At 35.7% G+C, this 72,089-nt stretch overlaps 2 protein-coding genes across 2 annotated transcripts; both read left to right on the top strand.

The window, feature by feature from the left end:
• The first annotated feature begins 47,197 nt into the window (after positions 1 to 47,197).
• On the top strand, positions 47,198 to 47,752 carry LOC145113013 (uncharacterized). Its single transcript, XM_079049123.1, has one exon. It carries the CDS (start codon positions 47,198 to 47,200, stop codon positions 47,750 to 47,752), a length of 555 nt encoding a protein of 184 aa, XP_078905249.1.
• A 4,428-nt stretch (positions 47,753 to 52,180) lies between these two features.
• Positions 52,181 to 52,699, top strand: LOC145113012 (uncharacterized). The gene has a single exon (XM_079049122.1). The coding sequence runs from the start codon at positions 52,181 to 52,183 to the stop codon at positions 52,697 to 52,699; it is 519 nt and encodes a 172-aa protein (XP_078905248.1).
• The last annotated feature ends 19,390 nt before the right edge of the window (positions 52,700 to 72,089 follow it).

Genomic DNA, 72,089 nt, shown 5'->3' with positions numbered 1-72,089 from the left:
AAGAAACCAGGGTTTTGATTCAAAACAAATCAAGGGTTTACACTTATCAAATACATGTTTGGAAAACTAAGAATATACTATCAATCATTATTTCCGAATGATTGGGTTTTAATTCAAGAATATACTGTCAATCATTATTTCCGAATGATTGGGTTTTCAAAACTAATATACATGAACGTTTAATATGCTTTTTATGAGACTCTATATTCAGGTTGTTTAATTCATTTTAGACAACATAGGAAGTCCTGACATTATAACCAGAATCTCCAGCCGGGGATCGAAACAAGTGTGTGTAGATCTATATCTGGAATTGACAACCCCGCACTCAGGCTGCTAGTTACAGTTTGATGAGTGGCAATTGTTATCACCAGTTTAAACGCCCACAAAGCGTTTGTTTCAGGCCATCCGTCATACTGAGGTTATAATAAAAACTACTCATTAAAAAGGTATTAACAATACGTTAGTGTATAAACAAATAAACGAAAGTACACCTTCAAAGTACCAGTTTATAGAATACAAAAACACAATGGTTTAATACAGTTTTCATTAACACCTAGTGGAGCCAGGCACACTCTCAGTTTCAAGTTTTCATAAAGGAATACAAATACAAAACAGTAATACAAAGAGAACGGTTTATGCGATTAAACCACTTATCCAATGGAACTTAGTCACTCAATCTCGGTAAACTAGTATAACATAAAAGACCTTTAGTGGTTAATTCTATAATTCCTTAGTTGCTACATCAGAGTTGTACATAAGTAAGGTTCGATTGACAATGAAATGTGTGACTTTCGCCTTACTTCCTGTTCCTTGTTTGGTTGTGGGCTTAGGGCAGATACACCCATTTAACTGTCAATTCGATATTGTGTTATGTATAATCAGGATAAACTAGGTAATTACAGAGGGAAACTATTGAGGTTATCAGCTAAGCACCTCAGGAGATATAGGATTTCCTGGAGAAACCAGTGAACTTATTCAAAGAACTTAGGGTATACTCTTTTCAAATAACTTGTATTCTCAGGAATCCAGTAGGCAGGTACACTCCCGAAGCTTTTGAGAAGACTACCTAGTACCGTACCGCGACTCTTGTCTTCTGCTGTACCTACTTTAGTGTTTGAATATGTAATGTTTAAACACTTATGTAAAACTTATACTTATTAATAAAGTGGTTGTTTGTACTTTGATTACTATATTGCATGTGTTGTGATACTTACCTAAAGTCCTTCGTCCCCGAATGTTTCCGCCATTCTGGCTTGGGGGTGCGACAGATTGGTATCAGAGCAGTGTTTATAGTGAACTCAGTATATCAGTCATAAAAGATATACAACTATAAACCCATTGGGATAAAAACACTCTGACCAAGAGTTATACTTTAAAAATATATTAATATTTTATAAATGTATAAGTACGTGCAGAGTATATATACCAGAATGAGTATCACAAGAAGAACAAAACTAAAGTATTTAGATGTTGGACATTGCAGCTAAACTTAGACAGTGATGTAATCATATATGGGATCAATATAGCCTGATCAACTATATTCATCCGAGATATGACCACCATGTGTTCAGGGGAGTGATTGTAGTGTTGCAACTGGTCTAAAACTTACCTAAGTACCAGAAAAATTCTAGAACCAAACATAAAGACTAAAATACTATGGGAGTATTTTAGGATGCTATAACAAGAAAACTGAGAACTTGTTAAGTTCTTGTATCTAGAAGTCCAAGAATCAAACTCATAACTAAAATAACATGGAGGTATGTTTCATACCTTTGGGAAAATGTTAAAAAGATTTTTTATGATAGGTCTATAATTAATAAGTGGATGCGTTAAGGTTATATCTAGCCGAGATTTTATAGACTTAGAATATGTGATTTTCACTCTACTTCCTTTTCCTTGTTTGGATGTGGTTTTAGAGTAAGATTACTTATTCAAAGGTCTATTTGATTTGGATTATATATAATCGGTACACACCATGTGATTATAGAAGGACCAGAAAGAATCACCTTCGTAAAAATTCAAATTTTTCTCATAGATTCTTTAGACATTCCCATTCTCGTATACACCCATTAGATAAACATAGTTACTCCAGCAATCAATAGAAGAGTCAAGGAGGATCCAACAGAATTTCATTAGGAGAATTCCAAGGAAAGAAATAGATAAACTATATAAATCATTTAGTGCCTTTACCCTATTGAGGACACCCTATAGATACCAGGGGAGAACAAATCATTACCATCCAGAATAGAACAAAGAACAAAGGAAAACCACACATGATTCATATGAAGTGTTCGAGCACCTTTTCATCTAAGTAATAACTAGTAAATCCGTTTAACCTAGTGAGTTAGTGATTTCATTACTCACATTAGGTTTAGAGCTTATCCTCTTTTCCTGTCACAGCTAATAACAATAAATCAGATCACGGAATCTTAATTGATAGTGATTACTTCTCAAATTCATAAGTCTATTCTATGTAGACACCATTATGAATTGTTTTCGAATATTTTCGAAAATTGGGAAACGATATCCACCAAACGAAGGTAAATTAGTTCGGATGATACTCGGTTCCTAACCATTCTAGAAACTTATTCCTGTTCCTTACCATGACTGCATCATAGGGATGCAGGTCGAATCATTGAGAACAATATAGCAAAACAAAAGATTAATACATAAATACAAATTGTTAGATTACATCTAAAGACACGATAGTCGCTCACGAACTCATTTTCTTATCATGTAACAGAATCATGCCTCCAAAGAAGTGTAACCAACCCACCAGCAAAATACCAATCCTTCATATAGATGCGGCTACGTTTCAAGCTGCGGTCACAACAGCTGTAACAGCTGTCATGGCACACCTTAATGCTAACAAAGCAAATGTTAGTAGTAATGCTATCGGTAACCCCGATCGTGGTGATGGCCAAGTACAGCCACAAGCACCTACCTGTAAGAACACCTCGAACCTTAAGCCTAATATCCTTAAACGAAAGTTCGAGAACAAGGAAGGGAATTGTTCAACTCAAGAACCTAGCAGAGGGCAACGAACTGGGGCAGTCGATACCCCCATCAGCCCTGTTATTCTAGCACCTACCAAGCCGTACTTAGGAAACCTCCCACACTGCAGCAAGTGAAACTACCATCATCATGGAGTTTGCCGAGAGCTCCATTGCAATAGATGCAACATGAAGGGGCATACCGCCCACATCTGTAGAACTCTGGTTGAGTTCATCACTTAAACTACCGATGTTGGAACCATTCCCATATGTCACCTTTGTGGTGAAATAGGACATTATAAGAGGGACTGTCCAACAGAGAAGAACGACGGGGGAGCAGGAGGATTTTAATCCCAATACATGGGAAAGCATCAAAGAACCCTGCTATAATTTGGTACGTTTCCAAACCCCGATAATTATCTATAATTATGATTACTCTTCCGTTCAAATTAAATCATAACACTTATATAAAAATTTGAAACCCTAACAGGTAAGCTATGATGACTTAGTGTACACTTAAGGGTCATTTATAATTAAGATTTGTAGACTTAGAGTGAGTAATCCCGCCTCATTTCCTGTTCCTTGTTTGGTTGTGGATTTAAGGTAGGGTTGCTCAGTCAAAGGTCTTACCAATCTTAATTATACATGACTTGTATACACCAAGCGATTATAGAGAGACCTAGTAAGGATCGTTTCATGAAAGTTCATAATTTCAAATTATCAGGACCCTCGTATTGGTAGTACCCGCCAAGTTCGAATCAAAAGGGGTTCGTAGTGATAATAACAGAATAAAACCAGAAGAGCTGAAAACTTAGGTACATAGGATATCACCCTAGTAATCATTCGTCCCAGAACGACTTAATATCTAGTTCGTCATGAAAATTCTGACATCCTCATTCGACATGGTTTGGCCTGGCCTTTACCATGTGAAAATTCTTATGCTGTATAAGAAAACTTTTCCTTAATCAGCCCTAAGATGAAATTCTTTCAATCCATAACACAAAACCATTAGGTTTTCTCTCGTTTCAAAACTTCAGAAGTACCCATGCGAAGAGTACCCCGCCATTCTAACCTACTCAGTAGACATGAAACTTCAAACGAAAAGCACCGAAGTAGTCTTGGAAGTCAGTAACTACCGAAGTACCTCAATAGATCTCATAGGAAAATCATTGTACCGCAGGTCAAGTTCAAGAATAGAGACTAAGAACTCATTAAGAAAATCTATCGCTTCTAAGTATATACACAAGAGTGGTATATAAGTTAGACTTAACAAGATTAAGGATGTGTGATTCCGCCCTATCTCCTGTTCCTTGTTTGGTTGTGGACCTGGGGCAGAGTCACCCATCTGAACGTTTTGTGAAATCTAAATTATATACGACTTGTATACAGGAGGTGATGGTAGATGAGCCAAGTATGAGTCTTATCATGAACTTCGGAGCAAAAGCCTGCATCATGTATTCTACCAGGTGGAATTCAACATGAGACCACAACAATGGGTCGAGCTACAAATGACTACGAATTTGAAATTCGTTATCATCTCAACAAAACCAATATAGTAGCTAACACCCTAAGTCAGAAAGAGTACCCAGATCATAGTGCCACTCATGGACTATGATAACCCTTTCAAATCTCTCCACACAAAGTAAGGAGGCTCAACAGGAAGCCTTGAAACCTGAAAATGTGGCAAGTAGAGAAGATAACTAGAACGTGTGAGTGCACGGTATGCCAATATCTGTTATCTCCACTGAGATAATAGAATCATCTCCCAGTTCAGGCCGTCACTCAAAAACCTCTAGGAACCAGAGTAGTCATGATTCTATGGGATCGGCTATAGTAAAGAATGGGATATCCATTTACCAATTAGTCGAGTCCTTTAACACGCTAGCATTTAAGTTGTTCCATTCGAAACCTTCTGTGGTCATAAGTACAAATTCTATCTGCACTGGACTAAAGTAGGTAATACGCAACTAGCTAGAGATCCAATTTCCACACATCACCCTCGCTGATTAGGAAATTACCCGAGAAACTACCAAAATCAAAATATGAATCAGGAAATGCCATAAAGCTTCCAGAGTTAACCAAAGAAGCTACGGCTTCGATAAAAGAAAACCCTTGGAATTCCAGGATTGATGACCTTGTCATATGAAGGTCTCACTCAGGAAGGACAAGACGCGCTTGAGAAAGCATGAAATACAAAACTCAAAGTACATAGGACCATTTGAGGTTCTTACCAGAATCGGTCTTGTACTTTTAAACTTAAACTACCACAAAAACTTAATAACATTCATCCCATCTTTCACATATCAAATCTAAAGAGGTGTCTATCCGATAAAACACTTGTTATTTCACTCGATGAAATCAAGTTAAATAAAAGTCTACACTCTGTAGAAGAACCAATAAAAACCATGGATAGGGAAATCTGAAGAACCACGCTAAGTCTTATCCCGTTAGTGAAGGTTCGCTGGATTACAAACCAGAGACCTAGATTCACTTGGGAAGGAAAGATTAGACCTAGTCCATGCGTATCGCTTTAGACTTAATTTCGAGACGAAATTCTCTCTAACGGGGGGATAATGTGACACCAGTCAAATTTTGGTCAAAAATAAATTGATCAATAATCGTAATTGGGATGAACCAAGTGGTAGAGTTTGTAACAAGGTTTCCAAAAACATAAAGAACACTGAAATCTGAGTTATAACGAAGAAGTTATGACCAATCGAAAATCCGCGGTAAAACCGGCAAAACACTGTTCAGTGTAAAAAGCGAATTTTCGATAAAAGGATTTTTAGCCTTAACAATCTAAATGAAACTTGTAGAATATGTTAAATCGAGAACGTTCATAAAAAGAAAGTGAAAATCCGACTTCGTATGAGGAAGTTATGATTTTTCGAAGTTTCGGTTTAGCAGTAGACAGCTAAAAATTCGAAATATAAATCGATCGATATTTAGCCGACGCAACTTAAACGAGAATCGAAGGTCTCGTTAAAAGTAGCACAACGGTAAAAAGACAGGCGAAAAAGGACGTCGGATGAAGAAGTTATGAATTTTTAACGGATACCTGTCCCGGTCTGTTTAAAATAATAATATTAAAAATAAATTCAAAATCAGCCGACAAAGTCTAAACAAAAGGCGTAGATTATGATTTTACCTACGCGTGCATATAAAGAACGTCAAAAATGGAGCTCGTATGCGAAAGTTATGAATTTCGCAAGTTTTTGGCACGAAAATCGAGAAATTGTGGATAACCGAGAAATTTTGCAGGTCACTCTTCGGACACGTCATCAGCACGTGCGAACTGCCACGCGTCACCTTCGGGTTGGACCGCAAATCGCCGTGTCAACATCGGATTGGACCGCAGCCACGGTCCAGTAGCGAGCCCACACCTTCGCATCGGACACCCCGGAGACACCCCTTCGCATGCGTGCCTTCTCCCTATTGGACCGAAGCTTGACCAATCAGAAGCCGCCAGATCCGAACCCTCGCACGTGGCTTCGCTGCTGACCGACGCGTGGCTGCTGACTCGCCTCTCGCCTCGCCACCTGTCCTCCTCGGCCGAACCCTCGCACCCCTATATAAAGGGTGCGAGCCTTCTCGGATGGAAGGGTTTTTCACCCCATTTTTGGCCCTTTTTCACTCCTCTCTCTTCCATAACTTCACAAACAACCCCCAAAGCCCCGGTAACGCGTCTAAAACCCGAAGCAAGCCCCGGAGCCCCGGAATTCTCGAGAATTCATCCTCTCTCCTATCGAAACTCTGCCCGATTGGAGCCGGTTTTTCGTCAAACAAACTCTTTTCCGGGAAACGAAACGCTGCCCGAATCACCGCTTATCAAAGTGAGTTCATACCCCTATAATTTACCTTTTCAATGGTTTTTAAATGCTTTTAGGGGGGAATACAAGTTTAACACAATATTAAATTGTGTTAATAACTGTGTGTGATAATAATCACACAGAAAGTTTTCGTATGCTTTTAAGAATTACCAAATACTTCCAAAATAACGTAAAGCCATGTTAAATTCTTTGAAAAATGTTTTATAAACTATTTCAAAATATAAATGCCAAAGTCATGTTTATATATGTATAAATATATAAATAATATTTGAAGGACTTAGGACTAATGAATTATCTTATTTTCTTTTCCTTGTTTGGATGTGGAATTAAGGTTGTATTATTTGTCCGAAGGTCGTTTCCTTCTTAATTATATATATATTATACATATATTAGTACAAAAGGTTACTCCTTTTGGTATCTTCACCTTTGTATCAGGCTGAGCAAAGGTGTTCATCCATGAGAATTCATGCTAATCCGATAGAACATATAAATTATAATAGGTATAATTTATGACTCAAAACTAAATATACAAGTATGATTCATGACTGTATACTTTCCAAGGAAATTACCAAAATACATTCAAATATAAAAAGATATGTATAATACCTTTAATATATGAATAACATATTAAAGAAGTAAAGATACATTCTGCCGGGTTTGCATTAGCAAAGGTACTATACAGAGTACCCGAGTTAGCAAACACGAGGTAATAATTCATAATTCAAGTAAACTAGAATACACTGTTTTACAAGAAACCAGGGTTTTGATTCAAAACAAATCAAGGGTTTACACTTATCAAATACATATTTGGAAAACTAAGAATATACTATCAATCATTATTTCCGAATGATTGGGTTTTAATTCAAGAATATACTGTCAATCATTATTTCCGAATGATTGGGTTTTCAAAACTAATATACATTTTAGACAACATAGGAAGTCAATCATTATTTCCGAATGATTGCTTTTTATGAGACTCTATATTCAGGTTGTTTAATTCATTTTAGACAACATAGGAAGTCCTGACATTATAACCAGAATCTCCAGCCGGGGATCGAAACAAGTGTGTGTAGATCTATATCGGGAATTGACAACCCCGCACTCAGGCTGCTAGCTACAGTTTGATGAGTGACAATTGTTATCACCAGTTTAAACGCCCACAAAGCGTTTGTTTCAGGCCATCCGTCATAGTAAGGTTATAATAGAAACTACTCATTAAAAAGGTATTAACAATACGTTAGTGTATAAACAAATAAACGAAAGTACACCTTCAAAGTACCAGTTTATAGAATACAAAAACACAATGGTTTAATACAGTTTTCATTAACACCTGGTGGAGCCAGGCACACTCTCAGTTTCAAGTTTTCATAAAGGAATACAAATACAAAACAGTAATACAAAGAGAACGGTTTATGAGATTAAACCACTTATCCAATGGAACTTAGTCACTCAATCTCGGTAAACTAGTATAACATAAAAGACCTTTAGTGGTTAATTCTATAATTCCTTAGTTGCTACATCAGAGTTGTACATAAGTAAGGTTCGATTGATAGTGAAATGTGTGACTTCCGCCTTACTTCCTGTTCCTTGTTTGGTTGTGGGCTTAGGGCAGATACACCCATTTAACTGTCAATTCGATATTGTGTTATGTATAATCAGTATAAACTAGGTAATTACAGAGGGAAACTATTCAGGTTATCAGCTAATCACCTCAGGAGATATAGGATTTCCTGGAGAAACCAGTGAACTTATTCAAAGAACTTAGGGTATACTTAACAGAACAAAAATACTTATGAACTCACCAGCTTAAATGCTGATCTATACAGAGTACCCGAGTTAGCAAACACGAGGTAATAATTCATAATTCAAGTAAACTAGAATACACTGTTTTACAAGAAACCAGGGTTTTGATTCAAAACAAATCAAGGGTTTACACTTATCAAATACATGTTTGGAAAACTAAGAATATACTATCAATCATTATTTCCGAATGATTGGGTTTTAATTCAAGAATATACTGTCAATCATTATTTCCGAATGATTGGGTTTTCAAAACTAATATACATGAACGTTTAATATGCTTTTTATGAGACTCTATATTCAGGTTGTTTAATTCATTTTAGACAACATAGGAAGTCCTGACATTATAACTAGAATCTCCAGCCGGGGATCGAAACAAGTGTGTATAGATCTATATCTGGAATTGACAACCCCGCACTCAGGCTGCTAGTTACAGTTTGATGAGTGGCAATTGTTATCACCAGTTTAAACGCCCACAAAGCGTTTGTTTCAGGCCATCCGTCATACTAAGGTTATAATAAAAACTACTCATTAAAAAGGTATTAACAATACGTTAGTGTATAAACAAATAAACGAAAGTACACCTTCAAAGTACCAGTTTATAGAATACAAAAACACAATGGTTTAATACAGTTTTCATTAACACCTAGTGGAGCCAGGCACACTCTCAGTTTCAAGTTTTCATAAAGGAATACAAATACAAAACAGTAATACAAAGAGAACGGTTTATGGGATTAAACCACTTATCCAATGGAACTTAGTCACTCAATCTCGGTAAACTAGTATAACATAAAAGACCTTTAGTGGTTAATTCTATAATTCCTTAGTTGCTACATCAGAGTTGTACATAAGTAAGGTTCGATTGACAGTGAAATGTGTGACTTTCGCCTTACTTCCTGTTCCTTGTTTGGTTGTGGGCTTAGGGCAGATACACCCATTTAACTGTCAATTCGATATTGTGTTATGTATAATCAGTATAAACTAGGTAATTACAGAGGGAAACTATTGAGGTTATCAGCTAAGCACCTCAGGAGATATAGGATTTCCTGGAGAAACCAGTGAACTTATTCAAAGAACTTAGGGTATACTTAACAGAACAAAAATACTTATGAACTCACCAGCTTAAATGCTGATCTACTCTTTTCAAATAACTTGTATTCTCAGGAATCCAGTAGGCAGGTACACTCCCGAAGCTTTTGAGAAGACTACCTAGTACCGTACCGCGACTCTTGTCTTCTGTTGTACCTACTTTAGTGTTTGAATATGTAATGTTTAAACACTTATGTAAAACTTATACTTATTAATACAGTGGTTGTTTGTACTTTGATTACTATATTGCATGTGTTGTGATATTTACCTAAAGTCCTCCGCCCCCGAATGTTTCCGCCATTCTGGTTTGGGGGTGCGAAATAAATCCTCTCCAACACCTCCTTATCCTTATGTATTCTTACTCCTATCGTCGATCACAGAAAACCATAGGAGCATTCATATGTTTTTTTTTGAGTATTTATGCTGCGACGAAGCACATGAGGGTTCACCTATTGTGCAATCCTTCATGTACTGTTCAAACATACATTTGAAATTAATTCAAAACCCCCTATCTCGAAAAATCTTTTCAAAATCAGTCTCAATGCTCCAGACTTAAAATAAAAGTTTCAAAATCTACCCTATTTTGGAAAAACTCTTTCAAATGAATCCAAAAAATTTAATACAAAAATTTAATATTTTTTTTGATAATATTGATTAATTTTGTATTAAAAAAACTTTAGATTAAATAAATTTTTAGAAATTATTAAATAAATTTTAACTTAAATAAAATTATGAATTAAATAAATTTTTTGAAAATATTAAATTTAATTCTAGATAAAAATTTATTTAAATAATATTTGATTTAAATAAATTTTGGATGAACTAAACCTTTGGAAATTATTAAATAAGTCCTTTACTTGGTTAAAAATACCAGATACCCTCCAGATATTAGTTTATGTTAATATTTCCTTAGGAAACTAAATTTATCTCGGAGTATCGTGTTTACGGAAATACATCCCGGTTTTCTCGCATCCAATACGCAAAACAACTCGATAACCGCACATTAAGGTTAGTGTTACGGTCCCTCTTTTATATATTTTCGGGGGAGAATACATGTACAACTTATGCTAGATAATACAAAATACACATAAAGTATTATTTTATAAACCATAACATGTTTATAAGTTATTGGTTCAACTTTTATATGTCACGAACACATAAACTAGTTTTAAACTTCAATATTCTCATATGTTGTGTTCTTAAAATCATACCACTCTTAAAGATAACATATTCCTTTTTACTATGCAGTTTATACAATAAACATACTTTGTTATAAAAGCTATTGACGTATGCTTTACATACATGCCAAACATACTTGACATTTATAAACTTTATACAATGAAATTCATTATACCTCGTGACTTAATCACAATTAAGTTAGGGCTGAGAGCTATTCACATACTTTTTAGTTAAGGGTTTTTTAGTGAGACGTTATTCATGAGCCGAGTCTAAACACTTAGCATACCCACACTACTATAACCATTAATCTTCGGAGCGAGATACATATGTATAGATCTATACGGGGTTGACATCCCCACCTGCGGTTGCTAGCTACAACCTCGACCGATCAATCGAAGCTGGTGATAGGTGTACGATCGTTACTGCAATGTACAGTGAAGCGTTGTAGCAGGGTACACTCTTTCTCATAGCTCGGTTATAGAACTCACTATAAACGTTAACTCGAATCTCTCTCACTCGTACTACAACTCATTAACCAATTCTTTCAAAACCATTTTAAAGCATGGATTTACTCATACCAAGATGCCTTTTGATTTTTCAAAGCTTATTTAAATATGGTTTACTTATAAAGAAATTAATTTTTGAACGCTTTTAAAAGTATCATTACTGCTGCTAGCATAAAACCTGTAACTCTCACCAACATTGTGTTGACCCTCAAAACTACATGTATTCTCCTGGAATCAATAATCATGCAAATTCAGACGACGGATAGTCATGGATCTCAGGCAATTTAGTTTACTACTTTTTTTTATGTCTGCCTACCTGTTTAAGGCAATTCATATATTATATTATTATCTGTAAGAACCCTGTATTCAAACTTAAAGATGGAATACAAATTTTGTTTTGTTTATTGTTGTACTTGTGCTATATATTTAGTTTATCTGTGATCCATGAACTTAGTCGCATAACTTGGCATATTCCGCCGCCTCGTCCGGGGGTGTGACAGATTGGTATCAGAGCTAAATTGGCTATAGAGAACTCGTATCCTCGAAAGAGGAAGTACAACTATAGCAACAAGCTCCTAATAAAAGTATGGTTATTAATTACACAAATTCTTGGCTACGTACGGTATGGAGAATCTGGTTTGAAGGGCCGCATAGGGTTGTTGGATTTCAGAACAACTTAAATTCCAAAATGATCCTGCTCTCCGATGTTTCCTATCTGGCCCTCGTCTGTACATATTAGCCTTGGAGTACAAAACAAAAATTTAATAATACCATAAACCTCACCAACACTAATATACAAGAGTTATATATATACTCTGACCCATGATAAGAACACTTAATAAAATTCTAAACATCCCTCCAACTAAAACTACCAACTCAACCCTTTAAGTCAGACACCTCAATTAAGGTTAGTACCGTACATAATCCATACCACAAATAATCCCGGAACACGCGCATATGTTATTTATGGTCGGGCCGGTGCACAACCAACCTTTAGCAAGGAGTTTGACAGACTACAACGATTGAAAGTTTTAGAGATTGAATAATGTTCTCAAGATTCGTTGTAGATACCTAGTACCTTTGAATCCTTATATCATCCCCAAAACAACGTATACATTCTAAATCATAAAAATACTTAAAAATCAGGGATAACGTTTAGATTTTCCTAGTTCGCCTAAATCCGATCAACCAATAGCTCTGCTACCTTCGTAACAGAGAAATCCATAAGTCCCCATTCAATCATTCAATAGTCTCCAAACTTCTCTCTTCCAAAGATGAAAAAGATTTCAATTCTCTCTATTATTTGAAATCGGAAGCATTTCAATTGCCTCCCTATCATTTGGAAATGTAGAGGATTTCCGAATCAATCACCTTTCCCCTGTCGTTTGGAAATCGGTAGGATTTCAGAAATCAATCTCACTCTATAATTTGGAAACCTATGGGATATAAGAACAAATTTTACTAACACACTATCATACAATACAACTCCTACATACTTGTTTATGATAAGTAATATAAAACAACTTAAGTGTGTCTTTTTTAAACATTTAGAATAAAGGCCCCTCGAAAGAATCCGCGAGTTCACCCACCACCATCATTTCGAATGGACTCAACACTAATGCAAACCCTAATTGCACAAGGGATTGCCACAACCTTAGTTATGTATGAGGCTTCCCGAAATGAATATCCTGTGAACAATGGAAATGGTGGCGATATTCCAGTCTTTAACAAAAACAACACTAGATCCTGTTCATACAAGAATTTCTTAGCCTACCAACCTCAATCCTTCTTCGGTACGGAAGGAGCCATTGGTTGATCCCGTTGGATAGAATTGATGGAGGAAGTGTTTTGCATCAGCTCTTGCGCTAATGACTGCCGTGTTAAGTGTGCCACTTATACGCTAATGGATTCTGCCCTGACTTGGTGGAATAACCATATCAAATCTATAGGTATCTATGCAGCCTGTGCCATTACTTGGGAAGCCCTGAAAGAGATGTTGATCGCAGAGTATTGTCCTCGACAAGAAATTCAGGCTCTAGAGCAAGTATTGCTGAACCTTACTATGAAAGAGTCAGAGGTGACTGCTTACACTTCCCAATTTAACTACCTCGCTAACCTCGGCCCGAGTATAGTAAACTCGGAATACAAAAAGATTGAAAGGTACATTTGGGGGCTAACTCCCCCAGTTCAAGGTTTGGTTGCTGCATTCAGACTCACTACCTTTGATAGTGCTAAACAATTGTCCTTTCATTTGATTCAACAATATCTCCGTCCGAGTACGACGACCCATCAGACGGAGCAGAACCAGACGGAGGGTATGAAACGGAAGTACCACATGGAGTCCAAAGGGAACTATATGGGATTGGGCCCTATTTATAAAATTGGGCCATTAGTGGGCCTTTGTGGATCTTTTGGTTTTGGGGCTTTTTGGTTAATGAGGTTGGGCCTCAGTTTTGGTTCTTGTTGGGTCAGGGGTAAAATGATCATTTTACCCCAAGTATGGTTAGTAGGCCTTGTAATGGAATCCAATTGTTTATTTGGTGTTATTTTGATATGATAGTTCGGAGGCGTAGTCAGGGAAGCAACTAGGGATTTCTTTCAGTATGTTTCAGCATTCGAGGTGAGTCTCCTTACCGTTGTATGGGTCGAAGGCACCAATGCCAACCCATTTGGTTTATGTATTGTTAGGAAGACCTGGGGGTTAGCCCTTGGCATTATGTATGAAAGACCAGGAGGGGTTTCCTGGCACACTGTATGCAAGACTAGAGTTTAAACTCTGGCAAGTAATTAGTTAAGTAGTGTAGTTTGTATGCTAGTTGTCTTTGTGATGCTTGCATGGAAGACCAGAAGGTGGCTCTTGGCACTTGTCTGTAAGACCCAGGGTTGTGGCCCCTGGTCTAGCAAGAAAGACCACTAGGCGGCTCGTGGCATAATGGCAAGACTATGGTTAGCACATAGCACTCTTATTGATTATGGTATATGAATGATATGTATGGCTCACGGTTATGTATGACATGTATGGATCATTGGATATGTATGCTATGTGGTATTTGGGGAACTCATTAAGCTTTGTGATTACAATTTCCAATTTATGTTTCAGGTACTCCAGTTTTCAAATGGCTCACGGTGATTTTTGGGAATGACTCTGATAATTATGTATTTGAAATGCTTTTTAAATGTTTGGATAAGTTTACAATAATGTTTTGATTATAATAAAAATGAAATATTTAACCTTGAATTTTTTGGACGTTACAAACAATACCCACACAACCAAGGAAGTATGATGGGAAACATCCATGGTGCACTCAGTGTAATCGTTATCACCTAGGTAACTATTTATGGTGCACTAAGTGTAACAAGCAGGGACATAACGTCAGCTACTGCAGTAACACAACACCTACAACAATAAACCAAGGAACACATATTGGAACAGGCTATGGTGAAGGAAGAACATGTTATGAGTGTGGCGAGAATGGACACTTCAGGAGGGAATGTCCAAAGTTAAGGAGTCATGGAGGTTTAGTTTCTGGCAAGGCATTCGTAATCGGAAGCAGGGAAGCTATCCAGGACCCTTCGGTGGTATCTGGTACAAGATAAATTCTGGACAAAATTACTTCAACGGGGGGAGAATGTAACACCTGTCAAAATGTGTCAACAACAGTCACATATGATTATAATATAATAAACTTACTTTTTAGTTCATGGAAAATTATAATACAAATATGAACTTTCGTACATACCTTATGGTATAAATCAAAGTATACGTCCATACAATTCCAAAAGATTTTAACAAATCTAATTCTAACTTCGCGTGAAGAAGTTATGATAAACTCTAACACTATAAATATCTATAATAATAAGAATTTAAAATAGACTAAAAATTAGCTATTCGAATCTAAAAGAAAGTTGTAGTACTCGGAAATACCTACGCGTGGATATAAAGAAAGTCAAAAAAAAGAGCTCGTATGTAAAAGATATGATGTTCCGAAGATGTAGCAGTCTAAGAGCATGACACGTGGCAGAAACCCTAATTTGTCGGAGCTCACGATGTGAGAATGTATTCTCACGACGTGAGAGTGCTCCAGGACACTAATTGAGGATAGAAAACACCTAGTAAGGCTATGGGATGATTCATGGAACCTCACGACGTGAGAAGTCATCCGGACACCTTTCGAACCTAGAAACGCAAATGGCAAGTCTACGAGGTGATGCAGCTAGGCCTCAGAATGTGAGCATTGATTCTCACGATGTGCGAGGGCCTAAAACAGCCTATAAATAGAAAGTCCGACCCATTTTCTCCTTACACAAAAACATCTTTCCTCTCTATCGTTTGTTAAAGGTGTTCCTTGTCCCGAGCCCGACGATCATGAAACGCTGGCCGTTTCTAGTTAGATTCTATAAAATCAGGCTACTAGGGTGAGTTTCACGACCCCATTTTTTTAATGTTTTTAGGGGAAAATGCATGCTAAATATTATATAAAAGTTAATATTATGTTTATATGATAGTATGTTCGTATCAACATAGATAGTTATATTAACCGGGATATAGTTTTTTTGAATCATATATACCTAGAATATATCTGATATATTGAAAACATACAACTATCTTAAACTTGTTAGCATGTTCTTATGATAGATTATACTAATATAGCCCCGGAGTTATACTCGGGAGTTCTATATATATTATGTGTCATATAGCCCCAGAATAATATTCGGGAGTTCTATATATACTTGTTAAGTATGTTTTATTATTGGTTTTATGTTAAGATAAAAACATAGTATATTACTAATATTGCCCTAAAGTTATATTCGAGAGTTCTATATATACTTGTTAAGTATGTTGTTATTATTGGTTTTATGTTAGATAAAACCTGGTTTTACTTCAAGTTATAGCTGATGTACTACCTAAGTATTATGAAATTAGGAGTAATGTTTAAAAGCATAGTCTAGTAACTTAGGGTTTTAGACACGAATATGCTTTTGCTATTAGAACTATAGGAGGTCGACAAAGTCTACATGAGCTATTTTTTTCATCAACTAAGATTGGAAATCTAAGTGGAAATCCTCTGACTTGTAACCGCTAATTTCGTGTGAGCGAGGAAGTTGTGTATAGATATATGTGGGTTAACACCCTATCTGTGGTTCCTAGCTACAACTTAAATGGTTTTACGGTGGACTACAGATCTATATGGGTTAACACCCCCACCCGTGGTTTCTAGCTACAACCCACCGGTTTGCGGGTGACGAACTATCCTATTGATTGTTTTGTTTTGGACCTGGCGTCGATGAAGCGTATGGGGGAAGTAATTACCTGGGTGGAATCCTTCGTGGCACCAATGGCGGTTTTATTATGGCACCAATGGAGGAACCATTGGTGGGATCCTTTAATCAGAGGTCTTTATGTCATAGCAGCGGTTACAGACTTATGGAAGAAATTTTTTAGAAGCATTATACTTTGTCGATGTACAAGTATGAATGTTAACTATAAGTTTCCCAAACACTTATACTCTAGGTACAAGGAACTTGTAGGTATACTACTTGCTCATTAAGTAGACAATTATACCTAGCACACATACTCATATAGAATTGAAATAAGATTAATACGTAGTAACCTTCCTGAAGGGTTTTGAGCATTCTAACACTCCTATGGTGTACATGCAACCCTAGATGCTTTGGATCTACGTTTTCTCTAATATACATGCAAAATTTTATTATTCCAAAGCATCATGCTAACTAGCATACAATGGAGTATCTTTACTACAAATTCTAGTTAGATGAAATACCTTTTGTTGTAGTTGGAAGCCTTGGACCTTTAAGAACTTAGTACCCCAAGTGTTGCACCTCAAATGGAATCACAACACACTTTTGGACAAATGAGACTTTTGATAGAGTATCTTCTTGCACCAAAATCGGCCAGCCCTCTAGTATTCTACTTAAGTGCCATTTTGGTAGCCATGAGGCTTCTTATATAGTGTGGCAAGATTAGGGTTACATCATGTAAGCCTTAATGGCCATGACCTTCCATATTCCTTAGGATCCATGGGTTTAAACCTCCATGGGTTGTCACATGGGTTTAGCCCAACCTAAGGAATCATAGATCATTGGCCCACACCATAAGAGTGAATGATTTACCAATCAACCCCTTATATTTAATTAGTCTCTTTTGATCACAAAATTTATTCTAAATTAATTCACGATCAATACCAATTAAATAATATGATTTCATATTAATATATTAAAACTTATAATATATTAATAAATCATAAATAACCTCTTCTCAAAAGTCCATCCTATCAAATTGTCATGGTGATATGCAACCCAAATGGACCATGCTACTCTCGGGTCAAGTACATACCAATAATAGTTATGGGCTTAGACACCTAATCCAATAGTTTCCCACTTGGATAAGTCTAATAACTATTATTGCAAGCATGACTCCAACCCGACTAGCAATCGTAGCTCTTAAAAGTCGCTGTCGAACTTTGACCTAGTCAATGACGTGTCCATTAGATAAGGGATCATATATTCCTCCATTCTAGATATCATATGGACTGAGACATGGTTTATAATCATTCTCTCTGTTCATCTGTTGTTTCCCGATTTCCGATTTATGACGACTGACTAATTGAATAAAACAAATCAGTCCACATGGGGTAAAAGGAACGGATAAACTTCGACCCAAATGCTCGCTTGTACTTACTCATCAAATTACACACAACAATATGTTTTATAACATCCAAGTTACTGGTGCGTTTACATATGTCAATGTGCAACTGACTCGCAACTACAACTCACATGTCTCCGTTTCAAGAATATAAGATATTATCGTTTCATGATCACTCGTGATAAAATCCATGAAGTGATTCAAATGAGCGTGGGTGTATCCAATACTCGAATCTTATTCTAGGAGAACTCATGAACACTGTAGAAAACTTGTGCTATGACTAAAACACCTCTACAGACCCATTCATATCAGTCTTGCCTCAATACCTACTTCCAAAGTATGATCGACTGTGGATGGTTTGAATAACCTAGTTATTCGGGAAGTCAAAACATGCAAAGTGAAACACAAGAATAATACTAATCCTATACGGCCCAAAAACTTTTGAGTCTCATATTTATTACTCATTATTCATTTTATAATGTTTCAAATAATCAACTTAATACTTGAATTAAAACAATAGTTATGCCATGCTCCAAGCATGCACACTATGTTTGTCTAAACAATAGTTATGTCATGCACCAAGCATGCATATTATGTTTGTCTAAAGTCCTTACTTTGTGAAATAGATCAACTGAAAAACATTTTAATGATGCTCATTTCAAAATTCCAAATCCTTATTTCAAGTGTAAGAATTCCAAATTCTTGTCACTGCTAGAAAGTGATAGATTCTAAACTATCATGCAAAGATTCTTTTGTAATGTCTAGGTGCCAAAAGTCACAGAGACCTAACGAATGATATTACAAAATATTCCTATGAAGATTGGTACAAGACAATTCCATGGAAATGAAGTCTCAAATTCAAAGTACATTCCTTTGAACATCCTTCTTGCATAAAAATTTCTAACTTTTCCATCTATTCTTCAACTCCCAATATGGAAACATTCCATATTTGCCATACGACTACTCATTATTAATAGACTCCTGTCTATTCATAATAATGTCAATATGGTTCATCCATTACTATACTTCCAACTGTCCTTAAGCGACCAATCTTAGGCGAGCCTTAGATTGTCGTTAACAGTTGTTTAACCACTTTAGTCATATCTGTTTCTATTCCTTTTTCCCTCTAAATGCCCTAAGCATTCGGAAAATTAGAACACGAGAATATTATAGCATATGAATCGATCCTATACCCGAAGCATATGGGACACGATTCATAATGTCTAACATAAAAACATGATACTTAATCAGTATTTTGCTATAATATTTCTATTTGCCATGTTCTCATAATTTTGATTATAAAGAAGGATGTCGTAATCATAATCAAATTTGAGAATGCAATTAACATTTCCATATATAGAATTTCCTTATGTTGAACCATTCCAACATAACATTCATATATATTTGACTAAATTTGATTAAAATCTCACAATCTAAGCTTTTAGATTTGAAATGAAGTATAAATTCCTCTCCCTTAATTATAGCAAAACAACTTTTCAAACCTTGCGACTTTGCGACTTGAAACTTTTGTTTTCTATAATTAACATTGCCAACTTGCAACACTTTCCATAATAATTATGCTCCCACTAGCATAATAATTATTATCTTTATTAGCATTGCAGTTATGCTCCCACTAGCTTTGACATGTATTCAGAAATCAACTGGACTTCTAGAAATCAATACTTATTGACTCACATTACCAAAGTTCAGATTTCTGATACGAGACGCTTCGATAAGACTGTATCTAGGCTTCTCAAACTCATACACCTTTCCTTAGATAGCTCACATGTGTGTCTAAACAATTTTAGAACTTATAGCAATAAGTCTCAAATGTTTAGACCCTTTGCCTTTTCTCACAATCCAAATTATGAAGAGGGATGTCGTAATCATAATTGAATTTGAGAATGCAAATATCACAACTGCTATCTCCTTAAAATCTACTTAGTGAAAGCGTTTCTTCACAATCATTTTCATGAATTGGAGAGAAACCTTATGACACTTAGATTTTATGGTGTATGTGTTCCTATCCATGTGAATTTGTCATAACCATAATCACAAGAAAAGGTTAGTGACAAATCCAAACTCATATGGGCTGAACCTGTTCAATCTTAATTTCTTGCCACCTGGCAGCACAAGGGCCTACCATTGCTTCCAAGTTATTATGCAAACAATTGAGAACTCATAGAACTCACATGCATAGTCAAATTTAACTGGAATGGGCACATAAATAAGAATATGTCAACACGATAGGTTATAAACCTCAAGTCGTGTGCTAGTGATAAACAATAGGTTTTATTCTTGATTAGTTCTTGAAGCTTTTCCAAGATCTTTAGGACTCCCACTGCCCTCTTGACATATATGATTCACTTTGTCAAGGAACATTACTTGAGAAACCAATATTCAAGAGTTAGTGCAGATTCTAATCAAGACAAACACTTCACACAATTGTCCTTAGTTGGTCTTTGTTTTATCTAAAACATCACACCATACCAATTTCAAATGTACAAGAGTAGAAAACATTTTACTCTACATTTGATAAGTGTTATTAACCTTTCTTAAGATTATGTCACTCAAAGTTACAATCTTGGAGTATGACTCTAAGACTTGTTTTGGGAACGAAGTATGACTCATCTTCTTGATTTAAACTATTTCAACAATTCACGATTCCTCTTCTTAGCCATACAAATGCACTAAGATGTCTTTAGAGGATCAATTATGATATGGGTTTTCCATAAACATTAAGATGATCATAAAACACGATACTAAAGTACTCTCCCATCTTTTCAGATTGGAGAAACTTTAATCTTTCTGCGTAATTTGATTCTTCTCATTCATTCTGCCATACATTGAACTTTTTCCAATGTTTCAGAATTATACTTAAACTTGTAAGCATAACCATGTTTACTAAACTTTAGTAAATCATGACGAATAGTCTTATTGATCTTTGTGGTGGATCTTGACCAGCGCACACCCAGTGTACCCGATCCCCTAGTCCTTCACTTCACTCACATATACATGTGAACAAGAAATTAGTCTTAATTTACCAAAGATGAAAATTCTCATTCATCATACAATATAACTTGCATGATTCCAAGTTTCTGTCCAATTGAAACTTGGGTGATGAGAATCTTTTCTTATTTGGCAAATACTCGACATTACCACAAACGAAAGAATCAAATTCATATTGCTAACATAGAAACATACAAACATCAATTTTCACAAATGCCATTGCAAGGAGATATAATAAAAATAAAAACAAAATTTTATTTCTTTATAAAATGCGGAAAAACTTTTCCTTACAATGAAATTACAAATGAAAACTATGGTATTACATATTTCCTAGCAATCTATCATAACTCCTAAGCAGCAGCTCAAAAAATCCGATCTTCAGACCATGCGATTGAAATCCATCTCCATGATCAGATTCAACATCTATAAGCTTCATTCCCTTTGCATGATCCTAGAAAACATCAAAATGAAACCTTGTCACATCATGTATTAAGAATCAATAATTAGGAACTTAATAGAGTTAGACAGTAGACTTACCTGAAGCAGAGTCAAACTTTTTGATTCTACCTTTTCTCAGATCTTTCAGGTAGTCAGGGCAGCTTCGCAACCAATGCCCCTTCTCTTTGCAATAGAAATATATAGACTCTTTGGGAATGGTACACAGGACAATCTCATACTTAGCCTTTCTATTTCCCTTGGAAAGAGACATTTTTTCTGGACTTGCAATGTTTCCATTGTCAATGTCCATGGAAGTTTGGGGAGTAGATCTTCCAATCAATTTTGCTTTTCCAGTGCGCCAAATCATTGCTGATTCAGCAGCAACAAGCAAATAGGTAAGATCAATAAGGGTCATGTCATGGTCTGTCACATAGTAGTCCTTAATGAACTCACTATATGACTTGGGACGTGATTGAAGATCCCAGTCAACCGCCAACTTCCTCGACACAACGACACCCAATACTCTCAGCCTGTCAATATGTGACTTCATCTCCAAGACGTGAGTACACACATGCCTTCCATCTTGATGTTTCATTGCAAGTAGGGCTTGAGTGACCTTGAATTTTTCAAGTCTCTGAACTTGTGGGTTAGGGAGAATTATTGGAGGAGGTGGAGGAAGTGAAGTATAACTTCCACGATCCAACCGCGGGACATCATCTTCAAGAGGAAAGTTTGTTCCAAAAAATTTAGGAAGACCATAGTTGTCTGAACTAGACATTTACAATGGGACAAATTCAAGTTAGTTGATTTAAGTCCTTAATATAACACCCAAATGAAATACTAAGGCTAGGACCCAACACAATATTTTACAATTTGGAAGAGGGATGCCGTAATCCAATTGCAAAATGTTTGAAGGTAGGTAAATGACGATTTACCAATTTGCATCACGAAAAACGAAAAAGAATTTTAGGTTTTAAGTGAATTGAAATTCCGAGATCCTTTGAGATTCATTGAAACTTTCAATGGCATGTTTAAATCTTGATTGTGCCCTTCAAGTTTGTGACTGGGATGCTGAGGATCACAAACAAGGTGTGAATAACCATGCAAATTTTCTTGGTACACCACATGTTACAACCACCTAATCAATGTGGCGATTAACCACACACGCTCCATTGATCTATGATTAACATCAAGCTACCCTTTGCCACACACTGTCAGTCCTAAATTAGTGTGCCGGTTAACCATACACGCTCCACTAACGACTTAACAAGGTGCAAAGTGCAATTTCATGGGTTAGCACCATATTCACATTTTCCTAAGTAACTAAGATTTGGGAATTGATAAGTGTTTAGTTACTTTATATTTATCATTATACTTTTAATGAAGGGAGAATTAGAGTCATATCCTACTCGTTCGGCTAATGACCCTCCACCAGTCAAGGAAGCGATGGGTGAGAGTGGACACCCATTAAACTGCCATTTTATAGGCAGTAACCTTATACCCCCCCTATAGACCGGCTTCGTGAATGAGGCCTACTAACGGTAAGACTGACTTTATTCTTATACATATATATATACATATTAAACCTATAATATTATAATAGCATAACGGTTGAATTTTAAACTTTTAAAATTCTAGGGTTTGGAATTAAAGTATTCAAAAAGTGAGACTTTACAAATTCCAAAACTTGACGGCAAGTTTTGAAACTTGTCAAAACTTTTCAAATCCATAACTTATGAGTTTAATATAGGTTTTAATGAAAAGACTCTTGAAAATCCATAACTTGAGGACAAGTTATGGAGTTCATAAAAACATTTATGGAAAAAGACTCTTTAAGTTCATAACCTATAAGTTTAATGATTTCTTTAAAAGAAAAACTTTTCATTTTCCATAACTTGAGGACAAGTTATGGAATTCATCAAAACATTTATATCAACTATTGTAACTTACAAAAAATCAAACAATTTTGTCTATGATCTAAATTAAACTCATAAGAACAAGACAATTCATATCAAACAAATTTCATGTAATTAGTCTAACCATATAAACTAATACAAAACATGAAACTTTGATAATTATCTTTTAAATTGGATAAGCATGATCATTACCACATCAAAAACTGGTTTATTAGTTCAAAAAAGGTTTAGGGTAATGATCCTAGTCCAATTCTAGCCTTAAAACTCGAAATTCTGCATCCATGAGCACCAACTCGTCGAGTGCATGAACTGACTCGGCGAGTTGGTCAGGTTTGTGAGGTGACTCGACGAGTCCCCCAGTGGACTCAGCGAGTCCACTGTCCAGAAAGCAGAAAGACCGATTTTTTAAGCATTTTAAAGCAAGTAGCATCAAGTATATAAGAAAACATCCCTAGGCTCTGAAACCACTGAAGGGTTTTGAGCATTCTAACACTCCTATGGTGTACATGCAACCCTAGATGCTTTGGATCTATGTTTTCTCTAATATACATGCAAACTTTTATTATTCCAAAACATCATCCTAACTAGCATACAATGGAGTATCTTTACTACAAATTCTAGTTAGATAACATACCTTTTGTTGTAGTTGGAAGCCTTGGACCTTTAAGAACTTAGTGCCCCAAGTGTTGCACCTCAAATGGAATCACAACACACCTTTGGACAAATGAGACTTTTGAGAGAGTATATTCTTGCACCAAAATCGGCCAGCCCTCTAGTATTCTACTTAAGTGCCATTTTGGTAGCCATGAGGCTTCTTATATAGTGTGGCAAGATTAGGGTTACATCATGTAAGCCTTAATGGCCGTGATCTTCCATATTCCTTAGGATCCATGGGTTTAAACCTCCATGGATCATCCATGGGTTGTCACATGAGTTTCACCCAACCTAAGGAATCATGGATCATTGGCCCACACCATAAGAATGAATGATTTACCAATCAACCCCTTATATTTAATTAGTCTCTTTTGATCACAAAATTAATTCCAAATTAATTCTTGATCAATACCAATTAAATAATATGATTTCATATTAATATATTAGAACTTATAATATGTTAACAAATCATAAATAACCTCTTCTCAAAAGTCCATCCTATCAAATTGTCCTGGTGATATGCAACCCAAATAGACCATGCTACTCTCGAGTCAAGTACGTACCAATAATAGTTATGGGCTTAGACACATAATCCAACACTTCCATGGTTTAGAATTACACATAGTATATGGAAATTGTAGGTATCACTTATTTGGTAAGTAAACTAGTATGCCTAGGATATATTCAATATGTTAGAGATAATTATGAGTCATAATAATATTTTAAAACTAAGTTTTATCTTTTCGAACTTGGAAAAAATACTATTTTCTCAGAGTCAAAACCTGTGGACTCACCAACTTTATGTTGACGTATTTTCAAATTGCATATGTTTTCAGGAACTTGATAAGCTGAATGTTTCTCGAACAGGAGAAGTTTTACTATTATCTTTTCTGTTAGTATGGAACATATATCTGTTAAGACGTATGCGATAGTTCAGACACTATGTCATAAATACTAGGAAGCAAGAATAACATAACTTTCTATCATCAATAAATGTATGTAGTTTATAAAACTCTTTTGTACTGTTCAATATATGTTATATAACTGTGATATAAGGAATGACGTTACACCAACCGGTATTTCCGCCGCCGGCTGGGGGTGTGACACGTTGCAATCGTTATGTTTTTGAAGAAAATTTTGAATGAAAACCAAACAATTGGTATCATAAGTATTTTTTCAAGATTAGTTAGATTATTTGTTAAGTTGAATTTAAATGGATGGGATAAAGGATACCTAACCATTTATTTTTTTGCAAAACGGATCATAGACTTTGATAATTAATGTTTTTCGGAAACTAAAAGGGTATTAATTATTAAAGATTAAATATTGAAAATACTAAACAAATTTTGTTAAAATTTTGTAGATACAAATAATCCAGTCTCATAACAATGAATTGTCATTTTTTTTAAATGACTTTATGAAGCAATAACATTCAATAGATACAACTTCAATGAATGGGTTCATGTCTTGAGACACAATCTCATGTGAGATGTGAAATTGTATACACTTAAAGGTCGTGGTCCTAAACAACTTGCTTTGAGCAATAGACCTGAACATGATACGTAGACGTTCAGCACTGTCTTTATCAATCTATGATGAGTCTTGTGAAAGTGGGAGATTGAAAGATCTATATGCCCAAGAGTCATTATAGAAAGATATTGCTAGATAATATATGATCCTAAAGGGTCACACTAACAACAAATTGATGCAAATATATTATTTATAAGAATTTGATCTTTATAAATAAATATATATCGTGTAATTAATGGTAAACTATTTATTTCATGAAAATATAATTTTCAATGTTAAGTATCAAAACACATCATAATATATCATACGGTATGATTTATTATGTCATTTACATCTTTTTGGACCAAAAGGATTTTTTGTCTTATATGGATTTATATGTTTTATAAGTTATAAAAACTAGAAGAGTTCTATAGAAAAACTAGCCACTTCTTTTTATAAAATATTCAAGGAGACCGTAAAGAATAAAGTAGACTTGGTTTTGATTAATTTATTCAACACACCATGCTCTTAGAAAGCATGGCTAGTTGATTTTATGAAGCATGTGTCTTAATGGTTAAGACCCATGGGATAAAGGCATAAAGTTAAGAGCATATAAACTAGTTATCTCTCTTCCTTCTTTTACTAAGCCATTACCATAAAATTTTGTCCACTCTATCTCCTCTTTCTCTCTAGTTTATTAAAGTGTTGAGTTCTTATTAGATGGAAGATGATAGTTGTAAAATCTCTTTAAGTTAATATGTTTGATTTTGTTTTATAAGGTTTTTGATTCTGAGAACAAAATTGTGCTTACTACACTCAGGGACAACAACGTTTATATGGTTTGATTTTGTTGGTTTAGACATTGCTACTTTATTTGTTTTTACTTTATGCTTCACTACTTATAAATTTCTTAACATAAGCTGCTAGATTTTACTTTTCTTTACTATAACTTTTGATTTAAAAATTCTTTTTAACTATTTTTTTACCAAAAGAGTATGCACTGTACATTTTGCTACTAACATTTCCTATGTATAATCTGCTCTCTCACTATCTAAATGTCTCAGGATCCCCTATCTCCATCTCAACATCGATGTTAACTAATAAGATCAATGTGTCATTCCTTGAATGCATCACCTTCCTTGTAGAGCTAGTTGAAACTGACTCTGCATCTTTTCTTCAACACTAATTGCTCTCTCACTAATGTTGATGCTCACGATGATTGACATGTTGCATCCTATTGATGAGACCAGATAGGAGAAAATTATCCCACTAAGTGTTCTTCTAGGAACATATATATTCTGTCTTGAACAACCTATTTCTGTTTCAATGGGATGAGGTGATGTTAGGTGACATAGCATGTCTAATTTTCACTAACGTTGTCACTAAAACACCATCCCTTCAGATATTCAAAGAAGTCTTCAAAAGGACAGTGGTCTCACCTTCTTTTCCTTCATGGATAACAATGAGTGAAACCTTTGAGTTTTGTCTTGGTGACTTTTATAACTCGAAGGTTACAAAGATTGGATCCTTTTAACTCGTTGGTTACAAAGATTGGTTCATGCTCTTTCTTTGGTCTTGGTGGACATGAAGCTTGGAAATCAATTTGCAATATCTCAACAATTAAAGGCATTCTCTTTCTTTGTCTACTATGAATTATGTTTTTGCTAGATATATTTGATCTTGTCTGCTCTCTTTTATAGACAAATGTTGAGGAGCAGATATCTTGGAAATTGGAAGTTCACTTATGTCCATTGGATTCAAAAGATTTTGTGGATCGAGTCTTTATCATGTTTCTGAAAAAGTTGCACAAGTATCTTTTTTGAATATTTCCTTGTTTGACTAACTCTTTTGTTGTATTCTTATACTATTTATTATTCTGTCTTGTAGCATATTAAATGAAGTGATGGTGAACTTTATGTTGGGTTTTGAGCATTCTAACACTCCTATGGTGTACATGCAACCCTATAAACCTTGGATCTATGTTTTCTCTATTATACATGCAAATATTAACTATTCCAAGGTTTCATCCTAACTAGCATATTATGAAGCACCTATACTACAAAGTTATAGTTAGATGACATACCTTTTGATGTAGCTTGATGTCTTCAAGCTTTAAGAGCTTAGCCCCAATTGTGTGGAAGCCTCAAATGGAATCACAAATCACCAAAACACCTTGGAAGAACTTGAGAGAATATGTATGCACACTAAAATCCGCCCACTCTTATTTTCACACACTTGTGTCAATTTTGTGAGCCAAGGACCCCTTTATATATTATGGAGGATTAGGGTTACATCCATGTAAACCCTAATACCCATTACCTTTCATTTACATAGGATCCATTTGTTAAAAGCTCCATGGACCATCCATGAAAGCTTAGCCCAACCTAAATGAACTTGGCCCATTCCATATATATAAGAGTCCATATTTAATTAGTTCTTTTTTGATCACTTAATTAATTCTAAATTAATTCTTGATCAATACTAATTAAATAATATGATTCCATATTAATATATTAGAACTTATAATATATTAATATAAATCATAAATATACTATTCTCAAAAGACTATCCATATAAATTGTGCCGGTGAAGTGCAACCCAAATGGACCATGCCGGGTCGGGTCAAGTACATACCAAATATAGTTATGGACTTAGACATTAATCCAACACTTGGGTTGCAAGATCGATGGTGCTGCTTCTTGGGGCTTGTGGATCTCTACCGTTATTCTCTCCATTTCCTTGAGTATCATCTTGTTGTCCTCCTGCTGTTGGGTGACTTGTCGTTCCAATCTCTTCATCATAGCGAATATTTTGTTATTAGAGACCAGTACAGGAGGATCCTGAGATCCTTTGGTAGCGAACAGAGTAGTGTTTTTCTTCGGAGCTTCAGAGGTATTCTTAGGAGGTCCACCTTGGGGTGAGGTAATATTTTTTAGAGGAAATGGGAAAAATGGAGGAAGATGATAAACTCGGTTGGGTAGACATGATTCTTGAAAGGTTATGAACACCACGACCCTATGGTGGGCGCCAAATTCTTTTGGTCAAAAATCGATCAAGTGTAATTCAACCAAATTGTATGTGAGGATGTGGTGTTACTGCAATGTAAGTGTAAAATAATGATCCAAATGACATAGTGAGTAACAAGGAAAGCCCTTCATCCGTTATAGGATCTCCGACATAAAACCTTGGGAGGTTATAATGATCACCTGTCTTGATGTGTTTTATTGATTTCAATATGAGATTACAAAGATGATGAAGATAATACGACTACAAATGTAATGGTACATCTAATCGTGTGTGCAATGTGCGATTTACAAGTGTTATTTATAGTCTAAGTTAATGAACAAGAAGTCCGAGATTTCCGGGATCCTCCTTGAACAGGTGTTCGCACATTGTTTAACATTGTATCCCCGTGTTTCAAGCTTGGTTGAAGTGACCTTCCGTTGAGAATGAGTTTCGTGTTGACTATTTCTGCAAATGTGAGAAAAATAAAGGAAAATATAGCCTTTATAAGTGTTAGAAATATTAGTGGTAATAATCAGGATCCTGCGACATGTTTAAGGATCTTGAGGCTTCAAAAACATTTAAGGATCCTGAATATGATTAAAGGATCTCGCCCCTAACAATATATATATATATATATATATATATATATATATATATATATATATATATATATATACACACACACACAAAAACATTGTTTTTTTATACAGCTATTTTTATCGTTTAAGTATTATTCTTATATGAATATAACATGTAATAAAGTTTTTTCTTACATAAAATATATTTTTATTCTAATGTGAATAAAAGTGTATCAGATTTTTATTACATTATATTCGTTATTCACTTATGACTAAATCGTTTAATTATCATTCATATATGTATAATCATATGTTATATTCAAATATGAATAAAACGTATATTAGCTTTCCTCACATGTTATACTCATATGTACATAACACATTTATCAGAATTTTTTTACAGTTTCTTTGTTATTCATATATGAATTCGTAGTTTGAATTTTCAAAACACTTCGTATTTTACTAACATACTACTTATTCATATATGAATAATAAATGAATTGTAACAAAAATCTGTTAAATGTATTAGTCACATATGAATATAACATATGATGAGAGCTAATACCCATTTTCTTCATATATGAATATAACAGGTTACCAAAGTTGATTTAAAATAATATATTTTAGGTAAGAAAACTTTATTACTATGTTGTGTTCATATATGAATGATACTTTAACTGTAAAAATATTAAGCATACATTCTATTAATAAGTCAATAACGAAATATGAAACTATAAAAAATAAATATTTTATTTTATCTTAAAAATATATTAATATGAATGTCTATTGATAATAAAAAATTATGAATATTGATATATTTAAAATCATTTTTTTAATAAAAATAGCTCTATAAAAAAAACAATGTTTTTGTGTGTGTGTGTGTGTGTGTATATATATTAAGGTAATGATTAACATAGTTTAAGGAAACATGTTTTGTTTGAAAACATACATATATGCCATTTCCTCTTTACGTCGGTAAGAATAAGTGTTTTGCTGTAAAATAAATGTACAGTTGAGATTGATTAGCCCATTCTCAATATTTTTTTTCAATTGAATCTTCCCCACTCTCTCTCTCTCTCCCTCTCTCTCTATCTCTCTCTCTCTCTCTCTCTCTATATATATATATATATATATATATATATATATATATATATATATATATATATATATATATATATATACTTATAAAGGAAGCATTTTCCTTTCACCACATTCATTTGACACTCTCATGACTTTTCAATTTATTTTTAATAATAATTATAAGCTGGTTAATAAGGTTAAATAAATATCAAACCTAAAGTGTAATCATATATAAACTAAATTTCAATATTAAAATAATATCTTTACTTCTACTTATAAAATTATGTTTTTTAACTTTTAACATATTATACTTAATTTATTAGTTTTAATATATTGTTGGATGTAAACCACTATCATTTTAAAGATACAATTTTGGAACAATTTGTATAAAATACTTCAATTATTAATTTAAATATAACATTATAGGTTCAACTTAAATATAAATTTTAGTTTAACTTAAACAACCCAAAGAATATTTTGTAAGTAGTTAAAATTGATTAATTGTGGTGTCTTTCTAATAATGATTATAAGTTGGTTAAAAAGGTTAAATAAATATCAAATTTAAAGTGTAATCATAAATAAACTAAGTTTCAATTTTAAAATAATTTCTTTGCTTCTACTTATAAAGTTATGTCTTTAACTTTTAACATATTATACTTAATTTATTAGATTTAATATGTTGTTGTATGTAAACTATTATAAGTTTAAAACTACAGCTTTTGAACGGTTTGGACAAAATACTAAAATTGTTAATTTAAATATAACATTACAATGTCAACTTAAATATAAATTTCAGTTTCAATTAAAAAACCAAAGAATATTTTGTAAATAGTTAAAAGTGATAAATTGTAGTGATAAATGGAAAAACTAAATTGTAATATCAATTTAAATGAAATATTTCCTAAAGATATATTTTTATAACCGTTAAAAGTTTTCAAATATATAACTTAAAATGACTTACAATAATAATACTTAAAAATAACTTTATATAAATGATTATATAGTTACCTTTAAAATCAAAAAACAATGTTTGATGTTTAAAATAATTATATTGATAGAAATTAAAACATTAAGCAAATAATTTTTAAAAAATTAATTAACAATAACAAAAACTATAAATACCATTAAACCATATATTATATTTAATTTTATTCATGTGTAACTTACGGGTAGAAATCATTCAAACGATTGAAATTATGCAGTTATAATTGATGTTTATATTATCATATAATTCAAAATAATCAATATATTATATCAATTTAGTATACGAATTATTATATCAAATTTAACAAAAATTTATTGATATATTTAAAAAAAATATATATTTGTAAATAATTCAACTATATAGGTGTTTCTGCGCAACGCGCGAGTATTCTCCTACTATATATATATATATATATATATATATATATATATATATATATATATATATATATATATATATATATATATATATATATATATAGTAGATGATAGACCCCGTGTGAATAATATTACTCATCAAAATTGCTATACCATATACATATGCATACCAATGTAAGTAAAATAAAGAAAATAGGGTTGGTTGGCTGAAGTAGTTACATCAACTTTGAGTTTATTAATTTTCTAAATGGTGTTGAAGCAACTTATACGATAGACCTACATAAACACGAACTTAAGTCTATTGATCTTCTAAATAGGAACATATTTTAGACAATGTAACATATTTTCATACGACATAACATATTTTCCGACCACCAACTATTTTATGTAAAATGGATTGCCTGTGGAAAAATCCCATAACTTCCTCTACAAAAGAACAAAAGATTTGTTTTTTTTTCATTGGGAACTAAACATCCATAGCTTTCCAAGCATAAAAATTTATGATTTTTAGACTTCTTAATTATTCCAAACTTCTCATTAATATTTTTTTTTTCAGACGATTGAATATTTTTTTGTACATTGAACTTCCTTTGGAAAAAATTTCATACCACATAATATATTTTCGGGCCAGCAAATATTTTTATGTAAATTGAACAGCATGTGGAAAAATCTCGTAACTTCCTCTACAAAAGTACAAAAGATTTGTCATTTTTCATTTGGAACTACACATCCATAGCTTTCCAAGCATAATATATGATTTTTTGACTTCTTGATCTTGTTAATATTTCTTTCAGACCACTAAACATTTCTTTTTAGATTGAACATCTTGTGGCAAAAATGTCATAACTCCCTCTAAAAAAACTCCAAAATAATTGCCTTTTTTCCATTGGAAACTACACATCCATCGCTTTCCAAAAATATAAAATACACAATTTTTTTTACTAATGGTTCATTCCATACTTCTCATAGAAGTTGGTCCAAAAAAATAGATCATCAATCATTTTTTTGTACATTACATATCACGTGGAAAAAAAATGTTATAACTTCCAAAAGCCTTGTCTTTTTTTAGTGGAAACTAAACATTAGAGCTTGTAAAGCATATAACATACATTGACTTTTTTACTTCTGGAGCATTTATTGCTTCATGTTGAAGTTGGTCCAAAAATATTTTTTCAGACCATCAAATATCTATTTGTAGACTAGATAACTTATGGCAAACACGTTATCACTTCCTCTTCAAAACTTTAAAATAATTGTGGTTTTTCACTAGAAACTACACACCTAGAGGTTTCCAGTTGTATAAAATACACGATTTTTTCCTTGTCGATCGTTCCATACTTCTCATTGAAGTTTGTCCAAAAATATTTTTTCAGACCACCGAATATTTTTTTTGTATATTGAACATCCTATGGAAAAAAATGACATTACCCCTACTACAAAACTCCAACAAACTTGTCGTATTTTCAATGGAAACTTTACATCCAGATCTTTCTATGGATATAATATACAATTTTTTTTACAACTGGATTGTTCCAAAATAAACTTTGAAGTTGGCCTAAATATATTTTTCAGACCACCGAATATTGTTTTGTACACTAGGCATCATGTGACAAAAATATCATAACTCCCTCTACAAACCTCCAAAATACTTGTGGTTTTTCCTTGGAAAATAAAAATCCATCGCTTTCATCATCTGAATGAAAATATTGACTATTCTCCATCCATAAACCCTCAACAATATTCTAAAATTCATGAAGAAAATCTTGAAGAATAAGAGAATGCTGTTTAATTTTCATGATATATTCTTTGTGGCTCCAATTCACTTTTATGATGATGATGAAGATCTAGAAGATAATTCCTTACTTCGGCTAAACAATAAAATACTCTTAACATGAAGTTAAGTTTGATGATTCAAATGTCTACGAGTACTCTTTCACCTCTGAATGTGTTTATCGATCGAATACACTTCAAGTACAAAGAAAACAAAGCAAACTAATCTAAGCAAACAAAGAACAAAAAGTAAATAACACAGGCAATTTTTGTCACAACTAGCATTTTGGCTAAGAAATTCCGTCCTCATGTAAGCAATAACTATTATGAGACTTGTGCTAACACATTAAAAGTGTACTTTATGGTTCCTAATGGACCATGGAAAGATAGAGTGCAATTCTCTCCAAGTATGTGAAACCTCTCCCAAATCTCTCCAAGTATGTGAAACCTCTCCCAATTCTCTCCAAGTATGTGAAACCTCTCCCAAATCTCTCCAAGTATGTGAAACCTCTCCCAATTCTCTCCAAGTATGTGAAACCTCTCCCAATTCTCTCCAAGTATGTGAAATATCTCCCAAATCTCTCCAATTATGTAAAATCTCTCCAAGAATATGAAACCTCTCACAATTCTCTCCAAGTATGTGAAATCTCTCCCAAATCTCTCCAAGTATGTGAAATCTCTCCCAAATCTCTCCAAGAATATGAAATCTCTCCAAGTATGTGAAATCTCTCCCAAATCTCTCCAAGTATGTGAAGTCTCTCCCAAATCTCTCCAAGTGTGTGAAATCTCTCCCAAATCTCTCGAAGTATGTGGAATCTCTCCCAAATCTCTCTATATACGTTCCTTAGTCGAAAACAGCCCAAAACCGGAGGAGAAAACCCAAAAGGACCCTCTTGGTCCGGAACCCTCTTGGTCCTGAACCTCTCGTCCGGAACCCTCTTGTAACTGAACCTCTCGTCCGGAACCCTCTTGGTCCTAAACCTCTTGTCCGGAACCCTCTTGGTCCTGAACCTCTTGTCCGAAATGCCTTCTAAGGAGCCAAAAGGAAGCACATCTTCGGAACTTCCCTTGCCTCAGACAACCTCGCATGACTCCGGAAGGATGAGATCCGGAAGACCTCGCCTCGCATCACTTCGGAAGGGCTAGTTGGCTTCGTATCTTCGGTCCGGACCTCCGGATTTGAGCAAACGGCTTCGGAAATGCACTCCTTTGCTCAGGATCTTGAAGAATGACTCCGGAATCCTTCTCAAGCCCTTCGGACCCTTGCAGGAACATGATTCCACTCCGGATTTTTGTCATTTTCGGATCTTTTTATCATTTTAAGACATTTGGACGCCGGAAATCACACCAAACTCGTATTTTTCGTATCCTAAACCCCTTAAACCCCTGTTTTATGCCAAAATTAATTATTTTAAGCATATTTATATAAAATAATACCTAAGATTGTTAAGGAGATTCTAAGGAAATATAAGGGTTTGACTTTGTGATGTGATGCAAATCCTTCATTCCCCATGCAAATCTCAGTAAACCACACATTATCCATGGATAACAAGCTTTACCCACCAGCCCTCCATGCAAATGTCAAGTCACCCTTATCCTTCCCTTTAGATGCGTGAACTCCTTTCTCCTTCCCAAGTGCCACTTCTCATTTCTCACTTCCAGAAAACTCCTAAGAATACTCTCAACTCCTTCAAGCTTCAAGTTCATCCCTTCAAAGAAAATTCCCAAATTTCTTTGGTGAGTATTTTATCCTTTTTGAATAATTATTCTTCACATTATTCTAAGATTTCATTATATTTACACACAAAAATTATTCTTAGAATCCTCTAAAGATTTAAGAATCTTTCAAGCTTTGGAGCTTGGAAACTTCCTCATCACTCTTCAAATCACCCAGCAAGCTAATCAAGGTGAGCTTCATACCCCACCTTTTTCAATGTTTTAATGTTTTTGGGGGAGAGTACAAGTCAAATCTTGCCTAAATACTTGAATAATTGCATGTATACGTATGTGTGTATGTGTGTGTGAAATATTATTAAATTATTATTTTAGTAATATTCTCATGAACGTAAGATTTCACAACTTCATAAAGAATAGAGGATACTTTGTGTACAAAAGAGTCTCCCAACTATTGGGTGTGTCCAACTTAACCCCTTTATCTATGCTTTCATGTCTAGAGATAAAAGTTATAAAAAGGAACCTTGATAAGTTGACACTATTTCTAGTAATTTTCGAAAATGGGAACTTTTTGACTATTTGCAAACCATTAGGGATTATTTATAAATATTTGATAAATAATTTCACCAAGGAAATACACGAATAGAGCCTTTATGACAAAATTATTTGCATGTCATAAACTGCTGTCGTAAAACCTCCGAGAACATAAGAAATGTCCTATATGTCATGAAACAGAAAAATGCGTGTCATAACCGGCAGTTATAAATTTATACAAATTATAACTTGACATTTTTTTTCTCTTGACTAAAATGACTTATTTTTCAATAAACGAAAAGGAACGAACACGAGCACCCAGTTAACGAGCACAATCAACGATATGGAACGAGAACGATATTTCTATTCAATGAGTACGAATTTCATTATTTCTATTCAATGGATCTCTAACGATTGCTCAAAAGGTTGTTAATATTCTAGTCAGACAAATCTCAAAAGTACTTAAATATAAAAATATTAGTGTACGTCTAAAGTCCTGTTAGGAGTTATAGTCAGAGTCTCCTGGAGGGAGAGCGGGAATTTGTGTATAGATCTATACGGGGTTGACACCCCGCACCTTTGCTGTTCGCTACAGCTAGACAGGCCAGTCTAGGGTAACAAATGTCTTTTCCAAAACTAGGGCGCCTGAGAAACGCCAAAACGGGCACTCCGTCAGATTAGTATGGTTATAACGACTCACTAGAATATGTTATGTCATCTAGAAATTTATGTAAGGAAAAACCTCATAAATAAATTTTGGCACGTTGTCTTGACCGTCCTATACATGATAAGTGATGGTCCGCATTTGTTGCGTTGACTGTCCTTCTTCATCACGTAGAATGTCCACAATTGCCATGTTGATTCTTTCTCCTAACAAGTATAGAGTCGTGATACTGCTATTTTACAAATTAAAAAGCGTAAGACTCTATGGAAAACGTTTGTAAACGATTTTGAAAACGATAAACTAACCCACACATATACATAGTTGGAACTAGAACTTACGAATATTTTATAGCAGAAAATATAGGATTTTTTGGAGAAAACGATTTTCTACGATTTCGATAACGATAAACTAGAACGCACACTCAATTTTACTCGATAAGAGGAACAAGATTTTCAACCATATTCTCTTTTTGAAAATAAGGGATTTTTCTGGAAACGGTTGACTATTACTATTCAAAAGAACTATTCTCGTACACAGCTCGCTTTTACAAATTACACTACTTTTAAAAATCACTCCTTATAAGGATGAACAAAAGTAATGACATGCACACATATATCCATGATTTTCAAGGCAAGACTTCAAACGATTTCATAGAAAATATCGGATTTTCTGAAAGTACAATGAGATCGATTCTAAACAAGTGTAAATGATTTTATACAAAAATGATTATTAACTCACCAACTTTTTAGTTGACGCTTTTCAAAATGACTTGTATTCTCAGGGATCTAGTAAGCAGGTAACAAGGGACGCGGATGCAAGAATATTAGCTGTAGTTTGGATTTTTCTGCTTATGTCTCTTTTGTGTAATTCGAAGGACAAATACACTATGTAAACAATGTAAGTTTGTTATCTCAATGTATGATGTTGGGATTGCTCTGTTTCATTTATATTCAATTGTTATGATACTGCACAATGAAGTCACCTGCCTCCGGACGTTTCCGCCGTCTAGTCCGGGGGTGTGGCAATTTTCCAAATTGTCTTTCGCCAAGAAAGGATTTGTCTTCACCAAGAAGATGGTTTGTCACAAAGACGGTCACCAAGATGATCTCAACATTACGGTTTACCATAATGTTGATTATATTCTATTTTATACAAGTGTATCCCTTGATTGAAGGGATTGTATCTAATCTACACTAAGAACTGATCCTGACCATAAGGATATCAGATTTGCTATCTACTCTATACTTATCTATATCCTTACCTAATATACAAAAGATTACATAGAATAGCTAACTACATGCTGACACTGATGGAATTGATACGTTTGTACTGGCATGATATAAACGCTGACGTTGAGAGATAGCGTGTAGAGTGTTTGACTGATTAGATACTTAGGTGTGACCTGACAATCTCCCCTATCTGATGATGTCAAAACTAATCTTTAATGATTTGTTTAGCTCGTGCTCCCCCTAAGAGTAAGTTCTTCAGCTTTAATGAATGCTCCCCATGAGAAGATGAATGCCTTTCCATTTATGATTGTAAAGTATTAAAGACGGAATGTATGAATCTCAGTGGATGAAGGAAGAGATGAAATGACGAGGATAGCATGTCATCTTGACTCCCCTTAAGTTTTGATTTTCTTTTAGAGCAATAACATCTAGTAGTTTCTTCAGCTTTGGTAAGAATCTCCCTTTTTGACATCGACAGTAAATATGGAACTAGAAGAGGAGACTAGAGTATCAGAGTTGCAACTAGCATTCTAGTAAGATTGCGATGTCTCCTGACAGTATAGTTTTGAACTACCATTCATTAACATAGTATTGCGAGATTTCGTCAGAATGTGGTTTCATACGTTGACTCATTAATCACTTTTACTAGAAGAAAAGGTCCAGAGTGGTATGATGCATATAACACATTCCAGTTTGAAATGTACCCATTGGAAAAGAGTGTCAAAGTTTTATAAGTGTATGGGTAATACAGTGAATCACTAACTTCTTAATACAAGAATTCTTGGGAAAGAGTGGGTAGGTGCATGTAATATATGACGGACAATGATATATCCATCTGCACAAATTTTTCGAATTCTCATCAGCGTCTGGTATCATGCACTGAATCATAAAATTCTAAAGAAGAATTTATGGAAAGAATGGTTTGATGCATGTGAAAATCTATGGTGTTTTAGCTTAACTATTGGCATAGATTTGTCAAGCTCTCATCAGCGTATGGTACATTATGCTGAATCATAAAGCTTTAAAGAAGAACATAACGAAAAGAATGGGTTGGTGCGTGTGATAGTCTACGATACATAAGATAACCATCAACACAAAGTTTCAAACTTTTATCAGCGTGTGGTATATCACAGTGAATACGAAAGTTTTATTAAGAAGATAAAGGCAATAGTGGATTGTTCAGTCACGCTAAGGTGGAATCAGTGTGAATCATAACCGATGCTAACTCGTCAATAAAAAGTGGTTTAACTTTCGTATCATAGATTTAAGTTGCAGTATAGAACTATAAAGTGTTGGATTAATGTCTAAGTCCATAACTATATTTGGTATGTACTTGACCCGACCCGGCATGGTCCATTTGGGTTGCACTTCACCGGCACAATTTATATGGATAGTCTTTTGAGAATAGTATATTTATGATTTATATTAATATATTATAAGTTCTAATATATTAATATGGAATCATATTATTTAATTAGTATTGATCAAGAATTAATTTAGAATTAATTAAGTGATCAAAAAAGAACTAATTAAATATGGACTCTTATATATATGGAATGAGCCAAGTTCATTTAGGTTGGGCTAAGCTTTCATGGATGGTCCATGGAGCTTTTAACCCATATATAAAGGGGTCCTTGGCTCACAAAATTGGCACAAGTGTGTGAAAATAAGAGTGGGCCGATTTTAGTGTGCATACATATTCTATCAAGTTCTTCCAAGGTGTTTTGGTGATTTGTGATTCCATTTGAGGCTTCCACACTATTGGGGCTAAGCTCTTAAAGCTTGAAGACATCAAGCTACATGAAAAGGTATGTCATCTAACTAGAACTTTGTAGTATAGGTGCTTCATAATATGCTAGTTAGGATGAAACCTTGGAATAGTTAATATTTGCATGTATAATAGAGAAAACATAGATCCAAGGTTTATAGGGTTGCATGTACACCATAGGAGTGTTAGAATGCTCAAAACCCAACACCAAGATCCTAAACTTTGACAATACAGGATCCTCGGTAAACCGCTACGAGATAGGATCCTCGACACCGTCCTCTTCTCTCGCTTGGAGTGAAACTTCAAAAGAGAAAGTTCATACTATCCAGGATCCTAACTAAACCTTTGTTACTCCCAATAACAAGGATGTTGGTAAATGCCGTGGAGGTCTTCAAAATTGGCCTAAAGAAAGACTCTCCTTTCTACGAAGACCTTGTAATGACTCCATGAAAAAGAATTGATGAAGTAAGGAGCAGAGCACTGAGGTTCATAAGGCTCGAAGAATATAGTGAGATACAAAAAAGGAGCAACCCACCAAGCTCATGTGATAACCCTAATAGGAAGCCCGAATCCTCGGCCCAGAGATCCTATAAATCTAAACCTTATTTCAGACCCGATCATCATAGGGTTAATGCCCTTGAAGATGAAGGGAGGAAGAATAATTTCCTAAGATCACTGACTATTGGTTTTCTTTGGATGTTTTAGGTTTGATGTTTGCCATGCAGGATCTTGGCGACAAAGCAAGATGGCCAAGAAAGGGGGAAAAGTCCACCACCTGGAAAGATAAGTCCAAACGGTGTGCATATAACTAGGACTTTGGTCACATTACTAAATATTGCGTAGCCCTACGAAAGGATATTAGTTACCTACTTAGCAATGGATATCTCAAGGAGATCCTCGCCAGAAGAAAAGAAAGATCCAAAGAAAAGGATCAGGATCTTCATAAGACCCTAGAAAAATAAGGACTCCGTCTTATGGATGCTAAAGTAATCAATGTAATCTCTGGAGGATATGAAATTTGTGGCACCTCTTACTCTACAACGAAAAGACATGCTAAAGTGTCGAAGATGGAGAAAGAAGAAAGGCCATAGAAGAACTCATCGATCACAACCGAGAAGGAGATTACCTTCAACGAAACAGATAGAACAGACGTCGAGGATCCTCATCACGATGGATTGGTGATCACTCTTTACATCACCAACCATTTTGTCAAAAAGATCCTTCTTGATGGAGTATCCTTAGTCAACATCATACTCTTGGACGCTTTAAAAAGGATGAGCATCCCTGAAGCTGAAATAGTCAAAAGATCCTCAGTGTTGATCGGATTCAGTGACGAAACAAAACATACAGTCAGTGAGATAAAGCTACGTATTTACATATAGGGGGAAAACTCTATGCAACTCTTTTGTGTAATCGATACATTATCCTACTACAATCTTATACTAGGTAGATTATGGATCCACGATATGAAGGCTACCCCCTCGACATATTATCAGTGTGAAAAAATGCCCACTCCATGGGGGACAGTAAAGATCACAGGTGATCAACAAGAATCCAAGGAGTGCTACAACACTTCGATGAAATCTTCAACAGTACCATGAAATGGATAACAATTAGAGTAGAGGGCACAAGGTGTGTTGGAAACAAGAGACCATGATATAAAAGGAAGCACCCCTGAAGCCAAAGTCCTCATAGGATCCTCAATGCTAGAACAAATCGAGCAAGAACTAATAAAGTTTCTAAAAGATAGAAGAAAAACATTAGCGTAGAAGCATGTAGATATGACAGGTATAGACAAGAGTATTATAACTCATAAACTTAATATTGATCCTTCTTTCAGATCAGTACACCAAAAGAGAAGAAAGTTTTCACCCAAAAGAAACCAGATAATCAAAGAAGAAGTAGAGAACCTCCTTAAAACAGGGATGATCAGGGAAGTCATGTTCCCAAGATTGGTAGCCAACATGGTGGTCGTGCAAAAGAAGAACAGAAAATGGATAGTATGTGTGGACTATACGGATCTGAATAAGGCTTGTCCTAAGGATCCTTCCCCCTGCCTAACATAGACTCCATGATAGATGCTACATATGGCCATGAACTGGTAATGTTTATGGATGCATCAACGGGGTTCCCACAAATCCAAATGGAACCATATGACCACGAGATTACCGCATTCATTACCTCAACAAGTATATAATGCTATACTGCTATGCCCTTTGCTCTTAAAAAAATAGGTGCATCATACCAAAGGTTAGTCAACCGGATGTTCAACGATAAACTGGGGGACACCATGGAAGTCTACATCGATGACGTGGTGGTAAAATCAAATAAATATGAGGATCACCTCAAGGATCTTGAAGACGCCTTCAACATACTAGACGAATATAACATGAAGTTGAACCCTTCCAAGTACCACTTTGGAATGAGGTCAGGCAAGTTCTTGTTAGGGATAGGATCTCGGAACTACATTAAGATCAGGTAATCCAAGGATCCTCAAAGCCTCAGGATCCTTGAAGCTTAGGATCCCGAATATTCTCTAGGATCCCGACTAATATTTTTATTATTTGTAACAGACATATATTGTTTTTTCTTTCTCACATGTGCAGAAATAACTAGTCAAACTCATATACTCAGCGGATAGTCATCAGAACTATGCAAAATACCCAGATGACCAAATCAAAAAAACGACTATAAGTAATCTCGGAGGATCCTAGAATTCTTAGAGTTCTAGTTGTTAGGGTTTGATTATAAAAAACACTTGTAATCACCACACTACACACAATTTTTTGACAGAATACTATCACTTGTACTCATACTCATTCCATTATCTCCCTATAATTTTCGTTTCAATCAATAAAAACATCAAGGCATATGATCATTATCACCTCCCCAGGTTTTATGTCGGAGATCCTAACGAGGATCAATGGCTTTCCTTGTAAACGTTTTGTGTTGCTTTGATTCACATTACCTATTTGCTCTATATTGAACATCATAGCCTCTCATACACTTTGGTCCATTTCAGTTCAATTATTTTTTGACCAAAACAATTTGGCGCCCACAGTGGGGCCGTGGTGTTCAAAATCCCTCAGAAAATCATGTCTACTCAATCGACTCTCTCCTCCTCCTCGATTCCTCCCATTTCCTCTATAAACCTTCCAACACCACCAGCTGGAACTCCCAAGAAAGTATTTGAAACTCCAAAGAAGAACACCTCCCCGGTCACTCCGGGACTCCAGGATCCTCCCGTGATGATTTCCAACAACGGAATTTTCGCTATAATGAAGAGACTGGAGCAACAGGTCGCCCAACAATAGGAGGATAAAAGGACGCTTCTCAAGGAAGTGGAGAGAATGAGGACGGAAATCCACAAGCCTCAGGAGGCAGCACCCTCCGTCTTGCAACCCAAGATCCTGAACTTTGACAACCTAGGATCCTCAATGATCCGTCGCAAGATTCAGGATCCTAATGAAACTTTTATTACTCCTAATAACAATGATCCTGGTAACTCTATCAATAATAATTTTACAACTAACTCAATGGATCTTGACACTGGTCTGAGCCCGGTCATGGCTAAGGAGCTAGAACAGCTAAGACAAATGATCTCAAGCGTACCCGGAATAGTTCAGGCGATGCTAGAAGCATCCCCTACAAGTCACAAGATCTATAGATTCATCTCAACGATAGCTGACACTGAAGTTCCAAAACGCTTTCAGACCCCCAGCATGAAGCCATATGATGGAACCACGGATCCTGAGTAGCACGTAACACAGTATAGGGAGAGGATGGAAATTATTCCCATCCCCACACATTTGAAAGAAGCTTGCCTATGCAAGGGCTTTGGTTGTACCCTCACAGGATCCGCCCTAAAATGGCTCCTTAATGTTCCTCCTTATTCAATCACGTCATTTGCTCATTTGATTAATTTATTTAATAACCAGTTCTCTTGCAGCACGACATTCGAAAAGATCACCAATGATCTCTATCGAGTGGTTCAGGATCCTCTGGAATCCCCAACATCAACATCGAAACTGCAGTCGAAGCATTCAAAATGGGCTTAACGAATGATTATCCCTTCTACGAGGATCTCGTAATGACCTCATGTAGGAGATTTGACGAAGTTAGGAGCAGGGCATTGAGATTCATCAAACTCGAAAAAGACAAGGAGATCCAGAAAAGGAGCAACCCACCAAGCTCCTATAATCACCCTAATAGGAAGGCCGACTCCTCGGCCCAAAGATCTTATAAGTCAAAACCTTACTCCAAACCCGACCATCACAGGGTTAATGCCCTTGAAGATGAGGGGGATGACGAAGATTTCACAAAAATTAATTACTCTTGTTTTTCTATGGATATTTCAGATGTAATCTTTTCCATGCAGGATCTTGGAGACAAAGCTAGGTGGCCAAAGAAAGGAGAAAAATCCACTGCCTAGAAGGACAAGTCCAAATGGTGTGCATATCATGAGGACTTTGTTCACGTCACGGAGGATTGCATAGCTCTCAGAAAGGAAATCAGCTACCTTCTGGGCAAAGGATATATCAAAGAGATCCTTGGGAGAGGAAGAGGAAAATCCAAAGAAGAAGACCAGGATCCTCACAAGATCCTAGAAAGACCAGGATCCTCCCGACTGACACCAAGGTGATCAATATGATCTCCGGAAGATCTGACATTTGTGGTACCTCCTATTCTATGGCAAAAAGTCATGCCAAGGTATCCAAAACGGAGAAGAAAAAGTACTACGAAAAAACACAATGATCACCAACCAAAAGGAGATCATCTTCGATGAAACGAACAGGCTAGACGTCCAAGATCCTCACCACGACAGACTAGTGATTAGTTTCTAAATTTCCAACCACTTCAACATAAGGATCCTCGTCGATGGAGGATCCTCAGTTAACATCATACTCTTGGATGCACTAAAAAGAATGAACATCCCGTAATCTAAGATAGTCTCAAGATCTCAGTACTAATCGGCTTCAGCGGAGAAACTAAACACACCATCGGCGAGATAAAGCTACCAATCTACATAGAGGGAGTAAATTTTGTTCAACGTTTTAGTGTAATTGACACATTTTCTTCTTATAATGTCATATTAGGTAGGCCATGGATCCATGAAATGAAATTCGTCCCATCGACGTACCATCAATGCGTAAATATGCCCACCCCATGGGGGACAGTGAAGATCATAGGAGACCAACAAGAATCCAAAGAGTGCTACAAGAGAGCATGTTAGAAGCAAGAGAGCATGAAATAAAGGAAGTTCCCCTGAACCTTGAGGATCTTGAAGCCAAAGTTCTCATAGGATCCTCAATGCCTGAACAAATCGAACATGATCTTGTAAAGTTCCTCAAAGCTAGAAGCAAAACGTTTGCATGGAAACATGAGGACATGACAGGTATTGACAAAAACATAAAAACTCATAAACTTAACATTGACCCATCTTTCAGGTCAATACACCAAAAGAGAAGAAAATTTGCTCCCGAAAGAAACCAAGTTATACAAGAGGAAGTAGAAAAACTTTTCAAAATAGGCTTGATCAAAGAGGTGAAGTTCCCAAGATGGCTAGCTCATGTGGTTGTGGTACAAAAGAGAATGGTAGATGGTGAGTGTGTGTGGACTATACAGATCTTAACAAGGCTTGCCCCAATGATCCTTTCCCTCTACCACACATTGCCTCCATGATAGACACAACAGCGGGCCACAAATTACTGACATTCATGGACGTATTAGCAGGATTCCATCAGATCCAAATGGAACCCGCTGACCATGAGGACACATCGTTTATAACCCCTATAGGTATTTATTGTTACACTGCTATGCCATTTGGTCTAAAAAATGCAGGAGCAACATACCAGAGATTGGTGAACAAGATGTTCAAGGAAAAGTAGGGGAAACGATGGAAGTCTACATTGATGATATGGTGGTTAAATCCAAAAAAGCTAAAGATCACCTCAAGGATCTTGAAGAAGCTTTCGACATCCTAGACCAATACAACATGAAGCTGAACCCTCTAAATGCCACTTTGGGATGAGATCGGGTAAGTTCCTAGGATACATGGTGACCAAAAGAGGAATCGAAGCAAGCCCGGAACAAATCAAGGCCATCCTTGACCTAAAATCACCATCCTCGATGAAGGATATCCAAAGATTAATAGGAGGAGTGGCAGCATTAAACAGGTTCATCTCAAGATGCTCAGAAAGATGTAAGCTTTTCTACGATATTTTGAAAAAGAACAAGAGATTCGACTGAACCCAGAAACATGAAGATGCTTTCCAAGAGATTAAAAATAATTAAGCTCACCACCCCTAGTGGTAAAAAAACTAGATGGGGAGCCACCCCTTATTTACCTCTCAGTATCCTCAAACGCAGTGAGCGTTGTACTAGCCAATGATCTTGACAGGAACCAACATCCCATATACTATATAAGTAAGAGTCTCCCGGATCTTGAGACTAGTTACTCTCACCTTAAAAAGCTCATACTTGCATTGGTAACAGCTTCTACTAAATTAAGACATTATTTTGAAACACACCCTACAATCGTAAGAACTAACTATCCAATTAAGAATGTTATGAGAAAACCAAAAATGTCAGGAAGAATGACAAAATGGTCTGTGAAGCTAAGCAAATATGACATAAAGTACGAACCAAGATCCGCCATAAAGTCCCAAGAATTGGCAAAATTTGTGGCTGACTTTAGTGATGATCCAAGAGTTGAAGTCGAAATAGAAGCCAAACAACTTCTAGAAGTGGAAAACATGGGAAGATAGACACTGTTCACAGATGGAGCATCGAACCAAAGAGGAACTGGCTTAGGGATTATACTAAAATCGCCATAAGGGGACATCCCACCCCAGGCAATTAGTTGTGATTCAATGCAACCAACAACGAAGCAGAATACGAGGCGCTAATCATGGGACTACAGTTAGCCAAGGATCTTCGAATCAAGGATCTCCAGGTATTCGTCGATTGTTTACTACTAACTAACTATTTTAATGAATCTTATGCAGTGAAAGGAGAAAAGCTAGCTCTATATCTCCAAATCCTAAAAAACCTGGCCCTAGAATTCGAAACATTCCGCCTAAACCATGTTCCTAGAGAAGACAATGCAGAAGCAAATGCCCTAGCCAATCTAGGATCTTCCTTAAGGATCCCGCCGGAAACCAGGATCCCAGTAATCCACATATTAGTCCCGACAATCAAGGATCCCATCAAGAAACTTAAAGACTCTCATGACCATGGAGGATGTACTGACGTTGCCGCGATCGAATATCCTGACTCAACGGCACACCGTCATGATCCCAACATCTAGGATCCTTCCCCAACTTTAGGATCCTGGATCCAACCCATCATGGAAGAAAAAAGTGAAATAGCATTCAAAACAAGGATCTCAATGTTCGTTCGAATCCAAGGTAAGCTGTATAAAAAATCTGTGGCAGGAACATACCTCAAGTATTTAGAAGATCACGAAGCTGCAGAGGTCTTGAAGGACATCCACGAAGGGGACTGCGACAACCACACTAGGGGTAGATCGTTATGTTCCAAAGCATTAAGGACAAGATACTACTGGCCAACAATGAAGAAAGACTTATTCCTCCATGAACAAAAATGCAACGCTTGTCAAAGACATAGCAACATCCTGCAAAAACGTACAGAACCTCTACATCCGATCATTTCCCCTTGGCCATTCATGAAATGGGGAATGGATATAGTCGGAAAACTACCAGTAGCCCCTGGAGGAAAAGTCTTCATACTAGAAATGACTGACTATTTCTCAAAGTGGATAGAAGTTGAAGCCTACGTACAAATAGGAGACTAAGAGGTAGTCTCCTTCATCAAACGCAACATATTAACCAAATTTAGGATCCATACTAAAATTATATGCGACAATGGATTCCAATTCATAAGAAAAAGAACGAGGGATTTTTGCACAAGTTGGGGTATCAAGATGGTGATGTCTACTCCTGTCCACCCTCAATCCAATGGCCAAGCAAAGTCTAGTAACAAAATTATAGTAAACAACTTGAAGAAGAGGCTGAATGAGAAGAAAGGAAGATGGGAAGAAGAGCTTCCTTTTGTATTATGGGCAGATAGAACCACTTCCAAGGTAGCTACGGTCCAAACCACTTACTCATTAGTGTTCGGAACGGAAGCAATGATCCCTACTAAAGTGGTGATACCCACAAGAAGATATCTGCTCCAAAACCATGAAGGCAACAGCAGGATCGTGGCCCAGGATCTCGACACCGTAGATGAACTTAGGAATATCGCCAAGATCTGTATTGCTGACCATCAACAAAGAATCATCAGAGCATATAATAAAAACATAAGGATCAGGAGATTACAAGTAGGAGACTTGGTGCTAAGAAAAACTTTCCAAAATACCAAGGATCCTAGTGCAGGTAAACTAGCGCCCAAATGGGAAGGGTCATACCTCATAGACGCTGAAGAAGGTAAATGGGCATATTGGTTAGCCAAATTAGATGGAGATGTCTTACCATGATCCTAGAACGCGATACATCTCAAAGCTTATTTTATGTAGGTAAGGTTAATCATTTCTTGATACACTCAAGGTACGCATGGAATTTATCCTTTATCCTTCGCTTTTTATTATTCATTTGCTTCAAATATCATTACTAACTAAAGCAACGGAGGGGCGTTAGCCAGGCTAACACCCACCCCTAGCTAACGTTTGCTACATGCAGAGAATCAAAAATCCTGACACTCGAGGATCCTGATCCGTGAGGATACCGATGTTTTAGGGATCCTGAACCCCAACGATCCTGAACAGGCGAACGTTCAAGGATCTTGATATTTAAGGAGCCACCAAGAGTCTCACAACTTAAAACGTTCAACGATTTACAAGGTAAATCTCCCAAGAATAGAGGCTGATCATATCTCCTACGAATAAGGGTATTTAATCCTCTTTAAGGTTTAAAGAGTTAATTACCTCTTTCACACGAGTTAAGGTTTATACACCACACTTGGACGCACGATATCTAACTATGGGATGTGAATAAGGGGATCATTTCACACTTCAGTGACTTGGCAACCCTCTTATTTCTAAACATGGGTTAAGATCTTAATGTTTAAGCCTAAGCTTTATAACATTTACATGTTATCCTAAGTTGGGATCTTCCGCAGAAAATTCCTATGGTTTATAACATTTACATGTTATCTCAAGTTGGGATCTTCCTCAGAATATACCTAAGCTTAATAACATTTACATGTTATCTCAGACCGGGATCTTCCCTATAATATTCCTAAGCTCTATAACATTCACATGTTATCTTAAATTGGGATCATCCCTAAAAACTCCTATGGTTTATAATATTCATATGTTGGGATTTTCCCAAGAAAATAAATAAAGTTTATAACATTTTCATGTTATCATATGATTTGGAATTTTTCCCAGTGATTCATTAAGCAAACAAGATTCATAGCAAAGACTTTCCTAACAAGCTTCTAAAATGAAGGTCCCTTCAAGCATCAAGGTCGTACGAAGACAAGGAGTTCATAAATTCAAACTCTTCCTAAGATCACCAGGTTTCATCTATCCTTATTCTCGAAAAACTCTAAGTAAAGTTCGAGGATCCTAAACGAAGATTATTTGATTACTAGAACATAATTCTTCGAGATCAGAAGGATTATTTGCAGGAACTAAATTCTTCAGGATCCTAGTGATCTAAGGATCCCAGTATCACAAAACAATTATGCAGGATGATCAAAGGAAAGATATAGAAAGAAAACACAACCATTGCATTCAAAAGGGGTTGTGCACCAACCCAACCAAAATAATAATTGTTTTACATTACTAATAAAAACAAAAACTACATAAACTAACTTCTTGCATGGCTAGACCTTAGCCTGGTCATCATCGGCCACATCCTTCTGCTCCCCTCCTTCGGCCAGCCGCAGTACCAGATCCTGATTGGAGGTAGCAGGCTTTCTAGTCAATTTGGCCAGTGCCTAGCGCCAACCGTCCACATCCCAGGTTCCTAAATTATCAAGATCCTCAGCCAACTTGATCTTAGCCTCCCTAATAGCCACCGCAGCACTGACCTTCGAATCAGACAACACTTCTTCCATCTCGAGCAAGTGCTCTTCCTCGTTTTCATCCTTCTCCTTGCTGAGCAGCTCTACCATCCTCACCAAATCCTTATTGGTTGCTTTCCACATCCTCTCCTGTCCTTGAAGGACTTGTTCAACCCTCTCCGCTCGGATCCACAGATCAGCGGAAACATGATCAGAGACCTGACACAAAGACATAGTAGGTCAGCAAAAGGTAGAATAAAAGATAGAACGAGAATAAAACCAACACTTACATCTTGGGAGAAAGAGACCAATTTTTGGAGTGATTCCTCAACCCCAAGGCTCTCCAAAGATAGACCTGCAGACTCAACAGTTTTCCTTTTCCAGGATCCTAGAGTCTTCACTGTCAAGTCAATGGTCGATCTTTTGGGAGGAAGAGAAGATAAGCTCTTCTCCTTTTTCACCGTCAGCTGATCCTTTGACATGACAGTGTCAAGATCAGTAAGTGTGAAGCGAGCACTGGAGGAAGTGACTTTGGATCCTATATATATATATATATATATATATATATATATATATATATATATATATATATATATATATATATATATATATATACTGAAGACTATTAAAAACTTTCATCACAAGAAAAAGGAATCAAGGATCCTTACATGTCGACATGAGGTCAGTGGTAGAAGAGCTTTCTTCCAGAGTGGCTTGATCAAATCGAAAGGATCTCTCAGCTTCAGACAGGTCTAAGAACTTCTTGATCTTTTCTTCAGATTCCTCGGTAACATTGACGAGCTCTTCGAATTTGAAAGTTGTAAAAAAGCAAACAAAATAAGAATATGTGAATTCCAGGATCCTTATATTAATATAAAAGAATCCTAACCTTTTTGACCCAGGCATCCGACAGGAGATCCCCACTAGGAATAGAGTCACGTCTCACAAAAAGGTATTTTTCTTTCCGAGCTCCGTCATTATGTTAGGTTTTCAGGACAAGAGGATACCTGTGGGTTTTGACTTTGAGGAGAAAGCAAGAATTCCCGAAGGTTGTGAGATCATACATGCAGGCCAGTTCAGGAAGACCTACATCGAGGCTCCTTGATTGATTTACTTGGTCAATCCAGTATACGATCCTCCAAACAATCGGCATGGCTTGAATATATGAAACCCAGTCACCCTGAAGAATTCAGAGACAATTCCAGGGAAAGGATATTTCAAACCCAGGGAGAAGGGGTATTCGGGGAAGCACACTCAGGTAGGAGAAACAGAGTCAGCTTGGATGAGAGGATTGAAGGGCCTAAATACGGCTTCTGGAGGGAAGGCTCCATTGAGTCTCAAAGTCTCAATATCATCGTCACCGAAGGAACACGTCTCCTCATAGGAGAGAATCCCTTGGTCTATAAAGTCGTCTTCAGGGAGAGCTAAGATACTTTTGCGAGAAACAACCATCTTTCTAACCATGATAGAAGAAGTAAAAACGTAGAAGAAATAGAGATAATTACCTTCTAATAAATCCCCGGTAATCGAATGATAGCAAGGGAGAGTAAGCAAAATTGTGAGACAAACCATCTCTATTTATACTGAACCAACAACTGATTTTACCGCTTGATAATGGCTAGTAATCCATCCGTTAGAGTTTGAATTATTCTAGCGATTAAGGGTTAAAATTAAAAAATTACTATTATCTCTTTTCATTTATTTACTTTAAGTTATTCCTTTAATATTATTGAAACTAACTCACTTATTTTCAGGAATAACTTGGGGGCAATTTTTAGGGATAGGATCTTGGAACTACATTGAGATCCTGAAATCCAAGGATCCTCAAAAAGCTCAGGATCCCGAATATACTCCATGATCTTGACTAATATTTTTATTATTTGTAACGGACATATATTCTTTTGTCTTTCTCACATGTGCCGAAATAACTAGTCAAAGTCATATACTCAACGGATAGTCATCAGAACTATGCAAAAGACCCGGAGGACCAAGTCAAGCAAACAACTATAAGTAATCTCGGAGGATCCCAGAATTCTCGGAGTTCTAATTTTTAGGGTTTGACTATAAAAAGCACTTATAATCACCACATTACTTTTTGGCAGAATACTATCACTTGTACTCATACTCATTCCATTCTCTCTATAATTTTCGTTTCAATCAATAAAACATCAAGGCACGTGATGATTATCACCTCGCAAGGTTTTATGCCGAAGATCCTAACAAGGATCAAGGGTTTTCCTTGTAAACAATTTGTGTTGCTTTGATTCACATTAGCTATTTGCTCTATATTGAACATCACAGCCTCTCATACACTTTGGTCCATTTCAGTTTAATTATTTTTTGACCAAAACAGTTCTTTAGATACATGGTGACTAAAAGAGAAATACAAGCAAGTCCATAACAAATAAAAATCATCATCGATTTAAGATCCCCATCCTCGACGAAGGATAATCAAAGACTAACAGGAAGAGTAGCAGCACTCAACAGGTTCATCTTAAGATCCTCAGAAAGGTGGAAGCCTGTCTATGATATCTTGAAGAAGAACAAAAGGGTTGAGTGGACTAAAGAGCACGAAGATGCTTTTCAGGAACTTAAATTTTATTTAAGTTCTGCACCCTTGCTAGTGAAACCACTAGATAGGGAAGCACTCCTCCTATACCTTTCAGTATCATCTAACGTTGTAAGTGAATTTTTAGCTAATGATCTCAATAGGGATCAACATCCCATATACTATGTAAGTAAAAGTCTCCTGGAACCTGAGACCAGGTATTCCCATCTTGAAAAACTAATACTTGCATTAGTAACTACTTCCACAAAATTAAGAAACTATTTTGAAACACATACTATACATGTGAGAAGTAATTACCCCATGAAAAATATTATGCGAAAACGAGAGATGTCAAGTAGGATGGAAAAGTGGTCCATGAAGCAAAGCACATATGACATCAAATATGAACCAAGATCAGGAATAAAGTCAAAAGAACTAGAAGAATTTGTGGCTAATTTCAGTAATGATCTACAACCTGAAGTAGAGTTTGAAAGAAAGGAACTCCAAAAAGAAGAAAGCATGGGAAGATGGACACTCTTCAGTGACGGCTCCTCAAACTTTAGAGGAACAGGCAAAGGGATCCTACTAAAATCGCTACAGGGGGACATCATACCCCAGACAGTTAGTTGTGAATTCGATTCAACCAACAACGAAGCTGAATACGAAGCATTGACTATGGGATTGCAGCTGGCCAAGGATCTTCAAATCAAGAATCTCCAATTATTTGTTGACTCCTTATTATTAACTAATCATTTTAATGGATCCTACGTAGTTAAAGGCGAAAGACCAGTACTATACCTCCAAATCCTCAAAAAGCTGGCCTCCGAATTCGAGACTTTTAGCCTAAGCCAAGTTCCCAAAGAATAAAATGTTGAGGCAGACGCACTGGCTAACCTAGGATCTTCAATTAAGATCCCGACAGAGGTCAGAATCCCTATAACCCATATATTGATCATGGCGATAGAATGTCCCTCCAATAAACCAGATGATCACAGTCACCATGATCAAACAACCATTATGGCAATAATCGAGGATCTTGACCCTAAACCATTTCCTCAGGATCATATTCATCAGGATCTCAACATTCAAGATCCTCGACAGCACCCTTAATCTTGGATCCAGCCCATAGTGGAATATCTCCAAAATGGCACAATCTCAAGAGAGGAAAAAGTGTGAGAGCATTCAAGATGAAGGTCTCACGATTTGGGATGATCCAAGGAAGACTATACAAGAAATCCATGGCAAGTCCATACCTTAGACGCTTAAAAGATCACGAAGCTATAGAAGTCCTAAAAGATATACACAAAGGATATTGTGGCAACCACACTGAGGGAAAATCCTTATTCTCTAAAGCATTAAGAAATGGATACTATTGGCCAACATTGTAAAATGATGTTTTCTTGCATGCCCAAATATGTGATGCTTGTCGAGGACATAGTAACATCATTTATCAACCAGCAGAACCGTTGCATCCTATCAGTTACCCTTAGTCATTCATAAAATGGGGAATTGATATAGGTGGCAAGCAACTGAAAGCTCCTGGTGGAAAGGTGTTCATGCTGGTGATGATGTACTACTTCTTGAAATGGATAAAGGCTGAACCCTTTGTTCAAGTACGAGACAAGGAAGTGGTCTCGTTTATCAAACTAATGGTCACGCTGTATCCAACAATAAGATCATAGTCAACAATCTAAAAAGAGTTTAGATGAGAAGAAAGGAAGATGGGCAGAGGAACTTCCTTTCATCCTATGGCAGATAAGACCAATTTAAAGGCAGCCACTAGCTAAACTCCGTACTCCTTCGTGTTTGGAACAAAATTCATGATCCCTACTGAAGTAGTAATCCCAAAAGCAAGATATCAATTGCAGGACCAAGAGAACAACAATAGGATCCTAGCCCGGGATCCTGACATTATCGATAAACTTAGGGATCTTCCCAGGATCTGAATTGCTGCTCATCAACAAAGGATTACTAAAGCATTTGACAAGAACATCAAAGTCATAAGGTTCCAGGTAGGTGACTTGGTACTTAGGAAAACACCCCAAAACACCAAAGATCCCAGTGCATTCAAGTTGCCACCTAAATGGGAAGGACCATATCTCATTGGTTCAAAAGTAGGAAAGGGGGCATAACTGTTAGATACCCTTGAGGGTAGCATCATGCTAAGATCCTGTAATGTTATCTATCTAAAAGCATACTTCATGTAAGTTATTTTCAAACAAACTCAAGGTACACTCTCTCTACCCTCTACTTTTATCTAGTTGTTTTTATTCTTCCGAGAGCCAATACTAACTTAAGCATCGAAGGGGCGGTAGCTCCACCCCAAGTTAACTTTTTCTATACGCAGGAAATCAAGGATCCTAACGCATAAGGATCTTAGCGTCCAAGGATCCTGAGACATAGGGATCCTAACATTCGATGATCCTGACGTTGTAGGTGATGGGTTTTGAGCATAACTACAAACCTATGTGATCATGAAACCCTAATTGCTTTGGATCTAAGTTTTTCACTAGTTGAACATGCAAATTTGCATACCAAAGCAAAACCCTAGATCTAGCATATATAAATCGAAATCTACATATAATTAGGGCTTAGAAGTTTACCTCACTTGTTATGTAGCAATCACAAGAAACCTTGTAGATCCTTGACTCTTGAAAGCTTAGTGCCTCAAATGTGACACCTCTAATGGCTTACAAACACCACTAAGGGGCTGTTTGATAGTTGCTGACTGAGTCGGATCTGACTGAGTCATGACCTGATTGGGTCTGAAGCTCTGACTGCATCCGACTCTGATTGAAAACATGTTGTTTGTTTACGCATCTGACCGGCTGAACTGACCGCTAAAAATGACAATTTTACCCTTCTATTATATTTTGTATTAGATAAAATATATCTCTTTCAAACTCCAAGTAAAAACATACCGAAATTTATACATGTTTACTACTACTGAATGTTATCATTGTAAACAAATAGGGAACATCAAGAAGTATCACAAGAACCAAGGCATTCACATTTGCGAATTGATAAAAATGTCTACTACATAACAATATATAATTTCACTATACATCATTTTAACGAATATCTTTGTTTTCTCTCATAACCCCTCAATGACCAGATCATGTAAAAAACCAATTACGTCCCTAAGAAGGCCACATCTTTATTAGCTTGACCTGAATTCATAATATCCAAGAACCAAATCATGTAAAAGATCAATCGTTTTGCATTTTCACATGAAAATTTATGAATAAATATACTAATTATACATTTATACCATTCCTTGGAGAATCACATAACATCATCAAAAGAGTAATGTGCCCAGGCCACTCCACAACATAAAACAAATTACCCAATAAAGTGGTTTCAAATGATTATGACATGAATTCGTATAATGTTTGTATTTCGTCAAACACTGCAAGTAATTAAGAAAAAAATCAATAACCCAATACAAAACACAAGCGAATTGATTGAAAAATCTGCATCAGGGGAAATTAGAAGCCAAAATTAAGAAAAAACCTAGAATGATCAAGAAAAAAGCCCATATAAAATATGAAGTTCATCTAAAAGAGAACTGAGAACATTGAAAATATTCAAAACTAAAATTGTAGTAAAATCAATCGGAGACCAATGGTTTCAGCAAAGTAATAGCATCAAAAGAATGAGTATTATATTAACGAAAAGAAAAAGAAAGAAAATAGGAAAATAGGAAAACTTACAGTAGGAATTGAGCATGTAATTCCATATGTATTCTCGTATCAGAAAAAAGAATTAAGAAGAAAACAGGAAAAGAATGTGTATCAGATCAACGAAAGAAAAAAAAAACTTACCAATCGATGTTGCAGTCGGAGTTGCAGGTGGTGGAGAATGCGCTGGGAGATGGCGGAGGAAGGCCGTGGCGGAGGTCGACGCAACGGAGGTAGATCGAGGGCAAGAAGCGAGAAGCGGTGGAGGCAGAAAAGAAGCAAAACGAAGAAGAAGAGGCATGAAGGAGCGACCACGAAGTACAAAACAAGAAGGGCAAATGGGGGCAAATGAAGTTTACTCTCGGTCAGCGTAACTTTTTTACCGGACCGAGTCGGATCATTTTTTTGGACTGGGACCGGGTCAGCTGTCTAATCTACACAAAAATCAAACAATCTGACTGGACTGGGTTAGAAAAAAATGTCTGACTGGACCCGGTCAGCACTAAATCAAACAGGCCCTAACAAGAGGATGAGAGGAGAGAGGATGGAATAGCACCAAATTTCGGCTAGGGTTTACAAATATAGGCATTGTCCGGAAATCATAGGTGGTGGGGTCTTTATATAGTTGTGGGCTGCTAGGTTTTTCTAGAGGAAACCCTAATTTCCTGCTTAAGGCTTAAGCAACCCATGGACTCCTCATCTAAAGGCCTTGGACGAAACCTATAGGGCCTCCCTATAGTTTTCGTCCACTCCCATCGAAGGAGTCCAATAGCCCAGTTTCACAACATTCAATGATTTGCAAAACAGCCCATGTTCCTTTAATCAGTTCCTTTAATCCCAAAATTAATTCCAAATTAATTTTTGATTAAATACTAATTAAATAACATGATTTATAATTAATATATTATTTTCATAATACATTAATAAATCAATTTATTATTCCAAATAATAAATTTAACCTCTCTCTCCAAAAGTCATCTTGTCAAGTTGCTAGAGTGAAGGCAACTCAAAAGGACCATGCTACTATGAAATCAACTACATACCAATTATAGTTATGGGCTTAGACACTTAATCCAACAATCTCCCACTTGGATAAGTCTAATAACTATGATTGCAAGTATGACCTCAAAATTTGACCAGCAATCGTGGCTTTCAAAAGCCGTTGTTGAACTCTGACCTAGTCAGTTACGTGTCCTTAGATAAGGGATCAAATATTCCTTTGTTCTACAAGATATCGTATGGACATGAGACATGGATTATAATCAATCTCTTTGTCCAAGATTTGTTTCCCGATTTCTGATTTATGACGACTGAAATCTGACTACTAATTGAACACATCAATTCAGTCCAGGCTTGGCCAAGCGCTTAAGATGTCATCATCAAATCATCGAGGGGCCCACATATATCGCTTTTCCCGTTAAGGCAAATGGAACGGATAAACTTCGACTCATATGCTTGCACTATTCACTCATAAAATCACGCACAACAATACGTTTTATAACATCAAGTTACTGATGTGTTTACGTATTATCAATGCACAACTGACTCGTAAACAACAACTCATATGTCTCCGTTTCAAGAACATAAGATATTATCGTCTCAAAATTACTCGGATAAAATCCATGAAGTAATTCTTTTAGCGTGGGTTAATGCAATACTTAAATCTCCATTTCAAAAGTAGTCGTGAATGTTGCAACAAACCATTGCTATGTCTAAACCCTTAGGCAATCTATAATCCAATTCACGACAGTCTTAATTCACTACTTACTTCCAAAGTATGATCGACTGTGGATGTTTGAATAATCCAATTATTGAAGAAGTAAAACATGCGAAGTGAAACACAATAATAACCTAATTAAATATGGTCTCAAAACTACTGAATATAAATAAAAATGATTTTATTTAATCACCATATTAATTAGACTTTATTAATTGTATAATGTTTCGAGTAATCAACTAAACACTTGAATTAAACATTAGTCATGCCATGTAATAAACATGCATACTATGTCTCTCTATGGTCCTTCCTTTGTGAATAGATCGATTGAATATTATTCCAATGATACTCATATCACAATTCCAAATCCATATTACAAGTGTAAGAATTTCAAAAATTCTTGTCACCATTAAATGTGTTAGAATCTAACCTTTCATGCAATGATCATTTTGTGATGACATGGCCTAGAAATTGTGACATCATGTTTATTTAATAAACAAATAGATAAAAATTGATGAACGAGTTGTCTCCCTAAATCTGTATTATTTAGTGGGGTGTTAGTTTTGGGGAGTCGAATGTTATAGATTGGATTATTCGGGGGTTAAGGAGTAATTTTGGGATTTATTTTAAGAAGGATTTTAGAAGTCAGGGGGGTGATTGGTAATTATTGGACTTAGAGTGAAAGGGTTTTTGGAATGTGAGGGTTAAATGGTAACTTCTGGGACTAGGATTGTAACGAATTGTTAAATATAGGGGCCATTTAGTAAATATTGTACTTAGTTTGAAAGAAGAAAGGGAAGGGTGGAACCAAAGATGGTATTATGGAATAAAGTTTGTGACGGGGGTATATAACCCGTCACCACTCGTTAAACCCTAACCCTAAAGGATTATTCAGCCGCACCACCCTTATACCTCCTTCCTCCATCGTCCAGCCGCCTACACCCCATTCCTTGTGGTTCCGACCAACCAAGACCCCCAGCGACACCTACACGACTGGAGATGCTGAAGATTGACGTCGGGGCAAGTGTCGCTGCTCTTCCCAGAAGCACCTCATTTCTGTTCCGCCACCCCCGCTATAGAGGCTGTAACCACCAGCCGAGATCGCCTGCCAAGCCCGCTGCCGCCGCCATCGATGTTGGAACCGGAAGACCGTCGTTAATCTGAAAACCACCAATAAGGCGTCGTTCCGTCGTACATGTCGCCGGTTTCTCGTGGATGGCCCACTCGGAGGTGCTGTCGTGTTCGTGTGGTGCCATCCCACCGTGATCTCCTGCCAAATGTTATGACGGCCGTCGTGAAGAACCACCATGACAACCGGCCATGGTGGTTGTCACCGCAATCCACCGCTATGCCGCCATGGCTGCCATTTGTGTTGTAGCTGTCGTCGCTTTGAGCAATGAGGTGGGTGGCAGGGTCCATTTCGCAAGCCATAGTATGGGTGTGTGTTCTGTTTGGTCGGAAAACCAAGAAAAGGCCACCACCACCACCGTCGGCCACCACAAGGTGGCTGTGTGTGTGTGTGTGTTTATGTTAGTTAGTATGTGTGGTTATTTTTGGATTAAAGCATTGTAATTGTAATTAGAAAAAGAATAATGAAAAGAAACTCAAAACTACCACTGTAAGGTGGTGGTCGTCGCCGTGAGCCGCTGTGTGTCATCGTTGACCACCACTACCCGAGGTGGTAGTGGGTGGTGCCCATCTAGCGAAACCCTAATGGGCCTAAGGACTTAGCTTTTGGGCCTAATTGGATTGTAATGGGTTAGAAACCCTAATTAGGGTTTAGAAAACCCTAATTTTGGTATTATTGGTTTGGACTTATCGGCACCCGCATTTTGGACCATTGGAGTGAAGATATGACTCATGCCCGATTTCATTATATATTTGGACTTAATGGATTAAGTCCTTAATGGGTTAAGAAGGAGCACTTAACCCTAATTGTCATCTCATGTGAAAAACCCTAATTGGGTTTTGGGTTCTTATTGGGCCATTTATTGGACTAAGCTGATGTGGGCCTTTGTGGGCCAATTGGGAACATATTTATGGACTAACGAAATTCTTGGGCTTTAGGATAAGGCCCATTGGAAAGTCTTGGGCCCAATTTAGAAAATTGGGCCATAAGTGGGCCATAATTGGGCCTTGAGGATTATTAGCTATTGGGCCATCAGAATGCCAATTGTTTGGACTAGAATAATTGGTTGGGCCTTAAAGTAAGTCTATGTAGAGGTTTGGGCCCAATTTGGAAAATTGGGCCATATGTTGGGCTTTGGACCATTACCTGTCTATTGGGCCTTTGGAGTATGAGTTGGACCTTGGGCTTGGAACCCAATTATTAATTGGGTATTGTTTGATGTTGACAATTTGGGAATCTGTCATCCGGCAACTAGAGTTTTAACCGCGGGACTTCAGCAATGCTAGGTGAGTCTCCTCACCATACCAAGGCCGGCCCATTTTGTGATATGTGGTACACTAGATGAAGTTGTATTATGTGACATGTTAGCTGGTTATGTGCTAGGAAGTATGTTAGTGGTATATGTGTTATGCTTGTATGGAAGACCATGGGAGAGCCCATGGCACCTGGATGTAAGACCATGTGGAGAGCCCATGGCTTTCCTATTATGTTGTAGTGTTTATTGTAGATTCACTACTAATATGTCTGGTATATATATATATATATATATATATATATATATATATATATATATATATATGGTATGCTAGTGATTACGTTGTATGCTAGTTGTCTTTGTGATATTTGCATGGAAGACCATGGGAGAGCCCATGACACCTGGATATAAGACCATGTGGAGAGCCCATGGCTTTCCTATTATGTTGTAGTGTTTATTGTAGATTCACTACTAATATGTCTGGTATATATATATATATATATATATATATATATATATATATATATATATGTATATATATATATATATATATATATATATATATATATATATATATATATATATGGTATCCTAGTGAGTACGTGGTATGCTAGTTGTCTTTGTGATATTTGCATGGAAGACCATGGGAGAGCCCATGGCACTCGGATGTAAGACCATGTGGAGAGTCCATGGCTTTCCTACCAAAGACCATGGGAGAGCCCATGGCACTTAGGTGTAAGACCATGTGGGGACCCCATGGCATCCTGGAGTAAGACCCTGGGGACGAGCCCACGACATCCGTATATGTTGATATGCATGGCTATGTGATTGATATGGATATGTGATTGATATGGTTTAGGTAGCTTTTATAGCTAATATGGATTATGTGATTGTGTGGACTGTGTGAGGGTATGCTCTAGGGAACTCACTAAGCTTCGTGCTTACAGTTTTGTTTATTGTTTTAGGTATCATCGGTTTGGGAAAGAATGGCCCAGATTGATCGCAGTGCACACACACCCATGTTTTTCCGCATTGAATGATTTTGGGATGGACTCTGATAAATGTTTTAATTAATAATGTTTTGGATGTTTGGAATAAATGATATCTATGTTTTGACTATAGTTAAAAAGAATTTTTTACCCTCGATTTTTGGGTCGTTACAGAAATCACAAAGACTTTGCCAACAATGTCAGAAAATGCTCCAATGAGTCTTTGTTACTTAAAACAATTTCATGGTAATGAAGTATCAAATTCAAGGTAACTCCTTGAACACCTTCTTTGCATTAAGGTTTCTAACTCACATTCAGATTCTAATAAGCAACTCCCATCATGGAAACTTTTCTATATTTCCATATGACTATCAATTGTGATCAAGAATTATTCCAATTTGAACCATGTCAGTATGGTCCGTCCAAATGCTATACTTCCAACTATCTATAAGCAACCAATCTTCAGCAAACTTAAGACTGTCCTTTAACAGTTGTTTAGCAACTCTAGTCATGTCCAATTCCAGTCCTTTTCCCTTCTACATGCCCTAGGCATTTGAAAAAATAAGAACAATCGAATACTATAGCATATGTGATCAATCCTATATCTGAAGCATATGGGATTAGATTCATAAAGATATGATACTTGATTAGTCTCTTGCTATAATATTTCCATATATAGAATTTCCTATGTTGAATCATTTCAACACGATATTCATATATGTTCATGACTAAGTTCCATTAAATCTAAACTTTTAGATCTGGAATGAAGTATGAGTGCCTTCTCCCCAAAATCCTTCCTATAGCAAAACAATTCTCAAATATAGCAACTTGCAAGTTGAAAACTTTGTTTCCCATAAATAGTATTGCTAACTTGCAATACTTACCATAACTATTATGCTCCCACTAGCATAATATATATACTCTTTCTAGCATAACAATTATGCTCTCATTAGCATAACACTTATGCTCCCACTAGCTTTGACATGTATCCAGAAATCAACTGGACTTCCAGAAAATCAATGCACTTGACTTTCTTACTAAAATTCAGATTTCTAATATGTGGTGCTTCGATAAGTCTTCATCTACACTTCTCAATCTCATACACCTTTCATTAGATAGCATATGTGTGTGTTTAAACCTTTTCAAAACTTATAACATTAATTCCTGAACGTTCAAACTATTTCTTGCCATTTCTCACAATTCGAACTATGAAAAGGGATGTCGTAATTATACATGAATTTAAGAACGCAATTATCAGACCTGCTAACCATGATATCAACCATATTTAAAATCTACTAATGAAAGTGTTTCCTCATAATCATAAGATAGGTTTGATGACAAAACCAAAAACAAATTTAGGTTTCATGGACTAAACTTTGCTTATTCTTAATTTCTCGCCTTCTGGTAGCATAAGGGCCTACCATGTCTTCCATGTTGTTTAAGCAGCTCAGTTCCATTAACCAATGTACTATCATTGACCAACGTGCTCTACCTATTGCAATCAAATGAGAACCATAGAACTCATAAGAATTGCCAACTCAGCAGGAAGGTGAACAGAAACAAGAATGTGTCAAGTGAACACGATAGGTTATTAACCTCAGGTCGTGTGCTAGTGATAACTAAAAGGTTTATTCTTGATTAACTCTTGAAACTCTTCAAGACGAATAAGACTCCCACTGACTTCTTGACATATAAGTTTCTCTCTCAAGGAACAATCCTTGACAACCAAAAACAAATATTCAAAAGTTAGTGTGGATTCTTGACACGAAAACACTTCATGTAATTGGTCTTAGTTTATCCTTTGTTTTAATCAAAACAACACTACTACCAATTCCAAATGTGCTAGATTAAGAAAACATTTCTACTCCACATATCATGAGGTGTTATAAACCTACTTAGTTTGAAACAAGCTTTGAGATAAGATTCAAAGTTACTAGAGCATGACTCTAAAACTTGATTTTGGAAACGAAGTATGACTCATCTCTGGATTAAACTATTTCAACAATATCTGATTCCTCTTCTTAGTTAAAATAAATTCACTAAGATGTCCTTAGAAGATCAATTGTGACATAGTTCTATAATCATTAAGATGATCATAAAACTCGACACGAAAGTACTCTCCTTTCCTTTCAGATTGGAGAAACCTTTATCTTTCTGCCAAACAGATTCTTCTTATTCGTTCTGCCACTCTTTGAAACTTTTCAAGGAATCAGATTTACACTTAGTCTTATAAGTATAACCATATTTACTGAACCATCAGTAAATCATGACGAATAGACTTATCTTCCTTTGTGGTGGATCTGACCAGTCCACATCAATTTGTCTTAGATCCTTTAGTCCATCACTTGTCTCACACAAACATGTGAACAAGGAATTAATCATCATCTCCCAACGATCAAGATTCTCATACATCACACAATTTGAATTGTATGACTCCAAGTTTCTATCCAATTAAACATTGGGTGATGAGAATTGCTTTTCACTTCATCAATTATTACGTTACCACAAATGATATAACAAAGAATCAAATCCATATCTAACATTGCTAATAATGGAAATATAACCACCAATTTTCATAAATACCATTGCAAGGAAATATAAAGTAAATAAGATAAAACGTAAAATTTAGTTTATTGATTATGTGCGGAAAAAATTATCCTTACAATGAAAATATATATGAAAACTATGTTTCAAGATATTTCCTAAGCAATCTATTAATCTATCATAACTCCTAAGCAGCAGCTTAAAAAATCTGATCCTCGAACCATGTGATCGAAATCCATCTCTCACGATCAGATTCAACTTACTCTTTTTAAGCTTCCTTCTTTCTCTTAGATTCTGCAAAACATCAAAATGTGATTATCACATCATGTAATAAGAATCTATGAATAGGAACTTAATAAACTAGAGTTAGATAGTGGATGTACCTAAAGTAGAGTCATACAACTTGAGTTTATTATATTTGCGATCCTTCAGATAGACAGAGCAGCTTCGGATCCAATGTCCCTTAAATAGGCAATAGAAACATATGGACTCTTCAGGAATAGCACATGGGACTATCTCAGAACTAGCCTTTCTCTTTACCATATGGTCAAACAGTTTGACCTTGACCGATCCCTTTCCATTGGGAAGAGAAACCTTTTATGGACTACCAATGTTGCCATTGTCATTGCCCATGGAAAATTGGGAGGTTGATCCTTCAAACATATTTGCTTGACCAGTGCAGTTTAGCATTTCTGCTTCAGCAGCAATTAGCAAATATGTTAGATCAATAAGGGTCACGTCGCTGTTAGTCATATAGTAGTCCTTAACAAACTGACAATATGGCTCAGGAAGCGAGTGAAGAACCAATTCAATAGCCATCTCCTTTAGGAAAACGACACCCAACATTCCTAATCTATCAATGTGAGACTTCATGTTTAGAACATGTGCACACACAAAATTTCCATCTAAGTGTTTAAATGCCAATAAGGCTTGAGTAATATTGAACTTTTAATTTGACGGAAACGTGGGTCGGGGAGAAACACTGGAGGAGGTGGAGGAAGAGTTGGAGAAGTATGATTTACTAGTTCCATCATTTGAAGAAGGGAAGATACTTTCACCTTGATCAACTTGTGGAAGATCATCTTTAGAAAGAGAAGGAAAATCATTTCCAGGAAGACCATAGTTGTCTGATGTCACACCCCCAAACCGGAACGGCGAAAACGTTCGGGGGCGGAGGACGTCATGTTTAGTATCACAACACATGCATCATAGTAATCAAAGTAACAAGCAACCATTGTATTAACATTAAAGTGTTTACAAAGTATGTGATTCACAAAAGATTGACTTCAAAAGTAAATAACAAAACAAGACATGAAGCTACTATGTTCCATCTTCTGAATCCCAATGCGAGTACCTGTCTACTAGTCTCCTGAGAATACAAGTTATTTTGAAAGAGTAGATCAGCATTTAAGCTGGTGAGTTCATAAGTATTTTAGTGATGTATAGTAAGTTGAAAGTTCTTTTAGAAAAGTTCGCATGTTCCTCCAGAAGATCCTATATCTTCTGATATGATAAAAGATAAGTAAAAAATGACTCTACAATTCCTTCTATGAGTACTAAATGGATACAAGTTATATAAAACCTAGAGTAAACAGACAATCGATTGTGTGAATCTGCCCAAAGGCCACAACCATACAAGGAACAGGAAATGAGGCGGAAGTCACACATCCCATTGTTTGTTAGATCTTCGTTGTATATAACCCTGGCGTATTCATTTGGTACTCACGGAGTTAACTGTAATAGTTCCTTTATATTTGATGAAAACGTTCTTTAAGAAAAACTCTTATTTCCTTTAGTAAAAATGGTAACCACAATAGTTCCTTCTAAAATCACTTAGTTTATACTAGCTATATATAATCTAATATCAAACGGATAGTTAATTGTGTCAATCTGCCCTAAGCCCACAACCAAACAAGGAACAGGAAATAAGGCGGAAAGCACACATCCAACCACCTATCGGATATTAATTGTATATAACCCTGATGTATAAACTAAGGTACTATCGAATTAACCACTAACAGTCCTTTAAGTTATATTGGTTTAATAAAATTCATTAAACCCTTTTTGTTGATAAGTTTCTAGTTTAGCCTATTAAATGTTCTATCTGAAAAAGTATGTTTTTGTACTAGAAAACGGTGTATTGAATTAGTATACTATGACCTGACCCATACCTGGTACTCCTTATGATTACTTGGTGTATATGGAATATATATATATATATATATATATATATATATATATATATATATATATATATATATATATATATATATATATATATATATATATAACTAAGATCGAATAGATATTAGGCTGGGTGAATCTGCTCTAAGCCCACAACCAAACAACGAACAGGAAATGAAGCGGAAAGTACACATCCTACTGTCTGTCGGACCTGATTAATATATATCCCTGATGTATCTACCGAGGAATCATAAAGTTAGCATTATAGGCCCCCTTCTAACTGAATGTTCATGTTACTAGGAAGTTATGTAGCGTTGTTCTATTGATTGGACGATTACTAGAAGTAATGAAATCCTGCACTCTTAACGCCTCAGTCGATACTGTTGTGAGTTATATATATATATATATATATATATATATATATATATATATATATATATATATATATATATATATATATATATATATATATATATTTGTGTTTTATTTATTATCGTCCGGTACTTTGTAGATGTACCCTTTATAAATAAATCTGGTACTTCGTAGATGTACCCCATATATAACTCCAGTACTTTGTAGATGTACCCAATATATATAAATCATGGCATTTTGTAGATGCACCATATATATATATATATATATATATATATATATATATATATATATATATATATATATATATATATATATATATATATATATATATATATATATATATATGTGTATATAACCTTATACCATGTTTATTATCATCTTTTGTTTAGAACAATGAGTTAATGATACGTTCCCTTCCTAGGTTATTGGGAATATATAGTATATGTGTGTAAATCATGATTTGTTCTTCTGTTATAGTTATAGTATGTTCCTCCCTGTACTAGTTATTGTTGGATTAGGTGTCTAAGCCCATAACTACTATTGGTATGTATTCGACCCGAGAGTAGCATGGTCCATTTGGGTTGCATATCATCAGGACAATTTGTTAGGATGGACTTTTGAGAGAAGGTTATTTATGGTTTATTAATATATTATAAGTAATAATATATTAATATGAAATCATATGTTTTAATTAGTAGTGATCAAGAATTAATTTGGAATTAATTTAGTGGTCGAAAGAGACTAATTAAATCTATGGGGACTAATTATGGTAATTAGTTATATTTATATTTGTTGGGCTTATGATCCATGTTGGACCAAGTTTATGTATGGATACATAAAGAGTTGGGCCACATGAACCATGGATCATAAAACCCATGGGTATGGATTTGGGTTATATCCATGACCCTAGAAATCCCACATATAAATAGATACTTCATTGCCCAAAATCGCCACTTGTATCTTTTTAGAGTTCATGGTGTGTTGTGATTCCATTTGAGGCTTCCACACTATTAGGGCTAAGCTCTTTAAGGCCAAATACACCAAGAATTCAAGCTCCATCAAAAGGTATGTCATGCTAACTAGTATATTATAATTTTATGTTAAATGCATGCTAGTTGTAAGATTAATACCTTGGAAACCATTTGCATGTATAATTAGTGAAAACATAGATCCAAGGTATTTAGGGTTGTATGTGCACCATAGGATGTTGTAGTATACCAAAACCCAATAGTGGTATCAGAGCCATGGGTTGTTTTCAATTATACTTGATGCAAGTTGCTAAAAAAAAACTGAAAAAAATCGAATTTTTTGCTGTCGGGACAGCAGACTCGACGAGTCCAGTGATGGACTCGACGAGTCCATGAACAAATTCATCCAACTCGTCGAGTTGGTTCATGCACTCGACGAGTTGGACCCCCTGACAGCTTATCTTCGAGTTTTTTGGCCTGTTTTGGATTAGAATCATTACCGCAAAGTGTTTTTGTTCATAAATTTGTTTTTTGATACTATGGTAATGTTTATTCTCATCCAAATAAAGGATAATAATCAAAGTTTCAAGTTTTATACATGTTTATATGATGCTTGAAAAATGTTGATTATGAATGTTCATGTTTATGAGTTTGTTTAGATTAATAGGAAAAATTATGAGATAGTTGTTTTCAATCCAAATTAATCTTGAAGTTGTTCACAATATGTGTTTTTGTAACTTGTCCTCAAGTTACATGAAAAGTCATATTTATGAATTTTAAAACTCATAAAATTTCCATAAGTTATGAAAAAATGAAGAGTCACATTTTTAATGCTTTTAAAGTCTTCCATAACTTGTCTACAAGTTATGGAACTTGAAGGGTTTTTTCCATTAAAGCACTTTAAAATTCATAAGTTATGGAAACCATAAGTTTTTTGAATTGTTCAAAACTTGTCCTCAAGTTTTGGAATTTGTAAAGTCAAACCCCATATACACTTTAATTCCATACCCAAGAATTTTAAAAGTTAAAGTTCAAACTTTATGGACTTCATTAAATTAATTAAAGTGTCTAATTAAAAGAGTTAATAATTCCATAAAGACATGGTTTAAGTTTAATTAAATTAAGAGTATAGTTTAATTAATAGATTAAACCACCAAGTATTTTAAATGTTTAAAATACACCCTTATACTATTATAATATTAATAGTTAATACTTATATATATATATATATATATATATATATATATATATATATATATATATATATATATATATATATATATATATATATATATATAAGAACAAAGTCAGTCTTACCGTTAGTAGGCCTCATTCACGAAGCCGGTCTATAAGGGGGGTATAAGGTTACTGCCTATAAAATGGCAGTTTAATGGGTGTCCACTCTCACCCACCGCTTCCTTGACCGGTGGAGGGTCGTTAGCCGAACGGGTAGGACAAGGACTATAATTCTCCCTTCATTAAAAGTATTAATGATAAATACTAAGTAACTAAACCTTTTATAAATACCCAATCTTAGTTACTTAGGAAAAAGTGAATAAGGTGCTAATCCATGAAATTACACTTTGCACTTTGTTTAAGTCGGTTAGTGGAGCGTGTGTGGTTAACCGGCACACTAACTCGTATTTAACAAGGTAGGCGAAGGGTAACCTAATGTTTATCATAGTATCGATGGAGCGTGTGTGGTTAACCAGCACATCGATTGAGGGGTAAACACTTAAGGGTACCAAGTAATTTGCATGGTTACTTCACATCTTGTTTTGTGATCCTCGGCATCCCAGTCACAAAACCTGAAGGGCACACTCAAGATTGAAACATGTCATTGAACAGTTCAATGAATCTCAAAGATCTAGGAGTTTCAAAAACCAATTAATACCTAATAATATATATTTCGTTTTCATGGTGGAAATTGGTGAATCGTCATTCGCCTACCTTCAAATATTTTATAGCTTGGATTACGGCATCCCTCTTCCAAGTTATAAAAGTATTGTGTTGGGTCCTAGCCTTAATATTTCATATTGGGTGTTATATTAAGGACTTTAAATCAGCTATCTTGAGTATCTCCCAAAAGATGTCTGGTTTAGACATTTATGATCTTCCCAAATCTCTTGAAACAAGCTTTCCTAAATGAAGATGATGTCCCATGGAAATCATACTTCTTTCACCTCCTCCAATTATTCTCCTAACCCACAAGTTCCTGAAAAGTTTAAGGTCACTCAAGCCCTATTGGCAAGCAAAGGTCTATGTGTGATCACATCTTGGAGATGTAGTCACATATTGACAAGCCGGGAGAGTTGGGTGTCAAAGTCTTGAGAAAGTTGGTGGCTCAACTACTTTCTAAGTCACATAGTGAGTTCTTTTGGAACACCTATGAAACAGACTATGACAAGACCCTTAATGATCTTATTTATTTGCTAAGATCAACTTCCTAAAATCTTTATGGACATTGACAATGATGACACTGGGAATCCAAAAAAGCATTCTCTTCCCAATGGAAATGGATCGGCCATAGTCAACTCGGTTGACCAAATGGTAAAGAGAAAAGCTAAGTCTGAGATAGTCCCATTACCAAAGGGTCCATATGTTTATATTGCCAAAGAAAGGGGCATTGGTTGCGAAGCTGCCAAATTTACCTAAGGATGTTAAAGTCAATAAGTTTGACTCTACTTCAGGTAAAGTCCACTATCTAACTCTGCTAAGTTTCTATTCTGAGATTCTTGATACATGATGTGACTGGGTCACATGTTGATGTTTTAAGAATCAAAGAAAAGTGAAGAAACTTAAAGAAAGAACATGTTGAATCTGATCGCGTAGATGGATTTCTATCGCATGGTTTGAAGATCGGATTCTTGAGCTACTTCTTAGGAGTTATGATATTTTGCTTAGGAATAGATAACAACAAGTTTTCCTATGGATTGTAAGGATAAGTTTTTCCGCAAAGTTTTAAAATAAAAGGTAAATCTTTTGATTTTATTTATTTTAAAATATCCTTACAATGGCATTTGTGAAAATCTGTGTTGCTTATAAGATTCCATTAAGAGCAAGAGTGGAAATATGAATTTGATTCTTTCATTTGTGGTAGTGTCTAAATTTACCAAATAAGGAAAGATTCTCATCACCCAAGTTTCAGTTGGATAGAAACTTAGAATCATGCAAGTTGTATAGCATGATGAATGAGAACTTTCGAGCATTGGAAAAATTAAGACTAACTACTTGTTCACATGGATGTGTGAGTCAAGTGAAGGACTAAGGGATCGGGTACACATTCTTGTGCACTGGTCAGAGTCCACCACAAAAGATCGATAAGACTATTCGTCATAATTTACTATAGCTCAGTAAATATGGTTATACTTACAAGCTTAAGTGTAATTCTGAGACATTGGAAAAGGTTCCAATGTATGGCAGAGCGAATAAGAAGAATCAATTTAGGCAGAAAGATAAAAGTTTCTCAAATCTGAAAAGATGGGAGAGTACTTTAGTATCATGTTTTAAGACCATCTTAATGATTTTGAGACCTTATCACAATTCATCCTCTAAGTGCATTATGATAGTTAAGAAGAGGAGTTATGAATTATTGAAGTGGTTAAATCAAGAAGATGATTCATACTTCGTTCCAAAAACAATTCTTAGAGTTATACTCTAAGATTGTAAATTGAGTGACATGTCTTAAAGAAGGTTTAAAACACTTATCAAATGTACGAGTAAAAGTTTTCTACTCTTGTACATTTGAAATTGGTAAGTTGTGATGTTTTGGATAAAACAAAGACCAACTAAGGCCAATTGTGTGAAGTGTTTGTCTTGATTAGAATCCACACTATCTCTTGAATATCTGACAAGAAAGTCTTATATGTCAAGAGGACAGTGGGAGTCTTAAAGGTCTTGAAAGTCTCAAGAACTAATCAAGAATAAAACCTGAAGTTCTTCACTAGCACACGACTTGAGGTTTATAACCTATCGTGTTGACATATTCTGTGCCCATTCCAGTTAAAGTTGGCTTTGCATATGAGTTCTTAGAGTTCACAATTGGTTGCACAACAACTTGGAAGCAATGGCAGGCCCTTGAGCTGCCAGGTGGCAAGAAATTAAGATTAAGTTCAATCCATATGAGTTTGGATTTGTCATTATCCTTGTCTTGTGACTATGGTTTTGACAATTCACATGGATAAGAACACATACACCATTAAATCTAAGGGTCATAAGGTTTCTCTCCGATTCATGAAAATGATGGTGAGGAAACACTTCCACCAAGTGGATTTGAAGTAGATAGCAATTGTGATAATTGCATTCTCAAAGTCGTTAGTGGAGCTGTGTGGTTAACCGACACACTAACATGGACTTGTGAGAAGTGACAAAGGTCTAAACAATTGAGACTATGATTACGGCATCCCTTTTCATACTTCTGAAATTGTTTAGACACACCTGTGAGCTATCTAAGATAAGGTGTATGATATTGATAAAGTTTTATCAAAGCAATCTAGTATCAGAAATCTGAACTTTGGTAAGAAAGTCAATAAAGTATTGTTTTTTCTAGAAGTTCAGCTGATTTCTGAGTACATGTCAAAGCTAGTAGGAGTGTAAGTGTTATGCTAATAATCATCATGTTAGTGGGAGCATGATAATTATGATAAAGGTTGCAAGTTATCAATGTTAATTATAGAAAACAAAAGGTTTCCATTGGGAAAAAGTTGTTTTGCTATAATTAAGGGAGAGGAAATTATACTTCATCTCAAATCTAAAAGCTTAGATTGAGGTTTTAATCGTATTTAGTCAAGCATATATATGAATGTTATGTTGGAATGGCTCAACATAAGAAAATTCTAATATATGGGTCCATTATTTGCGTTCTAAAATTCGATTATGATTACGACATCCCTTTTCATAATCTGAATTATGAGAACTTGGCAAATTGAAATGGAAATATTATAGCAAAAGACTGGTTTAGTCTTTATGTGAGACATCATGAATCGTGTCCCATATGTTTCGGATATAGGATCAATTGCATGTGCTATATTCATCCTTTCTAAAATTTTCCAAATGCCTGGGGCATTAAGAAGGGAAAAGGTCTAGAAATGGATATGACTAAAAGGATTAAACAATTGTCGAGGACAATCTAAGGCTTACCAAAGATTGGTTGCTCAAGGACAGTTGGAAGTATAGTGATAATTCTGGAAGGACCATATTGACATAATCTGTAAGGAGGCAACTCTTGTTCAGAAGTGATAATCAAAATGGAATATGGAAATGTTTCAAAGTTAGAAATTATTCAATCTGTGTAAGATTAGGAAACTTAATGCAAGAAGGATGTTTCCAAGGAGTTGATCTCCTTTGGAATGCTCTATAATGTTTGTTGTCAAGTCTTTCTGACTTTGTGCATAATCATTACAAGAGGATCAATGCA

The sequence above is a fragment of the Lactuca virosa genome, chromosome 5 (genome assembly GCF_052849685.1).
Source record: "Lactuca virosa cultivar CGN04683 chromosome 5, Lactuca_virosa_CGN04683_v6, whole genome shotgun sequence".
NCBI lineage: Eukaryota > Viridiplantae > Streptophyta > Magnoliopsida > Asterales > Asteraceae > Lactuca > Lactuca virosa.
The sequence above is the reverse complement of the archived record's forward strand: the minus strand, read 5'-3'. Positions and strand labels throughout refer to the sequence as shown.

Coding starts and splice junctions, on each gene's coding strand:
- LOC145113013 (XM_079049123.1), top strand. CDS start 47,198: ATGGTGATGTCTACTCCTGTCCACCCTCAATCCAATGGCCAAGCAAAG.
- LOC145113012 (XM_079049122.1), top strand. CDS start 52,181: ATGTCAAGTAGGATGGAAAAGTGGTCCATGAAGCAAAGCACATATGAC.